General features: G+C 42.4%; 4 non-coding genes across 4 annotated transcripts; all 4 read left to right on the forward strand.

The window, feature by feature from the left end:
- Positions 1–17,623: 17,623 nt before the first annotated feature.
- Positions 17,624–17,697, forward strand: TRNAS-ACU (transfer RNA serine (anticodon ACU)). Its single transcript has one exon. It is a non-coding gene; the product is annotated as a tRNA-Ser (tRNA).
- Positions 17,698–21,121: 3,424 nt separating this feature from the next.
- On the forward strand, positions 21,122–21,195 carry TRNAS-ACU (transfer RNA serine (anticodon ACU)). Its single transcript has one exon. It is a non-coding gene; the product is annotated as a tRNA-Ser (tRNA).
- A 1,090-nt stretch (positions 21,196–22,285) lies between these two features.
- On the forward strand, positions 22,286–22,359 carry TRNAS-ACU (transfer RNA serine (anticodon ACU)). The gene has a single exon. It is a non-coding gene; the product is annotated as a tRNA-Ser (tRNA).
- A 3,425-nt stretch (positions 22,360–25,784) lies between these two features.
- On the forward strand, positions 25,785–25,858 carry TRNAS-ACU (transfer RNA serine (anticodon ACU)). Its single transcript has one exon. It is a non-coding gene; the product is annotated as a tRNA-Ser (tRNA).
- The last annotated feature ends 46,231 nt before the right edge of the window (positions 25,859–72,089 follow it).

Consider the following 72,089-nt stretch of genomic DNA (forward strand, 5'->3'; position numbering starts at 1 on the left):
GTGTCCTTCGTTTGGGAGAAAAATGCAAATGTACAAGACAGCTTTTCCTTGCCAATATCTCTCTTTTGCAAAGAGCTGCGCATTGGAAAATTCAGGGCTATGCCGTGTAGATGATGGCCTAACAGGAGGCTTTAAAATTTTCTTTCTAGTGTCCTTCGTTTGGGAGAAAAATGCAAAGGTACAAGACAGCTTTTCCTTGCCAATATCTCTCTTTTGCAAAGAGCTGCGCATTGGAAAATTCAGGGCTATGCCGTGTAGACGATGGCCTAACAGGAGGCTTTAAAATTTTCTTTCTAGTGTCCTTCGTTTGGGAGAAAAATGCAAAGGTACAAGACAGCTTTTCCTTGCCAATATCTCTCTTTTGCAAAGAGCTACGCATTGGAAAATTCAGGGCTATACCGTGTAGATATAGCACTAACAGGAGGCTTTAACATTTTCATTCTAGTGTCTTTCGTTTAAGAGAAAAATCCAATGGTAAAAGACAGCTTTTCCTTGCCAATATCTCTCTTTTGCAAAGAGCTGCGCATTGGAAAATTCAGGGCTATGCCGTGTAGATGATGGCCTAACAGGAGGCTTTAAAATTTTCTTTCTAGTGTCATTCGTTTGGGAGAAAAATGCAAAGGTACAAGACAGCTTTTCCTTGCCAATATCTCTCTTTTGCAAAGAGCTGCGCATTGGAAAATTCAGGGCTATGCCGTGTAGATGATGGCCTAACAGGAGGCTTTAAAATTTTCTTTCTTGTTTCCTTCGTTTGGGAGAAAAATGCAAAGGTACAAGACAGGTTTTCCTTGCCAATATCTCTCTTTTGCAAAGAGCTGCGCATTGGAAAATTCAGGGCTATGCCGTGTAGATGATGGCCTAACAGGAGGCTTTAAAATTTTCTTTCTAGTGTCCTTCGTTTGGGAGAAAAATGCAAAGGTACAAGACAGGTTTTCCTTGCCAATATCTCTCTTTTGCAAAGAGCTGCGCATTGGAAAATTCAGGGCTATGCCGTGTAGATGATGGCCTAACAGGAGGCTTTAAAATTTTCTTTCTAGTGTCCTTCGTTTGGGAGAAAAATGCAAAGGTACAAGACAGCTTTTCCTTGCCAATATCTCTCTTTTGCAAAGAGCTGCGCATTGGAAAATTCAGGGCTATGCCGTGTAGATGATGGCCTAACAGGAGGCTTTAAAATTTTCTTTCTAGTGTCCTTCGTTTGGAAGAAAAATGCAAAGGTACAAGACAGCTTTTCCTTGCCAATATCTCTCTTTTGCAAAGAGCTGCGCATTGGAAAATTCAGGGCTATGCCGTGTAGATGATGGCCTAACAGGAGGCTTTAAAATTTTCTTTCTAGTGTCCTTCGTTTGGGAGAAAAATGCAAAGGTACAAGACAGCTTTTCCTTGCCAATATCTCTCTTTTGCATAGAGCTGCGCATTGGAAAATTCAGGGCTATGCCGTGTAGATGATGGCCTAACAGGAGGCTTTAAAATTTTCTTTCTAGTGTCATTCGTTTGGGAGAAAAATGCAAAGGTACAAGACAGCTTTTCCTTGCCAATATCTCTCTTTTGCAAAGAGCTGCGCATTGGAAAATTCAGGGCTATGCCGTGTAGACGATGGCCTAACAGGAGGCTTTAAAATTTTCTTTCTAGTGTCCTTCGTTTGGGAGAAAAATGCAAAGGTACAAGACAGCTTTTCCTTGCCAATATCTCTCTTTTGCAAAGAGCTACGCATTGGAAAATTCAGGGCTATACCGTGTAGATATAGCACTAACAGGAGGCTTTAAAATTTTCATTCTAGTGTCCTTCGTTTGGGAGAAAAATGCAAAGGTACAAGACAGCTTTTCCTTGCCAATATCTCTCTTTTGCAAAGAGCTGCGCATTGGAAAATTCAGGGCTATGCCGTGTAGACGATGGCCTAACAGGAGGCTTTAAAATTTTCTTTCTAGTGTCCTTCGTTTGGGAGAAAAATGCAAAGGTACAAGACAGCTTTTCCTTGCCAATATCTCTCTTTTGCAAAGAGCTACGCATTGGAAAATTCAGGGCTATACCGTGTAGATATAGCACTAACAGGAGGCTTTAACATTTTCATTCTAGTGTCTTTCGTTTAAGAGAAAAATCCAATGGTAAAAGACAGCTTTTCCCAAACGAAGGACACTAGAAAGAAAATTTTAAAGCCTCCTGTTAGGCCATCATCTACACGGCATAGCCCTGAATTTTCCAATGCGCAGCTCTTTGCAAAAGAGAGATATTGGCAAGGAAAAGCTGTCTTGTACCTTTGCATTTTTCTCCCAAACGAAGGACACTAGAAAGAAAATTTTAAAGCCTCCTGTTAGGCCATCATCTACACGGCATAGCCCTGAATTTTCCAATGCGCAGCTCTTTGCAAAAGAGAGATATTGGCAAGGAAAAGCTGTCTTGTACCTTTGCATTTTTCTCCCAAACGAAGGACACTAGAAAGAAAATTTTAAAGCCTCCTGTTAGGCCATCATCTACACGGCATAGCCCTGAATTTTCCAATGCGCATCTCTTTGCAAAAGAGAGATATTGGCAAGGAAAAGCTGTCTTGTACCTTTGCATTTTTCTCCCAAACGAAGGACACTAGAAAGAAAATTTTAAAGCCTCCTGTTAGGCCATCATCTACACGGCATAGCACTGAATTTTCCAATGCGCAGCTCTTTGCAAAAGGGAGATATTGGCAAGGAAAAGCTGTCTTGTACCTTTGCATTTTTCTCCCAAACGAAGGACACTAGAAAGAAAATTTTAAAGCCTCCTGTTAGGCCATCATCTACACGGCATAGCCCTGAATTTTCCAATGCGCAGCTCTTTGCAAAAGAGAGATATTGGCAAGGAAAAGCTGTCTTGTACCATTGGATTTTTCTCCCAAACGAAGGACACTAGAATGAAAATTTTAAAGCCTCCTGTTAGTGCTATATCTACACGGTATAGCCCTGAATTTTCCAATGCGCAGCTCTTTGCAAAAGAGAGATATTGGCAAGGAAAAGCTGTCTTGTACCTTTGCATTTTTCTCGCAAACGAAGGACACTAGAAAGAAAATTTTAAAGCCTCCTGTTAGGCCATCATCTACACGGCATAGCCCTGAATTTTCCAATGCGCAGCTCTTTGCAAAAGAGAGATATTGGCAAGGAAAAGCTGTCTTGTACCTTTGCATTTTTCTCCCAAACGAAGGACACTAGAAAGAAAATTTTAAAGCCTCCTGTTAGGCCATCATCTACACGGCATAGCCCTGAATTTTCCAATGCGCAGCTCTTTGCAAAAGAGAGATATTGGCAAGGAAAAGCTGTCTTGTACCTTTGCATTTTTCTCCCAAACGAAGGACACTAGAAAGAAAATTTTAAAGCCTCCTGTTAGGCCATCATCTACACGGCATAGCCCTAAATTTTCCAATGCGCAGCTCTTTGCAAAAGAGAGATATTGGCAAGGAAAAGCTGTCTAGTACCATTGGATTTTTCTCCCAAACGAAGGACACTAGAATGAAAATTTTAAAGCCTCCTGTTAGTGCTATATCTACACGGTATAGCCCTGAATTTTCCAATGCGTAGCTCTTTGCAAAAGAGAGATATTGGCAAGGAAAAGCTGTCTTGTACCTTTGCATTTTTCTCCCAAACGAAGGACACTAGAAAGAAAATTTTAAAGCCTCCTGTTAGGCCATCATCTACACGGCATAGCCCTGAATTTTCCAATGCGCAGCTCTTTGCAAAAGAGAGATATTGGCAAGGAAAAGCTGTCTTGTACCTTTGCATTTTTCTCCCAAACGAAGGACACTAGAAAGAAAATTTTAAAGCCTCCTGTTAGGCCATCATCTACACGGCATAGCCCTGAATTTTCCAATGCGCAGCTCTTTGCAAAAGAGAGATATTGGCAAGGAAAAGCTCTCTTGTACCTTTGCATTTTTCTCCCAAACGAAGGACACTAGAAAGAAAATTTTAAAGCCTCCTGTTAGGCCATCATCTACACGGCATAGCCCTGAATTTTCCAATGCGCAGCTCTTTGCAAAAGAGAGATATTGGCAAGGAAAAGCTGTCTTGTACCATTGGATTTTTCTCCCAAACGAAGGACACTAGAATGAAAATTTTAAAGCCTCCTGTTAGTGCTATATCTACACGGTATAGCCCTGAATTTTCCAATGCGTAGCTCTTTGCAAAAGAGAGATATTGGCAAGGAAAAGCTGTCTTGTACCTTTGCATTTTTCTCCCAAACGAAGGACACTAGAAAGAAAATTTTAAAGCCTCCTGTTAGGCCATCATCTACACGGCATAGCCCTGAATTTTCCAATGCGCAGCTCTTTGCAAAAGAGAGATATTGGCAAGGAAAAGCTGTCTTGTACCTTTGCATTTTTCTCCCAAACGAAGGACACTAGAAAGAAAATTTTAAAGCCTCCTGTTAGGCCATCATCTACACGGCATAGCCCTGAATTTTCCAATGCGCAGCTCTTTGCAAAAGAGAGATATTGGCAAGGAAAAGCTGTCTTGTACCTTTGCATTTTTCTCCCAAACGAAGGACACTAGAAAGAAAATTTTAAAGCCTCCTGTTAGGCCATCATCTACACGGCATAGCCCTGAATTTTCCAATGCGCAGCTCTTTGCAAAAGAGAGATATTGGCAAGGAAAAGCTGTCTTGTACCTTTGCATTTTTCTCCCAAACGAAGGACACTAGAAAGAAAATTTTAAAGCCTCCTGTTAGGCCATCATCTACACGGCATAGCCCTGAATTTTCCAATGCGCAGCTCTTTGCAAAAGAGAGATATTGGCAAGGAAAAGCTGTCTTGTACCTTTGCATTTTTCTCCCAAACGAAGGACACTAGAAAGAAAATTTTAAAGCCTCCTGTTAGGCCATCATCTACACGGCATAGCCCTGAATTTTCCAATGCGCAGCTCTTTGCAAAAGAGAGATATTGGCAAGGAAAAGCTGTCTTGTACCATTGGATTTTTCTCCCAAACGAAGGACACTAGAATGAAAATTTTAAAGCCTCCTGTTAGTGCTATATCTACACGGTATAGCCCTGAATTTTCCAATGCGTAGCTCTTTGCAAAAGAGAGATATTGGCAAGGAAAAGCTGTCTTGTACCTTTGCATTTTTCTCGCAAACGAAGGACACTAGAAAGAAAATTTTAAAGCCTCCTGTTAGGCCATCATCTACACGGCATAGCCCTGAATTTTCCAATGCGCAGCTCTTTGCAAAAGAGAGATATTGGCAAGGAAAACCTGTCTTGTACCTTTGCATTTTTCTCCCAAACGAAGGACACTAGAAAGAAAATTTTAAAGCCTCCTGTTAGGCCATCATCTACACGGCATAGCCCTGAATTTTCCAATGCGCAGCTCTTTGCAAAAGAGAGATATTGGCAAGGAAAAGCTGTCTTGTACCTTTGCATTTTTCTCCCAAACGAAGGACACTAGAAAGAAAATTTTAAAGCCTCCTGTTAGGCCATCATCTACACGGCATAGCCCTGAATTTTCCAATGCGCAGCTCTTTGCAAAAGAGAGATATTGGCAAGGAAAAGCTGTCTTGTACCTTTGCATTTTTCTCCCAAACGAAGGACACTAGAAAGAAAATTTTAAAGCCTCCTGTTAGGCCATCATCTACACGGCATAGCCCTGAATTTTCCAATGCGCAGCTCTTTGCAAAAGAGAGATATTGGCAAGGAAAAGCTGTCTTGTACCATTGGATTTTTCTCCCAAACGAAGGACACTAGAATGAAAATTTTAAAGCCTCCTGTTAGTGCTATATCTACACGGTATAGCCCTGAATTTTCCAAAGCGTAGCTCTTTGCAAAAGAGAGATATTGGCAAGGAAAAGCTGTCTTGTACCTTTGCATTTTTCTCGCAAACGAAGGACACTAGAAAGAAAATTTTAAAGCCTCCTGTTAGGCCATCATCTACACGGCATAGCCCTGAATTTTCCAATGCGCAGCTCTTTGCAAAAGAGAGATATTGGCAAGGAAAAGCTGTCTTGTACCTTTGCATTTTTCTCCCAAACGAAGGACACTAGAAAGAAAATTTTAAAGCCTCCTGTTAGGCCATCATCTACACGGCATAGCCCTGAATTTTCCAATGCGCAGCTCTTTGCAAAAGAGAGATATTGGCAAGGAAAAGCTGTCTTGTACCTTTGCATTTTTCTCCCAAACGAAGGACACTAGAAAGAAAATTTTAAAGCCTCCTGTTAGGCCATCATCTACACGGCATAGCCCTGAATTTTCCAATGCGCAGCTCTTTGCAAAAGAGAGATATTGGCAAGGAAAAGCTGTCTTGTACCATTGGATTTTTCTCCCAAACGAAGGACACTAGAATGAAAATTTTAAAGCCTCCTGTTAGTGCTATATCTACACGGTATAGCCCTGAATTTTCCAATGCGTAGCTCTTTGCAAAAGAGAGATATTGGCAAGGAAAAGCTGTCTTGTACCTTTGCATTTTTCTCGCAAACGAAGGACACTAGAAAGAAAATTTTAAAGCCTCCTGTTAGGCCATCATCTACACGGCATAGCCCTGAATTTTCCAATGCGCAGCTCTTTGCAAAAGAGAGATATTGGCAAGGAAAAGCTGTCTTGTACCTTTGCATTTTTCTCCCAAACGAAGGACACTAGAAAGAAAATTTTAAAGCCTCCTGTTAGGCCATCATCTACACGGCATAGCCCTGAATTTTCCAATGCGCAGCTCTTTGCAAAAGAGAGATATTGGCAAGGAAAAGCTGTCTTGTACCTTTGCATTTTTCTCCCAAACGAAGGACACTAGAAAGAAAATTTTAAAGCCTCCTGTTAGGCCATCATCTACACGGCATAGCCCTGAATTTTCCAATGCGCAGCTCTTTGCAAAAGAGAGATATTGGCAAGGAAAAGCTGTCTTGTACCTTTGCATTTTTCTCCCAAACGAAGGACACTAGAAAGAAAATTTTAAAGCCTCCTGTTAGGCCATCATCTACACGGCATAGCCCTGAATTTTCCAATGCGCAGCTCTTTGCAAAAGAGAGATATTGGCAAGGAAAACCTGTCTTGTACCTTTGCATTTTTCTCCCAAACGAAGGACACTAGAAAGAAAATTTTAAAGCCTCCTGTTAGGCCATCATCTACACGGCATAGCCCTGAATTTTCCAATGCGCAGCTCTTTGCAAAAGAGAGATATTGGCAAGGAAAAGCTGTCTTGTACCTTTGCATTTTTCTCGCAAACGAAGGACACTAGAAAGAAAATTTTAAAGCCTCCTGTTAGGCCATCATCTACACGGCATAGCCCTGAATTTTCCAATGCGCAGCTCTTTGCAAAAGAGAGATATTGGCAAGGAAAAGCTGTCTTGTACCTTTGCATTTTTCTCCCAAACGAAGGACACTAGAAAGAAAATTTTAAAGCCTCCTGTTAGGCCATCATCTACACGGCATAGCCCTGAATTTTCCAATGCGCAGCTCTTTGCAAAAGAGAGATATTGGCAAGGAAAAGCTGTCTTGTACCTTTGCATTTTTCTCACAAACGAAGGACACTAGAAAGACAATTTTAAAGCCTCCTGTTAGGCCATCATCTACACGGCATAGCCCTGAATTTTCCAATGCGCAGCTCTTTGCAAAAGAGAGATATTGGCAAGGAAAAGCTGTCTTGTACCTTTGCATTTTTCTCCCAAACGAAGGACACTAGAAAGAAAATTTTAAAGCCTCCTGTTAGGCCATCATCTACACGGCATAGCCCTGAATTTTCCAATGCGCAGCTCTTTGCAAAAGAGAGATATTGGCAAGGAAAAGCTGTCTTGTACCATTGGATTTTTCTCCCAAACGAAGGACACTAGAATGAAAATTTTAAAGCCTCCTGTTAGTGCTATATATACTAGAGATGAGCGCCTGAAATTTTTCGGGTTTTGTGTTTTGGTTTTGGGTTCGGTTCCGCGGCCGTGTTTTGGGTTCGACCGCGTTTTGGCAAAACCTCACCGAATTTTTTTTGTCGGATTCGGGTGTGTTTTGGATTCGGGTGTTTTTTTCAAAAAACCCTAAAAAACAGCTTAAATCATAGAATTTGGGGGTCATTTTGATCCCATATTATTATTAACCTCAAAGACCATAATTTCCACTCATTTTCAGTCTATTCTGAATACCTCACACCTCACAATATTATTTTTAGTCCTAAAATTTGCACCGAGGTCGCTGGATGACTAAGCTAAGCGACCCTAGTGGCCGACACAAACACCTGGCCCTTCTAGGAGTGGCACTGCAGTGTCACGCAGGATGGCCCTTCCAAAAAACACTCCCCAAACAGCACATGACGCAAAGAAAAAAAGGTGCAATGAGGTAGCTGTGTGACTAAGCTCAGCGACCCAAGTGCCCGACACAAACACCTGGCCCATCTAGGAGTGGCACTGCAGTGTCACGCAGGATGTCCCTTCCATAAAACCCTCCCCAAACAGCACATGACGCAAAGAAAAAAAGAGGCGCAATGAGGTAGCTGTGTGAGTAAGATTAGCGACCCTAGTGGCCGACACAAACACCGGGCCCATCTAGGAGTGGCACTGCAGTGTCACGCAGGATGTCCCTTCCAAAAAACCCTCCCCAAACAGCACATGACGCAAAGAAAAATAAAAGAAAAAAGAGGTGCAAGATGGAATTGTCCTTGGGCCCTCCCACCCACCCTTATGTTGTATAAACAGGACATGCACACTTTAACCAACCCATCATTTCAGTGACAGGGTCTGCCACACGACTGTGACTGATATGACGGGTTGGTTTGGACCCCCACCAAAAAAGAAGCAATTAATCTCTCCTTGCACAAACTGGCTCTACAGAGGCAAGATGTCCACCTCATCATCATCCTCCGATATATCACCGTGTACATCCCCCTCCTCACAGATTATCAATTCGTCCCCACTGGAATCCACCATCTCAGCTCCCTGTGTACTTTGTGGAGGCAATTGCTGCTGGTCAATGTCTCCGCGGAGGAATTGATTATAATTCATTTTAATGAACATCATCTTCTCCACATTTTCTGGATGTAACCTCGTACGCCGATTGCTGACAAGGTGAGCGGCGGCACTAAACACTCTTTCGGAGTACACACTTGTGGGAGGGCAACTTAGGTAGAATAAAGCCAGTTTGTGCAAGGGCCTCCAAATTGCCTCTTTTTCCTGCCAGTATAAGTACGGACTGTGTGACGTGCCTACTTGGATGCGGTCACTCATATAATCCTCCACCATTCTTTCAATGTTGAGAGAATCATATGCAGTGACAGTAGACGACATGTCCGTAATCGTTGTCAGGTCCTTCAGTCCGGACCAGATGTCAGCATCAGCAGTCGCTCCAGACTGCCCTGCATCACCGCCAGCGGGTGGGCTCGGAATTCTGAGCCTTTTCCTCGCACCCCCAGTTGCGGGAGAATGTGAAGGAGGAGATGTTGACAGGTCGCGTTCCGCTTGACTTGACAATTTTGTCACCAGCAGGTCTTTGCACCCCAGCAGACTTGTGTCTGCCGGAAAGAGAGATCCAAGGTAGGTTTTAAATCTAGGATCGAGCACGGTGGCCAAAATGTAGTGCTCTGATTTCAACAGATTGACCACCCGTGAATCCTTGTTAAGCGAATTAAGGGCTGCATCCACAAGTCCCACATGCCTAGCGGAATCGCTCCCTTTTAGCTCCTTCTTCAATGCCTCCAGCTTCTTCTGCAAAAGCCTGATGAGGGGAATGACCTGACTCAGGCTGGCAGTGTCTGAACTGACTTCACGTGTGGCAAGTTCAAAGGGCATCAGAACCTTGCACAACGTTGAAATCATTCTCCACTGCACTTGAGACAGGTGCATTCCACCTCCTATATCGTGCTCAATTGTATAGGCTTGAATGGCCTTTTGCTGCTCCTCCAACCTCTGAAGCATATAGAGGGTTGAATTCCACCTCGTTACCACTTCTTGCTTCAGATGATGGCAGGGCAGGTTCAGTAGTTTTTGGTGGTGCTCCAGTCTTCTGTACGTGGTGCCTGTACGCCGAAAGTGTCCCGCAATTTTTCTGGCCACCGACAGCATCTCTTGCACGCCCCTGTCGTTTTTTAAAAAATTCTGCACCACCAAATTCAAGGTATGTGCAAAACATGGGACGTGCTGGAATTTGCCCATATTTAATGCACACACAATATTGCTGGCGTTGTCCGATGCCACAAATCCACAGGAGAGTCCAATTGGGGTAAGCCATTCTGCGATGATCTTCCTCAGTTGCCGTAAGAGGTTTTCAGCTGTGTGCGTATTCTGGAAAGCGGTGATACAAAGCGTAGCCTGCCTAGGAAAGAGTTGGCATTTGCGAGATGCTGCTACTGGTGCCGCCGCTGCTGTTCTTGCGGCGGGAGTCCATACACCTACCCAGTGGGCTGTCACAGTCATATAGTCCTGACCCTGCCCTGCTCCACTTGTCCACATGTCCGTGGTTAAGTGGACATTGGGTACAACTGCATTTTTTAGGACACAGGTGAGTCTTTTTCTGACGTCCGTGTACATTCTCGGTATCGCCTGCCTACAGAAGTGGAACCTAGATGGTATTTGGTAACGGGGGCACACTGCCTCAATAAATTGTCTAGTTCCCTGTGAACTAACGGCGGATACCGGACGCACGTCTAACACCAACATAGTTGTCAAGGACTCAGTTATCCGCTTTGCAACAGGATGACTGCTGTGATATTTCATCTTCCTCGCAAAGGACTGTTGGACAGTCAATTGCTTACTGGAAGTAGTACAAGTGGGCTTACGACTTCCCCTCTGGGATGACCATCGACTCCCAGCAGCAACAACAGCAGCGCCAGCAGCAGTAGGCGTTACACGCAAGGATGCATCGGAGGAATCCCAGGCAGGAGAGGACTCGTCAGAATTGCCAGTGACATGGCCTGCAGGACTATTGGCATTCCTGGGGAAGGAGGAAATTGACACTGAGGGAGTTGGTGGGGTGGTTTGTGTGAGCTTGGTTACAAGAGGAAGGGATTTACTGGTCAGTGGACTGCTTCCGCTGTCGGCCCAAGTTTTTGAACTTGTCACTGACTTATTATGAATGCGCTGCAGGTGACGTATAAGGGAGGATGTTCCGAGGTGGTTAACGTCCTTACCCCTACTTATTACAGCTTGACAAAGGGAACACACGGCTTGACACCTGTTGTCCGCATTTCTGGTGAAATACTTCCACACCGAAGAGCTGATTTTTTTGGTATTTTCACCAGGCATGTCAACGGCCCTATTCCTCCCACGGACAACAGGTGTCTCCCCGGGTGCCTGACTTAAACAAACCACCTCACCATCAGAATCCTCCTGGTCAATTTCCTCCCCAGCGCCAGCAACACCCATATCCTCCTCATCCTGGTGTACTTCAACACTGACATCTTCAATCTGACTATCAGGAACTGGACTGCGGGTGCTCCTTCCAGCACTTGCAGGGGGCGTGCAAATGGTGGAAGGCGCATGCTCTTCACGTCCAGTGTTGGGAAGGTCAGGCATCGCAACCGACACAATTGGACTCTCCTTGTGGATTTGGGATTTCGAAGAACGCACAGTTCTTTGCGGTGCTACTGCTTTTGCCAGCTTGAGTCTTTTCATTTTTCTAGCGAGAGGCTGAGTGCCTCCATCCTCATGTGAAGCTGAACCACTAGCCATGAACATAGGCCAGGGCCTCAGCCGTTCCTTGCCACTCCGTGTGGTAAATGGCATATTGGCAAGTTTACGCTTCTCCTCCGACAATTTTATTTTAGGTTTTGGAGTCCTTTTTTTACTGATATTTGGTGTTTTGGATTTGACATGCTCTGTACTATGACATTGGGCATCGGCCTTGGCAGACGATGTTGCTGGCATTTCATCGTCTCGGCCATGACTAGTGGCAGCAGCTTCAGCACGAGGTGGAAGTGGATCTTGATCTTTCCCTAATTTTGGAACCTCAACATTTTTGTTCTCCATATTTTAATAGGCACAACTAAAAGGCACCTCAGGTAAACAATGGAGATGGATGGATACTAGTATACAATTATGGATGGACTGCCGAGTGCCGACACAGAGGTAGCTACAGCCGTGGACTACCGTACTGTACTGTGTCTGCTGCTAATATAGACTGGTTGATAAAGAGATGTAGTAGTAGTATGTATGTATAAAGAAGAAAGAAAAAAAAACCACGGGTAGGTGGTATACAATTATGGACGGACTGCCGAGTGCGAACACAGAGGTAGCTACAGCCGTGGACTACCGTACTGTACTGTGTCTGCTGCTAATATAGACTGGTTGATAAAGAGATGTAGTAGTAGTATGTATGTATAAAGAAGAAAGAAAAAAAAACCACGGGTAGGTGGTATACAATTATGGACGGACTGCCCAGTGCCGACACAGAGGTAGCTACAGCCGTGGACTACCGTACTGTACTGTGTCTGCTGCTAATATAGACTGGTTGATAAAGAGATGTAGTAGTAGTATGTATGTATAAAGAAGAAAGAAAAAAAAACCACGGGTAGGTGGTATACAATTATGGACGGACTGCCGAGTGCCGACACAGAGGTAGCTACAGCCGTGGACTACCGTACTGTACTGTGTCTGCTGCTAATATAGACTGGTTGATAAAGAGATGTAGTAGTAGTATGTATGTATAAAGAAGAAAGAAAAAAAAACCATGGGTAGGTGGTATACAATTATGGACGGACTGCCCAGTGCCGACACAGAGGTAGCTACAGCCGTGGACTACCGTACTGTACTGTGTCTGCTGCTAATATAGACTGGTTGATAAAGAGATGTAGTAGTAGTATGTATGTATAAAGAAGAAAGAAAAAAAAACCACGGGTAGGTGGTATACAATTATGGACGGACTGCCGAGTGCCGACACAGAGGTAGCTACAGCCGTGGACTACCGTACTGTACTGTGTCTGCTGCTAATATAGACTGGTTGATAAAGAGATGTAGTAGTAGTATGTATGTATAAAGAAGAAAGAAAAAAAAACCACGGGTAGGTGGTATACAATTATGGACGGACTGCCCAGTGCCGACACAGAGGTAGCTACAGCCGTGGACTACCGTACTGTACTGTGTCTGCTGCTAATATAGACTGGTTGATAAAGAGATGTAGTAGTAGTATGTATGTATAAAGAAGAAAGAAAAAAAAACCATGGGTAGGTGGTATACAATTATGGACGGACTGCCCAGTGCCGACACAGAGGTAGCTACAGCCGTGGACTACCGTACTGTACTGTGTCTGCTGCTAATATAGACTGGTTGATAAAGAGATGTAGTAGTAGTAGCATGTATGTATAATATAAAGAAGAAAGAAAAAAAAACCACGGGTAGGTGGTATACAATTATGGACGGACTGCCCAGTGCCGACACTGAGGTAGCTACAGCCGTGGACTACCGTACTGTACTGTGTCTGCTGCTAATATAGACTGGTTGATAAAGAGATGTAGTAGTAGTATGTATGTATAAAGAAGAAAGAAAAAAAAACCACGGGTAGGTGGTATACAATTATGGACGGACTGCCCAGTGCCGACACAGAGGTAGCTACAGCCGTGGACTACCGTACTGTACTGTGTCTGCTGCTAATATAGACTGGTTGATAAAGAGATGTAGTAGTAGTATGTATGTATAAAGAAGAAAGAAAAAAAAACCACGGGTAGGTGGTATACAATTATGGACGGACTGCCGAGTGCCGACACAGAGGTAGCTACAGCCGTGAACTACCGTACTGTGTCTGCTGCGACTGGATGATAAATAATTATATAAAAAATATATATATATCACTACTGCAGCCGGACAGGTATATATTATATAATGACGGACCTGCTGGACACTGTCTGTCAGCAGAATGAGTTTTTTATAGAATAAAAAAAAAAAACACCACACAAGTGAAGTCACACGACGAGTGTTTAACTTTTTCAGGCAATCACAATATAGTATTCTATACTACTAACTATACTGGTGGTCAGTGTGGTCAGGTGGTCACTGGTCAGTCACACTGGCAGTGGCACTCCTGCAGCAAAAGTGTGCACTGTTTAATTTTAATAATAATATGTACTCCTGGCTCCTGCTATAACCTATAACTGGCACTGCAGTGCTCCCCAGTCTCCCCCACAATTATAAGATGTGTGAGCTGAGCACAGTCAGATACGAGTGTTTAACTTTTTCAGGCAATCACAATATAGTATACTATACTACTAACTATACTGGTGGTCAGTGTGGTCAGGTCACTGGTCAGTCACACTGGCAGTGGCACTCCTGCAGCAAAAGTGTGCACTGTTTAATTTTAATAATAATATGTACTCCTGGCTCCTGCTATAACCTATAACTGGCACTGCAGTGCTCCCCAGTCTCCCCCACAATTATAAGATGTGTGAGCTGAGCACAGTCAGATATATACATAGATGATGCAGCACACTGGGCTGAGCAGTGCACACAGATATGGTATGTGACTGAGTCACTGTGTATCGTTTTTTTCAGGCAGAGAACGGATATATTAAATAAAACTGCACTGTCTGGTGTTCACTGTGGTCAGTCACTAGTAAACTCTGCACTCTCTACAGTTCTACAGTACTCCTAAGCTCCAGTAAATCAGGTCAATCTCTCTCTCTCTTCTAATCTAAATGGAGAGGACGCCAGCCACGTCCTCTCCCTATCAATCTCAATGCACGTGTGAAAATGGCGGCGACGCGCGGCTCCTTATATAGAATCCGAGTCTCGCGAGAATCCGACAGCGTCATGATGACGTTCGGGCGCGCTCGGGTTAACCGAGCAAGGCGGGAAGATCCGAGTCGCTCGGACCCGTGAAAAAAAACATGAAGTTCGTGCGGGTTCGGATTCAGAGAAACCGAACCCGCTCATCTCTAATATCTACACGGTATAGCCCTGAATTTTCCAATGCGTAGCTCTTTGCAAAAGAGAAATATTGGCAAGGAAAAGCTGTCTTGTACCTTTGCATTTTTCTCGCAAACGAAGGACACTAGAAAGAAAATTTTAAAGCCTCCTGTTAGGCCATCATTTACACGGCATAGCCCTGAATTTTCCAATGCGCAGCTCTTTGCAAAAGAGAGATATTGGCAAGGAAAAGCTGTCTTGTACCTTTGCATTTTTCTCCCAAACGAAGGACACTAGAAAGAAAATTTTAAAGCCTCCTGTTAGGCCATCATCTACATTGCTGTACTCTGCTGCACATGTAAGTGCAAGAGATCCTGAAGCACTCACTCATCATGGGAAAGTACCAATGTGTTTCTTCGTTGGTTGATGGAAGAAACATTTTACAAAAACTCTCCAGATTATTGACTTTTTAAAGTTTTTCTAGGAAACGTTTTAGATGAATGCTTATTAGCCTTTGTCAGTATGGACTTTTGCAAAGTGTCTCTGTGGCGCAATCAGTTAGTGTGCACGGCTATTAACCAAAAGGTTGGTGGTTCAATCCCACCCAGGGACGTAATCGACCTTGTTATCAGATTTTGGTGATCTTTAAGTAGACAAGTCAAAATTTCAAACGCCCTGTTCTGGTGTAGGGTACCTGGCCTTCTCTGATGTAATCAGAGTTAGATTTGATTCAGTGATTTTATAAAAACAGCTAGGAAGCACAATTTAGCAGTGGGTTGCAGAGGAAAAGAAATATGCTGGCAAAAAAAATCCAATTGAGTGATTAAACAGCTCTTAATTTTCTGGCTTTATTTTTATGCTAACAAATTTGTTCTCTGAAAAGTGTCCACAAAGCCAAGTCTCTGATTAACACCTTTGTAAGGATGGTTTTTCACCTATTATAAAATTAAACTTGCTTCATTGGAAAGGCAGCAAGATGCATCCTCATGTCAATGTCTACTGAAATAATACGGGTTGATACCAGGAAACATTAATGCCACTGCATCCTTGCTGATTTCTCATGTGGAAGTCTGTTTAATGTGAAAACAAGGTGATATCTAATTAGCACACAGGTAAGGAATTAAGAAAATCTTTATTTAAGGGTGAAGATGTTTCTCACAAAATCGTTGCCCCAATGCATCATTGAAATTCAAGCTGGAAAGATGATTTTAATATATCACTTGTACATTTTGTATTGCTCTTCTGGTGACAATGTAGTTTGTTTTTGTCAATTACCATTTTAATAATAGGGTAAAGAAAATTAAGTGGCTTTTTAAAAGAAAACAATACTTTCAATATACTATTAAAACAAATTAAAATGGTAAAAGTTATTGTACTTTAATGAAAAATAAAAGAGCAAAAATATCAATCCCAGTTTTGGATTACTTTAATTAACAAAAAAAAATGCATATAGCAGAGGATAGTTTTAATCTGCCTACCTCTGGGTTATGGGCCCAGCATGCTTCCATTGCAGTACTCTGCTGCACATGTAAGTGCAAGAGATCCTGAAGCACTCACTCATCATGGGAAAGTACCAATGTGTTTCTTCGTTGGTGGATGGAAGAAACATCTTACAAAAACTCTCCAGATTACTGACTTTTTAAAGTTTTTCTAGGAAACGTTTTAGATGAATGCTTATTAGCCTTTGTCAGTATCCTCTTTTGCAAAGTGTCTCTGTGGTGCAATCAGTTAGTGTGTTTGGCTACTAACCAAAAGGTTGGTGGTTCAATCCCACCCAGGGATGTAAGTGACCTTGTGATCAGGTTTTGGTGATCTTTAAGTGGACAAGTCAAAATTTCAAACCCCCTCTTATGATGTAGGGTACCTGGCCTTCTCTGATGTAATCAGAGTTAGATTTGATTAAGTGATTTTATAAAAAACAGCTAGGAAGCACAATTTAGCAGTGGGTTGCAGAGAAAAAAAATATGCTGGCAGAAAAATCCAATTGAGTGATTAAACAGCTCTTCATTTTCTGGCTTTATTTTTATGCTAACAAATTTGTTCTCTGAAAAGTGTCCACAAAGCCAAGTCTCTGATGAACACCTATGTAAGGATGTTTTTTCACCTATTACTAAATTAAACTTGCTTCATTGGAAAGGCAGCAAGATGCATCCTCATTTCAATTTCTACTGAAATAATACAGGTTGACACCAGGAAACATTAACGCCACTGCATCCTTGCTGCTTTCTCAAGTAGAAGTCTGTTTAATGTGAAAACAAGGTGATATCTAATTAGCACACAGGTAAGGAATTCAGAAAATCTTTATTTAAGGGTGAAGATGTTTCTCACAAAATCGTTGCCCCAATGCATCATTGAAATTCAAGCTGGAAAGATGATTTTAATATATCACTTGTACATTTTGTATTGCTCTTCTGGTGACAATGTAGTTTGTTTTTGTCAATTACCATTTTAATAATAGGGTAAAGAAAATTAAGTGGATTTTTGAAAGAAAACAATACTGTCAATATACTATTAAAACAAATTAAAATGGTAAAAGTTATTGTACTTTAAGTAAACATAAAATAGCTAACATATCAATCCCAGTTTTGGATTACTTTAATTAACAAAAAAAATGCATATAGCAGAGGATAGTTTCAATCTGCCTACCTCTGGGTAATGGGCCCAGCATGCTTCCATTGCAGTACTCTGCTGCACATGTAAGTGCAAGAGATCCTGAAGCACTCACTCATCATGGGAAAGTACCAATGTGTTTCTTCGTTGGTTGATTTAAGAAAATTCTTACAAAAACTCTCCAGATTATTGACTTTTTAAAGTTTTTCTAGGAAACGTTCTAGATGAATGCTTATTAGCCTTTGTCAGGATGTACTTTTTGCAAAGTGTCTCTGTGGCGCAATCGGTTAGTGTGTCTGGCTACTAACCAAAAGGTTGGTGGTTCAATCCCACCCAGGGACATAATTGACCTTGTGATCAGGTTTTGGTGATCTTTAAGTAGACAAGTCAAAATTTCAAACCCCATTTTATGGTGTAGGGTACCTGGCCTTCTCTGATGTAATCAGAGTTAGATTTGATTCAGTGATTTTATAAAAAAACAGCTAGGAAGCACAATTTAGCAATGGGTTGCAGAGAAAAAAAATATGCTGGCAGAAAAATCCAATTGAGTGATTAAACAGCTCTTCATTTTCTGCCTTTATTTTTATGCTAACAAATTTGTTCTCTAAAAGTGTCCACAAAGCCAAGTCTCTGATTAACACCTTTGTAGGGATGGTTTTTCACCTATAACTAAATTAAACTTGCTTCATTGGAAAGGCAGCAAGATGCATCCTCATTTCAATGTCTACTGAAATAATACAGGTTGACACCAGGAAACATAAAACGCCACTGCATCCTTGCTGCTTTCTCATGTAGAAGTCTGTTTAATGTGAAAACAAGGTGATATCTAATTAGCACACAGGTAAGGAATTAAGAAAATCTTTATTTAAGGGTGAAGATGTTTCTCACAAAATCGTTGCCCCAATGCATCATTGAAATTCAAGCTGGAAAGATGATTTTAATATATCACTTGTACATTTTGTATTGCTCTTCTGGTGACAATGTAGTTTGTTTTTGTCAATTACCCTTTTAATAATAGGGTAAAGAAAATTAAGTGGATTTTTTAAAGAAAACTATACTGTCAATACACTATTAAAACAAATTAAAATGGTAAAAGTTATTGTACTTTAAGTAAAAATAAAAGAGCTAAAATATCAATCCCAGTTTTGGATTACTTTAATAAAAAAAAAATGCATATAGCAGAGGATAGTTTTAATCTGCCTACCTCTGGGTTATGGGCCCAGCATGCTTCCATTGCAGTACTCTGCTGCACATGTAAGTGCAAGAGATCCTGAAGCACTCACTCATCATGGGAAAGTACCAATGTGTTTCTTCGTTGGTTGATCTAAGAAACATCTTACAAAAACTCTCCAGATTATTGACTTTTTAAAGTTTTTCTAGGAAACGTTCTAGATGAATGCTTATTAGCCTTTGTCAGTATCCACTTTTGCAAAGTGTCTCTGTGGTGCAATCAGTTAGTGTGTTTGGCTACTAACCAAAAGGTTGGTGGTTTAATCCCACCCAGGGACGTAATTGACCTTGTTATCAGATTTTGGTGATCTTTAAGTAGACAAGTCAAAATTTCAAACCCCCTCTTATGGTGTAGAGTACCTGGCCTTCTCTGATGTAATCAGAGTTAGATTTGATTCAGTGATTTTATAAAAACAGCTAGGAAGCACAATTTAGCAGTGAGTTGCAGAGAAAAAGAAATATGCTGGCAAAAAAATCCAATTGAGTGATTAAACAGCTCTTAATTTTCTGGCTTTATTTTTATGCTAACAAATTTGTTCTCTGAAAAGTGTCGACAAAGCCAAGTCTCTGATTAACACCTTTGTAGGGATGGTTTTTCACCTATTACTAAATTAAACTTGCTTCATTGGAAAGGCAGCAAGATGCATCCTCATTTCAATGTCTACTGAAATAATACGGGTTGATACCAGGAAACATTAATGCCACTGCATCCTTGCTGATTTCTCATGTGGAAGTCTGTTTAATGTGAAAACAAGGTGATATCTAATTAGCACACAGGTAAGGAATTAAGAAAATCTTTATTTAAGGGTGAAGATGTTTCTCACAAAATCGTTGCCCCAATGCATCATTGAAATTCAAGCTGGAAAGATGATTTTAATATATCACTTGTACATTTTGTATTGCTCTTCTGGTGACAATGTAGTTTGTTTTTGTCAATTACCATTTTAATAATAGGGTAAAGAAAATTAAGTGGCTTTTTAAAAGAAAACAATACTTTCAATATACTATTAAAACAAATTAAAATGGTAAAAGTTATTGTACTTTAATGAAAAATAAAAGAGCAAAAATATCAATCCCAGTTTTGGATTACTTTAATTAACAAAAAAAATGCATATAGCAGAGGATAGTTTTAATCTGCCTACCTCTGGGTTATGGGCCCAGCATGCTTCCATTGCAGTACTCTGCTGCACATGTAAGTGCAAGAGATCCTGAAGCACTCACTCATCATGGGAAAGTACCAATGTGTTTCTTCGTTGGTGGATGGAAGAAACATCTTACAAAAACTCTCCAGATTACTGACTTTTTAAAGTTTTTCTAGGAAACGTTTTAGATGAATGCTTATTAGCCTTTGTCAGTATCCACTTTTGCAAAGTGTCTCTGTGGTGCAATCAGTTAGTGTGTTTGGCTACTAACCAAAAGGTTGGTGGTTCAATCCCACCCAGGGATGTAAGTGACCTTGTGACCAGGTTTTGGTGATCTTTAAGTGGACAAGTCAAAATTTCAAACCCCCTGTTATGATGTAGGGTACCTGGCCTTCTCTGATGTAATTAGATTTGATTAAGTGATTTTATAAAAAACAGCTAGGAAGCACAATTTAGCAGTCGGTTGCAGAGAAAAAAAATATGCTGGCAGAAAAATCCAATTGAGTGATTAAACAGCTCTTCATTTTCTGGCTTTATTTTTATGCTAACAAATTTGTTCTCTGAAAAGTGTCCACAAAGCCAAGTCTCTGATGAACACCTATGTAAGGATGGTTTTTCACCTATTACTAAATTAAACTTGCTTCATTGGAAAGGCAGCAAGATGCATCCTCATTTCAATGTCTACTGAAATAATACAGGTTGACACCAGGAAACATTAACGCCAATGCATCCTTGCTGCTTTCTCATGTGGAAGTCTGTTTAATGTGAAAACAAGGTGATATCTAATTAGCACACAGGTAAGGAATTAAGAAAATCTTTATTTAAGGGTGAAGATGTTTCTCACAAAATCGTTGCCCCAATGCATCATTGAAATTCAAGCTGGAAAGATGATTTTAATATATCACTTGTACATTTTGTATTGCTCTTCTGGTGACAATGTAGTTTGTTTTTGTCAATTACCATTTTAATAATAGGGTAAAGAAAATTAAGTGGATTTTTGAAAGAAAACAATACTGTCAATATACTATTAAAACAAATTAAAATGGTAAAAGTTATTGTACTTTAAGTAAACATAAAATAGCTAACATATCAATCCCAGTTTTGGATTACTTTAATTAACAAAAAAAATGCATATAGCAGAGGATAGTTTCAATCTGCCTACCTCTGGGTAATGGGCCCAGCATGCTTCCATTGCAGTACTCTGCTGCACATGTAAGTGCAAGAGATCCTGAAGCACTCACTCATCATGGGAAAGTACCAATGTGTTTCTTCGTTGGTTGATTTAAGAAAATTCTTACAAAAACTCTCCAGATTATTGACTTTTTAAAGTTTTTCTAGGAAACGTTCTAGATGAATGCTTATTAGCCTTTGTCAGTATGTAATTTTTGCAAAGTGTCTCTGTGGCGCAATCGGTTAGTGTGTCTGGCTACTAACCAAAAGGTTGGTGGTTCAATCCCACCCAGGGACATAATTGACCTTGTGATCAGGTTTTGGTGATCTTTAAGTAGACAAGTCAAAATTTCAAACCCCATTTTATGGTGTAGGGTACCTGGCCTTCTCTGATGTAATCAGAGTTAGATTTGATTCAGTGATTTTATAAAAAACAGCTAGGAAGCACAATTTAGCAATGGATTGCAGAGAAAAAAAATATGCTGGCAGAAAAATCCAATTGAGTGATTAAACAGCTCTTCATTTTCTGCCTTTATTTTTATGCTAACAAATTTGTTCTCTAAAAGTGTCCACAAAGCCAAGTCTCTGATTAACACCTTTGTAGGGATGGTTTTTCACCTATAACTAAATTAAACTTGCTTCATTGGAAAGGCAGCAAGATGCATCCTCATTTCAATGTCTACTGAAATAATACAGGTTGACACCAGGAAACATTAACGCCACTGCATCCTTGCTGCTTTCTCATGTAGAAGTCTGTTTAATGTGAAAACAAGGTGATATCTAATTAGCACACAGGTAAGGAATTAAGAAAATCTTTATTTAAGGGTGAAGATGTTTCTCACAAAATCGTTGCCCCAATGCATCATTGAAATTCAAGCTGGAAAGATGATTTTAATATATCACTTGTACATTTTGTATTGCTCTTCTGGTGACAATGTAGTTTGTTTTTGTCAATTACCCTTTTAATAATAGGGTAAAGAAAATTAAGTGGATTTTTTTAAGAAAACTATACTGTCAATACACTATTAAAACAAATTAAAATGGTAAAAGTTATTGTACTTTAAGTAAAAATAAAAGAGCTAAAATATCAATCCCAGTTTTGGATTACTTTAATAAAAAAAAATGCATATAGCAGAGGATAGTTTTAATCTGCCTACCTCTGGGTTATGGGCCCAGCATGCTTCCATTGCAGTACTCTGCTGCACATGTAAGTGCAAGAGATCCTGAAGCACTCACTCATCATGGGAAAGTACCAATGTGTTTCTTCGTTGGTTGATCTAAGAAACATCTTACAAAAACTCTCCAGATTATTGACTTTTTAAAGTTTTTCTAGGAAACGTTCTAGATGAATGCTTATTAGCCTTTGTCAGTATCCACTTTTGCAAAGTGTCTCTGTGGTGCAATCAGTTAGTGTGTTTGGCTACTAACCAAAAGGTTGGTGGTTCAATCCCACCCAGGGACATAATTGACCTTGTGATCAGGTTTTGGTGATCTTTAAGTAGACAAGTCAAAATTTCAAACCCCCTTTTATGTTGTAGGGTACCTGGCCTTCTCTGATGTAATCAGAGTTAGATTTGATTCAGTGATTTTATAAAAAACAGCTAGGAAGCACAATTTAGCAGTGGGTTGCAGAGAAAAAGAAATATGCTGGCAAAAAAAAACCAATTGAGTGATTAAACAGCTCTTAATTTTATGGCTTTATTTTTATGCTAACAAATTTGTTCTCTGAAAAGTGTCCACAAAGCCAAGTCTCTGATTAACACCTTTGTATGGATGGTTTTTAACCTATTACTAAATTAAACTTGCTTCATTGGAAAGGCAGCAAGATGCATCCTCATTTCAATGTCTACTGAAATAATACAGGTTGACACCAGGAAACATTAACGCCACTGCATCCTTGCTGCTTTCTCATGTGGAAGTCTGTTTAATGTGAAAACAAGGTGATATCTAATTAGCACACAGGTAAGGAATTAAGAAAATCTTTATTTAAGGGTGAAAATGTTTCTCACAAAATCGTTGCCCCAATGCATCATTGAAATTCAAGCTGGAAAGATGATTTTAATATATCACTTGTACATTTTGTATTGCTCTTCTGGTGACAATGTAGTTTGTTTTTGTCAATTACCATTTTAATAATAGGGTAAAGAAAATTAAGTGGATTTTTGAAAGAAAACTATACTGTCAATATACTATTAAAACAAATTAAAATGGTAAAAGTTATTGTACTTTAAGTAAAAATAAAAGAGCAAAAATATCAATCCCAGTTTTGATTACTTAAATTAACAAAAAAAAATGCATATAGCAAAGGATAGTTTCAATCTGCCTACCTCTGGGTTATGGGCCCAGCATGCTTCCATTGCAGTACTCTGCTGCACATGTAAGTGCAAGAGATCCTGAAGCACTCACTCATCATGGGAAAGTACCAATGTGTTTCTTCATTGGTTGATGGAAGAAACATCTTACAAAAACTCTCCAGATTATTGACTCTTTAAAGATTTTCTAGGATACGTTCTAGATGTATGCTTATTAGACTTTGTCAGTATGGACTTTTTGCAAAGTGTCTCTGTGGCGCAATCGGTTAGTATGTCCGGCTACTATCAAAAAGGTTGGTGGTTCAATCCCAACCAGGGACATAATTGACCTTGTTATCAGATTTTGGTGATCTTTAAGTAGACAAGTCAAAATTTCAAACCCCCTGTTATGGTGTAGGGTACCTGGCCTTCTCTGATGTAATCAGAGTTAGATTTGATTCAGTGATTTTATAAAAACAGCTAGGAAGCACAATTTAGCAGTGGGTTGCAGAGAAAAAGAAATATGCTGGCAAAAAAAATCCAATTGAGTGATTAAACAGCTCTTCATTTTCTAGCTTTATTTTTATGCTAACAAATTTGTTCTTTGAAAAGTGTCCACAAAGCCAAGTCTCTGATTAACACCTTTGTAGGGATGGTTTTTCACCTATTACTAAATTAAACTTGCTTCATTGGAAAGGCAGCAAGATGCATCCTCATTTCAATGTCTACTGAAATAATACAGGTTGACACCAGGAAACATTAACGCCACTGTATCCTTGCTGCTTTCTCATGTGGAAGTCTGTTTAATGTGAAAACAAGGTGATATCTAATTAGCACACAGGTAAGGAATTAAGAAAATCTTTATTTAAGGGTGAAGATGTTTCTCACAAAATCGTTGCCCCAATGCATCATTGAAATTCAAGCTGGAAAGATGATTTTAATATATCACTTGTACATTTTGTATTGCTCTTCTGGTGACAATGTAGTTTGTTTTTGTCAATTACCATTTTAATAATAGGGTAAAGAAAATTAAGTGGATTTTTGAAAGAAAACAATACTGTCAATATACTATTAAAACAAATTAAAATGGTAAAAGTTATTGTACTTTAAGTAAAAATAAAAGAGCCAAAATATCAATCCCAGTTTTGGATTACTTTAACAAAAAAAAATGCATATAGCAGAGGATAGTTTCAATCTGCCTACCGTTGGGTTATGGGCCCAGCATGCTTCCATTGCTGTACTCTGCTGCACATGTAAGTGCAAGAGATCCTGAAGCACTCACTCATCATGGGAAAGTACCAATGTGTTTCTTCGTTGGTTGATGGAAGAAACATCTTACAAAAACTCTCCAGATTATTGACTTTTTAAAGTTTTTCTAGGAAACGTTTTAGATGAATGCTTATTAGCCTTTGTCAGTATGGACTTTTGCAAAGTGTCTCTGTGGCGCAATCAGTTAGTGTGCATGGCTATTAACCAAAAGGTTGGTGGTTCAATCCCACCCAGGGACGTATTTGACCTTGTTATCAGATTTTGGTGATCTTTAAGTAGACAAGTCAAAATTTCAAACCCCCTGTTCTGGTGTAGGGTACGTGGCCTTCTGATGGAGTTAGATTTGATTCAGTGATTTTAGAAAAACAGCTAGGAAGCACAATTTAGCAGTGGGTTGCAGAGAAAAAGAAATATGCTGGCAAAAAAAATCCAATTGAGTGATTAAACAGCTCTTAATTTTCTGGCTTTATTTTTATGCTAACAAATTTGTTCTCTGAAAAGTGTCCACAAAGCCAAGTCTCTGATTAACACCTTTGTAAGGATGGTTTTTAACCTATTACTAAATTAAACTTGCTTCATTGGAAAGGCAGCAAGATGCATCCTCATTTCAATGTCTACTGAAATAATACAGGTTGACACCAGGAAACATTAACGCCACTGCATCCTTGCTGCTTTCTCATGTGGAAGTCTGTTTAATGTGAAAACAAGGTGATATCTAATTAGCACACAGGTAAGGAATTAAGAAAATCTTTATTTAAGGGTGAAAATGTTTCTCACAAAATCGTTGCCCCAATGCATCATTGAAATTCAAGCTGGAAAGATGATTTTAATATATCACTTTTACATTTTGTATTGCTCTTCTGGTGACAATGTAGTTTGTTTTTGTCAATTACCATTTTAATAATAGGGTAAAAAAAATTAAGTGGATTTTTGAAAGAAAACAATACTGTCAATATACTATTAAAACAAATTAAAATGGTAAAAGTTATTGTACTGTAAGTAAAAATAAAAGAGCCAACATATCAATCCCAGTTTTGGATTACTTTAATTAAAAAAAAAAATGCATATAGCAGAGGATAGTTTCAATCTGCCTACCTCTGGGTTATGTGCCCAGCATGCTTCCATTGCTATACTCTGCTGCACATGTAAGTGCAATAGATCCTGAAGCACTCACTCATCATGGGAAAGTACCAATGTGTTTCTTCGTTGGTTGATGGGAGAAACATCTTACAAAAACTCTCCAGATTATTGACTTTTTAAAGTTTTTCTAGGAAACGTTCTAGATGTATGCTTATTAGCCTTTGTCAGGATGTACTTTTTACAAAGTGTCTCTGTGGTGCAATCGGTTAGTGTGTCTGGCTACTAACCAAAAGGTTGGTGGTTCAATCCCACCCAGGGACGTAATTGACCTTGTTATCAGATTTTGGTGATCTTTAAGTAGACAAGTCAAAATTTCAAACCCCCTCTTATGGTGTAGGGTACCTGGCCTTCTCTGATGTAATCAGAGTTAGATTTGATTCAGTGATTTTATAAAAACAGCTAGGAAGCACAATTTAGCAGTGGGTTGCAGAGAAAAAGAAATATGCTGGCAAAAAAATCCAATTGAGTGATTAAACAGCTCTTCATTTTCTGGCTTTATTTTTATGCTAACAAATTTGTTCTCTGAAAAGTGTCCACAAAGCCAAGTCTCTGATTAACACCTTTGTAAGGATGGTTTTTCACCTATTACTAAATTAAACTTGCTTCATTGGAAAGGCAGCAAGATGCATCCTCATTTCAATGTCTACTGAAATAATACAGGTTGACACCAGGAAACATTAACGCCACTGCATCCTTGCTGCTTTCTCATGTGGAAGTCTGTTTAATGTGAAAACAAGGTGATATCTAATTAGCACACAGGTAAGGAATTAAGAAAATCTTTATTTAAGGGTGAAAATGTTTCTCACAAAATCGTTGCCCCAATGCATCATTGAAATTCAAGCTGGAAAGATGATTTTAATATATCACTTGTACATTTTGTATTGCTCTTCTGGTGACAATGTAGTTTGTTTTTGTCAATTACCATTTCAATAATAGGGTAAAGAAAATTAAGTGGATTTTTAAAAGAAAACAATACTTTCAATATACTAATAAAACAAATTAAAATAGTAAAAGTTATTGTACTTTAATGAAAAATAAAAGAGCAAAAATATCAATCCCAGTTTTGATTACTTAAATTAACAAAAAAAATGCATATAGCAAAGGATAGTTTCAATCTGCCTACCTCTGGGTTATGGGCCCAGCATGCTTCCATTGCAGTACTCTGCTGCACATGTAAGTGCAAGAGATCCTGAAGCACTCACTCATCATGGGAAAGTACCAATGTGTTTCTTCGTTGGTGGATGGAAGAAACATCTTACAAAAACTCTCCAGATTATTGACTTTTTAAAGTTTTTCTAGGAAACGTTTTAGATGAATGCTTATTAGCCTTTGTCAGTATGTACTTTTAAAAAGTGTCTCTGTGGTGCAATCAGTTAGTGTGTACGGCTATAAACCAAAAGGTTGGTGGTTCAATCCCACCCAGGGACGTAATTGACCTTGTTATCAGATTTTGGTGATCTTTAAGTAGACAAGTCAAAATTTCAAACCCCCTCTTATGGTGTAGGGTACCTGGCCTTCTCTGATGTAATCAGAGTTAGATTTGATTCAGTGATTTTATAAAACAGCTAGGAAGCACAATTTAGCAGTGGGTTGCAGAGAAAAAGAAATATGCTGGCAAAAAAATCCAATTGAGTGATTAAACAGCTCTTAATTTTCTGGCTTTATTTTTATGCTAACAAATTTGTTCTTTGAAAAGTGTCCACAAAGCCAAGTCTCTGATTAACACCTTTGTAGGGATGGTTTTTCACCTATTACTAAATTAAATTTGCTTCATTGGAAAGGCAGCAAGATGCATCCTCATTTCAATGTCTACTGAAATAATACGGGTTGACACAAGGAAACATTAACGCCACTGCATCCTTGCTGCTTTCTCATGTGGAAGTCTGTTTAATGTGAAAACAAGGTGATATCTAATTAGCACACAGGTAAGGAATTAAGAAAATCTTTATTTAAGGGTGAAGATGTTTCTCACAAAATCGTTGCCCCAATGCATCATTGAAATTCAAGCTGGAAAGATGATTTTAATATATCACTTGTACATTTTGTATTGCTCTTCTGGTGACAATGTAGTTTGTTTTTGTCAATTACCCTTTTAATAATAGGGTAAAGAAAATTAAGTGGATTTTTTAAAGAAAACTATACTGTCAATATACTATTAAAACAAATTAAAATGGTAAAAGTTATTGTACTTTAAGTAAAAATAAAAGAGCAAAAATATCAATCCCAGTTTTGATTTCTTAAATTAACAAAAAAAAATGCATATAGCAAAGGATAGTTTCAATCTGCCTACCTCTGGGTTATGGGCCCAGCATGCTTCCATTGCAGTACTCTGCTGCACATGTAAGTGCAAGAGATCCTGAAGCACTCAGTCATCATGGGAAAGTACCAATGTGTTTCTTCGTTGGTTGATGGAAGAAACATCTTACAAAAACTCTCCAGATTATTGACCTTTTTAAAGTTTTTCTAGGAAACGTTTTAGATGAATGCTTATTAGCCTTTGTCAGTATGGACTTTTGCAAAGTGTCTCTGTGGCGCAATCAGTTAGTGTGCACGGCTATTAACCAAAAGGTTGGTGGTTCAATCCCACCCAGGGATGTATTTGACCTTGTTATCAGATTTTGGTGATCTTTAAGTAGACAAGTCAAAATTTCAAACCCCCTCTTATGGTGTAGGGTACCTGGCCTTCTCTGATGTAATCAGAGTTAGATTTGATTCAGTGATTTTATAAAAACAGCTAGGAAGCACAATTTAGCAGTGGGTTGCAGAGAAAAAGAAATATGCTGGCAAAAAAATCCAATTGAGTGATTAAACAGCTCTTCATTTTCTGGCTTTATTTTTATGCTAACAAATTTGTTCTCTGAAAAGTGTCCACAAAGCCAAGTCTCTGATTAACACCTTTGTAAGGATGGTTTTTCACCTATTACTAAATTAAACTTGCTTCATTGGAAAGGCAGCAAGATGCATCCTCATTTCAATGTCTACTGAAATAATACAGGTTGACACCAGGAAACATTAACGCCACTGCATCCTTGCTGCTTTCTCATGTGGAAGTCTGTTTAATGTGAAAACAAGGTGATATCTAATTTGCACACAGGTAAGGAATTAAGAAAATCTTTATTTAAGGGTGAAAATGTTTCTCACAAAATCGTTGCCCCAATGCATCATTGAAATTCAAGCTGGAAAGATGATTTTAATATATCACTTGTACATTTTGTATTGCTCTTCTGATGACAATGTAGTTTGTTTTTGTCAATTACCATTTTAATAATAGGGTAAAGAAAATTAAGTGGATTTTTAAAAGAAAACAATACTTTCAATATACTATTAAAACAAATTAAAATGGTAAAAGTTATTGTACTTTAATGAAAAATAAAAGAGCAAAAATATCAATCCCAGTTTTGGATTACTTTAATTAACAAAAAAAAAAATGCATATAGCAGAGGATAGTTTTAATCTGCCTACCTCTGGGTTATGGGCCCAGCATGCTTCCATTGCAGTACTCTGCTGCACATGTAAGTGCAAGAGATCCTGAAGCACTCACTCATCATGGGAAAGTACCAATGTGTTTCTTCGTTGGTGGATGGAAGAAACATCTTACAAAAACTCTCCAGATTATTGACTTTTTAAAGTTTTTCTAGGAAACATTTTAGATGAATGCTTATTAGCCTTTGTCAGTATGTACTTTTGCAAAGTGTCTCTGTGGCGCAATCAGTTAGTGTGTACGGCTATAAACCAAAAGGTTGGTGGTTCAATCCCACCCAGGGACGTAATTGACCTTGTTATCAGATTTTGGTGATCTTTAAGTAGACAAGTCAAAATTTCAAACCCCCTCTTATGGTGTAGGGTACCTGGCCTTCTCTGATGTAATCAGAGTTAGATTTGATTCAGTGATTTTATAAAAACAGCTAGGAAGCACAATTTAGCAGTGGGTTGCAGAGAAAAAGAAATATGCTGGCAAAAAAATCCAATTGAGTGATTAAACAGCTCTTCATTTTCTGGCTTTATTTTTATGCTAACAAATTTGTTCTCTGAAAAGTGTCCACAAAGCCAAGTCTCTGATTAACACCTTTGTATGGATGGTTTTTCACCTATTACTAAATTAAACTTGCTTCATTGGAAAGGCAGCAAGATGCATCCTCATTTCAATGTCTACTGAAATAATACAGGTTGACACCAGGAAACATTAACGCCACTGCATCCTTGCTGCTTTCTCATGTGGAAGTCTGTTTAATGTGAAAACAAGGTGATATCTAATTAGCACACAGGTAAGGAATTAAGAAAATCTTTATTTAAGGGTGAAAATGTTTCTCACAAAATCGTTGCCCCAATGCATCATTGAAATTCAAGCTGGAAAGATGATTTTAATATATCACTTGTACATTTTGTATTGCTCTTCTGATGACAATGTAGTTTGTTTTTGTCAATTACCATTTTAATAATAGGGTAAAGAAAATGAAGTGGATTTTTAAAAGAAAACAATACTTTCAATATACTATTAAAACAAATTAAAATGGTAAAAGTTATTGTACTTTAATGAAAAATAAAAGAGCAAAAATATCAATCCCAGTTTTGGATTACTTTAATTAACAAAAAAAATGCATATAGCAGAGGATAGTTTTAATCTGCCTACCTCTGGGTTATGGGCCCAGCATGCTTCCATTGCAGTACTCTGCTGCACATGTAAGTGCAAGAGATCCTGAAGCACTCACTCATCATGGGAAAGTACCAATGTGTTTCTTCGTTGGTGGATGGAAGAAACATCTTACAAAAACTCTCCAGATTATTGACTTTTTAAAGTTTTTCTAGGAAACGTTTTAGATGAATGCTTATTAGCCTTTGTCAGTATGTACATTTGCAAAGTGTCTCTGTGGCGCAATCAGTTAGTGTGTACGGCTATAAACCAAAAGGTTGGTGGTTCAATCCCACCCAGGGACGTAATTGACCTTGTTATCAGATTTTGGTGATCTTTAAGTAGACAAGTCAAAATTTCAAACCCCCTCTTATGGTGTAGGGTACCTGGCCTTCTCTGATGTAATCAGAGTTAGATTTGATTCAGTGATTTTATAAAAACAGCTAGGAAGCACAATTTAGCAGTGGGTTGCAGAGAAAAAGAAATATGCTGGCAAAAAAAATCCAATTGAGTGATTAAACAGCTCTTAATTTTCTGGATTTATTTTTATGCTAACAAATTTGTTCTTTGAAAAGTGTCCACAAAGCCAAGTCTCTGATTAACACCTTTGTAGGGATGGTTTTTAACCTATTACTAAATTAAATTTGCTTCATTGGAAAGGCAGCAAGATGCATCCTCATTTCAATGTCTACTGAAATAATACGGGTTGACACAAGGAAACATTAACGCCACTGCATCCTTGCTGCTTTCTCATGTGGAAGTCTGTTTAATGTGAAAACAAGGTGATATCTAATTAGCACACAGGTAAGGAATTAAGAAAATCTTTATTTAAGGGTGAAGATGTTTCTCACAAAATCGTTGCCCCAATGCATCATTGAAATTCAAGCTGGAAAGATGATTTTAATTTATCACTTGTACATTTTGTATTGCTCTTCTGGTGACAATGTAGTTTGTTTTTGTCAATTACCCTTTTAATAATAGGGTAAAGAAAATTAAGTGGATTTTTTAAAGAAAACTATACTGTCAATATACTATTAAAACAAATTAAAATGGTAAAAGTTATTGTACTTTAAGTAAAAATAAAAGAGCAAAAATATCAATCCCAGTTTTGATTACTTAAATTAACAAAAAAAAATGCATATAGCAAAGGATAGTTTCAATCTGCCTACCTCTGGGTTATGGGCCCAGCATGCTTCCATTGCAGTACTCTGCTGCACATGTAAGTGCAAGAGATCCTGAAGCCCTCAGTCATCATGGGAAAGTACCAATGTGTTTCTTCGTTGGTTGATGGAAGAAACATCTTACAAAAACTCTCCAGATTATTGACTTTTTAAAGTTTTTCTAGGAAACGTTTTAGATGAATGCTTATTAGCCTTTGTCAGTATGTACTTTTGCTAAGTGTCTCTGTGGCGCAATCAGTTAGTGTATATGGCTATTAACCAAAAGGTTGGTGGTTCAATCCCACCCAGGGACGTAATTGACCTTGTTATCAGATTTTGGTGATCTTTAAGTAGACAAGTCAAAATTTCAAACCCCCTCTTATGGTGTAGGGTACCTGGCCTTCTCTGATGTAATCAGAGTTAGATTTGATTCAGTGATTTTATAAAAACAGCTAGGAAGCACAATTTAGCAGTGGGTTGCAGAGAAAAAGAAATATGCTGGCAAAAAAATCCAATTGAGTGATTAAACAGCTCTTCATTTTCTGGCTTTATTTTTATGCTAACAAATTTGTTCTCTGAAAAGTATCCACAAAGCCAAGTCTCTGATTAACACCTTTGTAAGGATGGTTTTTCACCTATTACTAAATTAAACTTGCTTCATTGGAAAGGCAGCAAGATGCATCCTCATTTCAATGTCTACTGAAATAATACAGGTTGACACCAGGAAACATTAACGCCACTGCATCCTTGCTGCTTTCTCATGTGGAAGTCTGTTTAATGTGAAAACAAGGTGATATCTAATTAGCACACAGGTAAGGAATTAAGAAAATCTTTATTTAAGGGTGAAAATGTTTCTCACAAAATCGTTGCCCCAATGCATCATTGAAATTCAAGCTGGAAAGATGATTTTAATATATCACTTGTACATTTTGTATTGCTCTTCTGGTGACAATGTAGTTTGTTTTTGTCAATTACCATTTTAATAATAGGGTAAAGAAAATTAAGTGGATTTTTAAAAGAAAACAATACTTTCAATATACTATTAAAACAAATTAAAATGGTAAAAGTTATTGTACTTTAATGAAAAATAAAAGAGCAAAAATATCAATCCCAGTTTTGGATTACTTTAATTAACAAAAAAAATGCATATAGCAGAGGATAGTTTTAATCTGCCTACCTCTGGGTTATGGGCCCAGCATGCTTCCATTGCAGTACTCTGCTGCACATGTAAGTGCAAGAGATCCTGAAGCACTCAGTCATCATGGGAAAGTACCAATGTGTTTCTTCGTTGGTGGATGGAAGAAACATCTTACAAAAACTCTCCAGATTATTGACTTTTTAAAGTTTTTCTAGGAAACGTTTTAGATGAATGCTTATTAGCCTTTGTCAGTATGTACTTTTGCAAAGTGTCTCTGTGGCGCAATCAGTTAATGTGTACGGCTATAAACCAAAAGGTTGGTGGTTCAATCCCACCCAGGGACGTAATTGACCTTGTTATCAGATTTTGGTGATCTTTAAGTAGACAAGTCAAAATTTCAAACCCCCTCTTATGGTGTAGGGTACCTGGCCTTCTCTGATGTAATCAGAGTTAGATTTGATTCAGTGATTTTATAAAAACAGCTAGGAAGCACAATTTAGCAGTGGGTTGCAGAGAAAAAGAAATATGCTGGCAAAAAAATCCAATTGAGTGATTAAACAGCTCTTCATTTTCTGGCTTTATTTTTATGCTAACAAATTTGTTCTCTGAAAAGTGTCCACAAAGCCAAGTCTCTGATTAACACCTTTGTAAGGATGGTTTTTCACCTATTACTAAATTAAACTTGCTTCATTGGAAAGGCAGCAAGATGCATCCTCATTTCAATGTCTACTGAAATAATACAGGTTGACACCAGGAAACATTAACGCCACTGCATCCTTGCTGCTTTCTCATGTGGAAGTCTGTTTAATGTGAAAACAAGGTGATATCTAATTAGCACACAGGTAAGGAATTAAGAAAATCTTTATTTAAGGGTGAAAATGTTTCTCACAAAATCGTTGCCCCAATGCATCATTGAAATTCAAGCTGGAAAGATGATTTTAATATATCACTTGTACATTTTGTATTGCTCTTCTGGTGACAATGTAGTTTGTTTTTGTCAATTACCATTTTAATAATAGGGTAAAGAAAATTAAGTGGATTTTTAAAAGAAAACAATACTTTCAATATACTATTAAAACAAATTAAAATGGTAAAAGTTATTGTACTTTAATGAAAAATAAAAGATCAAAAATATCAATCCCAGTTTTGGATTACTTTAATTAACAAAAAAAATGCATATAGCAGAGGATAGTTTTAATCTGCCTACCTCTGATTTATGGGCCCAGCATGCTTCCATTGCAGTACTCTGCTGCACATGTAAGTGCAAGAGATCCTGAAGCACTCACTCATCATGGGAAAGTACCAATGTGTTTCTTCGTTGGTGGATGGAAGAAACATCTTACAAAAACTCTCCAGATTATTGACTTTTTAAAGTTTTTCTAGGAAACGTTTTAGATGAATGCTTATTAGCCTTTGTCAGTATGTACTTTTGCAAAGTGTCTCTGAGGTGCAATCAGTTAGTGTGTACGGCTATAAACTAAAAGGTTGGTGGTTCAATCCCACCCAGGGACGTAATTGACCTTGTTATCAGATTTTGGTGATCTTTAAGTAGACAAGTCAAAATTTCAAACCCCCTCTTATGGTGTAGTGTACCTTGCTTTCTCTGATGTAATCAGAGTTAGATTTGATTCAGTGATTTTATAAAAACAGCTAGGAAGCACAATTTAGCAGTGGGTTGCAGAGAAAAAGAAATATGCTGGCAAAAAAATCCAATTGAGTAATTAAACAGCTCTTAATTTTCTGGCTTTATTTTTATGCTAACAAATTTGTTCTTTGAAAAGTGTCCACAAAGCCAAGTCTCTGATTAACACCTTTGTAGGGATGGTTTTTCACCTATTACTAAATTAAATTTGCTTCATTGGAAAGGCAGCAAGATGCATCCTCATTTCAATGTCTACTGAAATAATACGGGTTGACACAAGGAAACATTAACGCCACTGCATCCTTGCTGCTTTCTCATGTAGAAGTCTGTTTAATGTGAAAACAAGGTGATATCTAATTAGCACACAGGTAAGGAATTAAGAAAATCTTTATTTAAGGGTGAAGATGTTTCTCACAAAATCGTTGCCCCAATGCATCATTGAAATTCAAGCTGGAAAGATGATTTTAATATATCACTTGTACATTTTGTATTGCTCTTCTGGTGACAATGTAGTTTGTTTTTGTCAATTACCATTTTAATAATAGGGTAAAGAAAATTAAGTGGATTTTTAAAAGAAAACAATACTTTCAATATACTATTAAAACAAATTAAAATGGTAAAAGTTATTGTACTTTAATGAAAAATAAAAGAGCAAAAATATCAATCCCAGTTTTGGATTACTTTAATTAACAAAAAAAATGCATATAGCAGAGGATAGTTTTAATCTGCCTACCTCTGGGTTATGGGCCCAGCATGCTTCCATTGCAGTACTCTGCTGCACATGTAAGTGCAAGAGATCCTGAAGCACTCACTCATCATGGGAAAGTACCAATGTGTTTCTTCGTTGGTGGATGGAAGAAACATCTTACAAAAACTCTCCAGATTATTGACTTTTTAAAGTTTTTCTAGGAAACGTTTTAGATGAATGCTTATTAGCCTTTGTCAGTATGTACATTTGCAAAGTGTCTCTGTGGCGCAATCAGTTAGTGTGTACGGCTATAAACCAAAAGGTTGGTGGTTCAATCACACCCAGGGACGTAATTGACCTTGTTATCAGATTTTGGTGATCTTTAAGTAGACAAGTCAAAATTTCAAACCCCCTCTTATGGTGTAGGGTACCTGGCCTTTTCTGATGTAATCAGAGTTAGATTTGATTCAGTGATTTAATAAAAACAGCTAGGAAGCACAATTTAGCAGTGGGTTGCAGAGAAAAAGAAATATGCTGGCAAAAAAAATCCAATTGAGTGATTAAACAGCTCTTCATTTTCTGGCTTTATTTTTATGCTAACAAATTTGTTCTCTGAAAAGTGTCCACAAAGCCAAGTCTCTGATTAACACCTTTGTAGGGATGGTTTTTCACCTATTACTAAATTAAATTTGCTTCATTGGAAAGGCAGCAAGATGCATCCTCATTGCAATGTCTACTGAAATAATACGGGTTGACACAAGGAAACATTAACGCCACTGCATCCTTGCTGCTTTCTCATGTGGAAGTCTGTTTAATGTGAAAACAAGGTGATATCTAATTAGCACACAGGTAAGGAATTAAGAAAATCTTTATTTAAGGGTGAAAATGTTTCTCACAAAATCGTTGCCCCAATGCATCATTGAAATTCAAGCTGAAAAGATGATTTTAATATATCACTTGTACATTTTGTATTGCTCTTCTGATGACAATGTAGTTTGTTTTTGTCAATTACCATTTTAATAATAGGGTAAAGAAAATTAAGTGGATTTTTAAAAGAAAACAATACTTTCAATATACTATTAAAACAAATCAAAATGGTAAAAGTTATTGTACTTTAATGAAAAATAAAAGAGCAAAAATATCAATCCCAGTTTTGGATTACTTTAATTAACAAAAAAAATGCATATAGCAGAGGATAGTTTTAATCTGCCTACCTCTGGGTTATGGGCCCAGCATGCTTCCATTGCAGTACTCTGCTGCACATGTAAGTGCAAGAGATCCTGAAGCACTCACTCATCATGGGAAAGTACCAATGTGTTTCTTCGTTGGTGGATGGAAGAAACATCTTACAAAAACTCTCCAGATTATTGACTTTTTAAAGTTTTTCTAGGAAACGTTTTAGATGAATGCTTATTAGCCTTTGTCAGTATGTACTTTTGCAAAGTGTCTCTGTGGCGCAATCAGTTAGTGTGTACGGCTATAAACCAAAAGGTTGGTGGTTCAATCCTACCCAGGGACGTAATTGACCTTGTTATCAGATTTTGGTGATCTTTAAGTAGACAAGTCAAAATTTCAAACCCCCTCTTATGGTGTAGGGTACCTGGCTTTCTCTGATGTAATCAGAGTTAGATTTGATTCAGTGATTTTATAAAAACAGCTAGGAAGCACAATTTAGCAGTGGGTTGCAGAGAAAAAGAAATATGCTGGCAAAAAAAATCCAATTGAGTGATTAAACAGCTCTTAATTTTCTGGCTTTATTTTTATGCTAACAAATTTGTTCTTTGAAAAGTGTCCACAAAGCCAAGTCTCTGATTAACACCTTTGTAGGGATGGTTTTTAACCTATTACTAAATTAAATTTGCTTCATTGGAAAGGCAGCAAGATGCATCCTCATTTCAATGTCTACTGAAATAATACAGGTTGACACCAGGAAACATTAACGCCACTGCATCCTTGCTGCTTTCTCATGTGGAAGTCTGTTTAATGTGAAAACAAGGTGATATCTAATTAGCACACAGGTAAGGAATTAAGAAAATCTTTATTTAAGGGTGAAAATGTTTCTCACAAAATCGTTGCCCCAATGCATCATTGAAATTCAAGCTGGAAAGATGATTTTAATATATCACTTGTACATTTTGTATTGCTCTTCTGATGACAATGTAGTTTGTTTTTGTCAATTACCATTTTAATAATAGGGTAAAGAAAATTAAGTGGATTTTTAAAAGAAAACAATACTTTCAATATACTATTAAAACAAATTAAAATGGTAAAAGTTATTGTACTTTAATGTACACAGGATCTCACCCTCGCCGTCCGTCCCAGAGCCGCGCCGCCGTCCCCCTCGCAGAGCCGGAAGATAGAAGCCGGGTGAGTATGAGAAGAAAAGAAAGACTTCAGCGGCGGCAGAAGATTTTATGATCTTCACTGAAGTAACGCACAGCACTGCAGCTGTGCGCCATTGCTCCCATACACCTCATATACTCTGGTCACTGTAAGGGTGCAGGGCGCAGGGGGGGCGCCCTGGGCAGCAATATAAACCTCTTTTTGCCAAAAATATAACACATATACAGCTGGGCACTGTATATATGTATGAGCCCCCGCCAATTTTACAGTTTAAGCGGGACAGAAGCCCGCCGCCGAGGGGGCGGGGCTTCTCCCTCAGTACTCACCAGCGCCATTTTTTCTCCACAGTACCGCTGAGGAAGCTCCCCAGACTCTCCCCTGCTGAAACCACGGTAGACAAGAGGGTTGAAAAGAGGGGGGGGGCACATAATTCGGCGCAAATTACATACAGCAGCACCACCACTGAGCAAACATTAAGTTACTGTGTTATTCCTGGGTTATATAGCGCTGGGGTGTGTGCTCATGTGCTGGCATACTCTCTCTCTGTCTCTCCAAAGGGCCTTGTGGGGAAACTGTCTTCAGAAAAAGCATTCCCTGTGTGTGTGGTGTGTCGGTACACGTGTGTCGACATGTCTGAGGAAGAAGGCTATATTAGATAGGAGCGGGAGCAAATTAATGTGGTGTCTCCGCCGACAGCTGATTGGATGGATATGTGGAATGTTTTAAATGCTAGTGTAAACTAGTGATGAGCGGGTTCGGTTTCTCGGAATCCGAACCCGCCGAACTTCAGCTTTTTTTACACGGGGCCGAGCAGGCTCGGATCCTCCCGCCTTGCTCGGTTAACCCGAGCGCGCCCGAACGTCATCATCCCGCTGTCGGATTCTCGCGAGCCTCGGATTCTATCGCGAGACTCGGATTCTATATAAGGAGCCGCACGTCGCCGCCATTTTCTCACGTGCATTGAGATTGATAGGGAGAGGACGTGGCTGGCGTCCTCTCCGTTTATAGAGAAGAGAGTAGAGAGTTAGAGACACTATTTAGTATTTACTAATTTTGGGGAGCATATTAGGACTGGAGTACTACTACTTGCTGATAGTGTGACCAGTGACCATTGACCACCAGTTTAATTAATCCGTTCTCTGCCTGAAAAAAAACGATACACAGTGTGACACAGTCACATACCATATCTGTGCTCAGCCTCAGTGTGCTGCATCATCATATGTAATACAGGTTGAGTATCCCTTATCCAAAATGCTTGGGACCAGAGGTATTTTGGATATCGGATTTTTCCGTATTTTGGAATAATTAGATACCATAATGAGATATCATGGTGATGGGACCTAAATCTAAGCACAGAATGCATTTATGTATCATATACACCTTATACAAACAGCCTGAAGGTAATTTTAGCCAATATTTTTTATAACTTTGTGCATTAAACAAAGTGTGTGTACATACACACAATTCATTTATGTTTCATATACACCTTATATACACAGCCTGAAGGTCATTTAATACAATATTATTAATAACTTTGTGTATTAAACAAAGTTTGTGTACATTGAGCCATCAAAAAACAAAGATTTCACTATCTCAGTCTCACTCAAAAAAGTCCGTATTTCGGAATATTCCGTATTTCGGAATATATGGATATGGGATACTCAACCTGTACTGTATATCTGACTGTGCTGAGTGCTCACTGCTCACACAGCTTAATTGTGGGGGAGACTGGGGAGCAGTTAGAGCAGGAGTACATAAATAATATATTTTAAGTACAGTGCACACTTTTGCTGCCAGAGTGCCACACTGCCAGTGTGACTGACCAGTGACCACACTGACCACCAGTATATTGTGATTGCCTGCTTAGGACGGAGTACTACTTGCTGATAGTGTGACCAGTGACCAGTGACCACCACCAGTTTAATTAATCCGTTCTCTGCCTGAAAAAAAACGATACACAGTGTGACACAGTCACATACCATATCTGTGCTCAGCCCAGTGTGCTGCATCATATGTAATACTGTATATCATTATCTGACTGTGCTGAGTGCTCACTGCTCACATAGCTTAATTGTGGGGGAGACTGGCGAGAAGTTATAGCAGGAGTACATATTTTAAGTACAGTGCACACTTTTGCTGCCAGAGTGCCACTGCCAGTGTGACTGACCAGTGACCACTGACCACCAGTATATTGTGATTGTCTGCTGACCACCAGTATATTGTGATTGTCTGCCTGAAAAAGTTAAACACTCGTCGTGTGGTGTTTTTATAAACGCATTCTGCAGACAGTGTCCAGCAGGTCCGTCATTACATAATATATACCTGTCCGGCTGCAGTACTAGTGTGATATATATATATATATATATATATATATATAAATTTTATCTCATTATCATCCAGTCTATATTAGCAGCAGACACAGTACGGTAGTCCACGGCTGTAGCTACCTCTGTGTCGGCAGTCGCTCGTCCATCCATAATTGTATACCACCTACCCGTGGTTTTTTTTTTCTATCTTCTTGATACTAGTAGCTTACTTTAGGAGTCTGCAGTGCTGACAGACAGTGTCCAGCAGGTCCGTCATTACATAATATATACCTGTCCGGCTGCAGTACTAGTGTGATATATATATATATATATATATATATATTTTAATTTTATCTCATTATCATCCAGTCTATATTAGCAGCAGACACAGTACGGTAGTCCACGGCTGTAGCTACCTCTGTGTCGGCAGTCGCTCGTCCATCCATAATTGTATACCACCTACCCGTGGTTTTTTTTTTTTCTATCTTCTTGATACTAGTAGCTTACTTTAGGAGTCTGCAGTGCTGACAGACAGTGTCCAGCAGGTCCGTCATTACATAATATATACCTGTCCGGCTGCAGTACTAGTCTGATATATATATATATTTTAATTTTATCTCATTATCATCCAGTCTATATTAGCAGCAGACACAGTACGGTAGTCCACGGCTGTAGCTACCTCTGTCGGCAGTCGCTCGTCATCCATAAGTATACTAGTATCCATCCATCTCCATTGTTTACCTGAGGTGCCTTTTAGTTGTGCCTATTAAAATATGGAGAACAAAAATGTTGAGGTTCCAAAAATAGGGAAAGATCAAGATCGACTTCCACCTCGTGCTGAAGCTGCTGCCACTAGTCATGGCCGAGACGATGAAATTCCATCGACGTCGTCTGCCAAGGCCGATGCCCAATGTCATAGTACAGAGCATGTAAAATCCAAAACACCAAATATCAGTAAAAAAAGGACTCAAAAATCTAAAATAAAATTGTCGGAGGAGAAGCGTAAACTTGCCAATATGCCATTTACCACACGGAGTGGCAAGGAACGGCTGAGGCCCTGGCCTATGTTCATGGCTAGTGGTTCAGCTTCACATGAGGATGGAAGCACTCAGCCTCTCGCTAGAAAAATTAAAAGACTCAAGCTGGCAAAAGCACAGCAAAGAACTGTGCGTTCTTCGAAATCCCAAATCCACAAGGAGAGTCCAATTGTGTCGGTTGCGATGCCTGACCTTCCCAACACTGGACGTGAAGAGCATGTGCCTTCCACCATTTGCACGCCCCCTGCAAGTGCTGGAAGGAGCACCCGCAGTCCAGTTCCTGATAGTCAGATTGAAGATGTCAGTGTTGAAGTACACCAGGATGAGGAGGATATGGGTGTTGCTGGCGCTGGGGAGGAAATTGACAAGGAGGATTCTGATGGTGAGGTGGTTTGTTTAAGTCAGGCACCAGGGGAGACACCTGTTGTCCGTGGGAGGAATATGGCCATTGACATGCCTGGTGAAAATACCCAAAAAATCAGCTCTTCGGTGTGGAAGTATTTCAACAGAAATGCGGACAACATTTGTCAAGCCGTGTGTTGCCTTTGTCAAGCTGTAATAAGTAGGGGTAAGGACGTTAACCACCTCGGAACATCCTCCCTTATACGTCACCTGCAGCGCATTCATAATAAGTCAGTGACAAGTTCAAAAACTTTGGGCGACAGCGGAAGCAGTCCACTGACCAGTAAATCCCTTCCTCTTGTAACCAAGCTCACGCAAACCACCCCACCAACTCCCTCAGTGTCAATTTCCTCCTTCCCCAGGAATGCCAATAGTCCTGCAGGCCATGTCACTGGCAATTCTGACGAGTCCTCTCCTGCCTGGGATTCCTCCGATGCATCCTTGCGTGTAACGCCTACTGCTGCTGGCGCTGCTGTTGTTGCTGCTGGGAGTCGATGGTCATCCCAGAGGGGAAGTCGTAAGACCACTTTTACTACTTCCACCAAGCAATTGACTGTCCAACAGTCCTTTGCGAGGAAGATGAAATATCACAGCAGTCATCCTGCTGCAAAGCGGATAACTGAGGCCTTGGCATCCTGGGTGGTGAGAAACGTGGTTCCGGTATACATCATTACTGCAGAGCCAACTAGAGACTTGTTGGAGGTACTGTGTCCCCGGTACCAAATACCATCTAGAGTTATTGATGCGTCTTCATCCGTTGAGAGGGAACATAGGGCAAGAAGGTTGACTTACCTGCGGGAGCTGCCGAGATCAAATTAACTAGGCCGTCGCCAAACAAGGCTTCACCTTCATAGGGAAGAGACTCCCTTTCTTCTTGGAGTCAGCATCAGCATTCCCTTGGTGAATCCACAATGCCCTCCTATCCGAGACTGCCATGAAATTGGCCCGTGAACTCAAGAGTCCTATATCCCTTGCAGTCGTAAGTATGCTGCAGTGTCAACAGGCCAACTAAACCCTCCCCCCTCCTTTTACCCCATCACTTTGTCCAGTCCTTGTGGTCCATACTGTATTGCCATTATTATGCATGTTGCTGTGCTGGCCCTTTTCTGAATGTCCCTGCCACCGCCACCGAAGAGCTGGATAGCCCAGTATGAAAACCACCTGCCGGCCTCACTGACTGTCCGAGTCAAAGGCTCCATTTTTTTTTTAAAGATCCCTCTGCCAAGTTAAGGGGGGCTTAAGGGGGCCCCAGAGATATCAGTGTACTGGGGCCCAAGATTTCTGTTGCTGGCCCTGACCCTCAGGGGCGTATCTACCCCTTGGCCAGGATGTCACTTGCCAGGAGCACCATCCAGGTTTCAGTTGGGGGATTAGAGTTCATACAGTAATTAAATGTTTTCATATTGATAACTACATCTCCCAAGCATATACAGTGTGCTGGGGATGCTAACAAGCTTTATTTAAAAGTTTAAAAAACATTGCTTTTATAATTGCAATGGTTAAAAAGGGAGAGCTATAAATCAATTTATCAGTGAATGATCGCAGTTTGAGCCGTTACATTTTACTGAACCACCTATCCCTCCACACTCACTACCTGTCCTCAGGATACATTTACCATCCTGGCAGACGGTATACCGGCGGTCATTTGACCGATGTTGGAATCCTGACACCACTTGGGAGACTGGTGCCGGCACACAGACAGCCAACATCCCGAAGGTGAGTATTGGAGGGAGGGTTAGGAGTCGGACCAGGGGAGGTGGTGTAAGGGAAGGCACTAGGAGGGGGGGGGGTAGCCCTAGCTGCCACCCCCTGAGGGTTAGCCCTATCCGCCACCCCCCCAGAGGGTTAGTATTAGGATTGGGGATCATGTGACCTCTGGAATCCCGAGCGCCGGATGCCATACCCAACCCCCTTTACTTTTTCAGGCATTTCTATCTCTCCTCTCTCTATGGTGTTCCAATTGCCCACTTTCCCTTGTGCTTTACTCTCTCTCTCTCTCTCTCTCCTTTGTTTAGAGCATCAGTTTCTGTAGTCCACTTATACCCTTATTTTTTCCAGTGTTTCACTAACTCTCTGATGTAATGAGGATGTATGGTCTAGAGGGATCAGTAATGCATAGTACTGTATAGAGGCGTCAGGGATGTAGCGTAGGGAATAGAGGCGTCAGGGATGTAGCGTAGGGAATAGAGGCGTCAGGGATGTGGCGTAGGGAATAGAGGCGTCAGGGATGTGGCGTAGGGAATAGAGGCGTCATGGATGTGGCGTAGGGAATAGAGGCGTCATGGATGTGGCGTAGGAAATAGAGGCGTCAGGGATGTGGCGTAGGAAATAGAGGCGTCAGGGATGTGGCGTAGGAAATAGAGGCGTCAGGGATGTGGCGTAGGGAATAGAGGCGTCAGGGATGTGGCGTAGGGAATAGAGGCGTCAGGGATGTGGCGTAGGGAATAGAGGCGTCAGGGATGTGGCGTAGGGAATAGAGGCATCAGGGATGTGGCGTAGGGAATAGAGGTGTCAGGGATGTAGCGTAGGGAATATAGGCATCAGGGATGTACTAGCAGGTATATAGAGGTCAGTGTACTGTAAAGAGTGGTCAGTAATGCAGTGATGGTTATAGAAAGGTCAGTGATGTAGTGTAGGGTATAGAGGGGTCAGTTATGTAGTGTGGGGTAAAGAGGGGTCAGTAAAGATACTAAGCTGAAGTACTTAGAACACTTCTTGAATTAAGACACAACCTGCAAGAAAAAGTATGCAATATGGGTGAAAAGGCAAATGTCAGAGGTCTGATACAAGTGACCAGCTCCATACCTTGCACCACATAGCGTTATGTTAAACTGGGATATGTTCTTTTTTGGTGTGTGTGTGTGTGTGTGTGTGTGTGTGTGTGGGGGGGTGTGTGTGTGTGTGTGTGTGGGGGGGTGTGTGGGTGCCAAAGGCTGCATGCCTTATTGCTCCTCCCCCATCCGGCTCCCAAGCACCTCTGCTGCCCAGTGATCCAGGAGCCTGCTGCTAGGAAGAAGTGGCCGAGCTTCAGCAAGCGAGTCTGGAAACTGGCGGAGGAAGTCATGATAACCAGATAATGGGGAGTGGAGAGCCAGTTCCAAGGTAATACTTTATACAGCTGGTTGAGATCCTGGTCGGTGGATATGGATTCCAAGAAAACCCTGGAGGTGCTTCCTTTCAAGGGAGACACTCTCTTTGGAGAAGACCTCAATAAGATTGTAGCTGATCTGGCTACTGCTAAAACAACTTGCCTACCTAGTATGACTCCTACCACGCAGAAGGCTAAAAGTACTTTTCCTTGGCCCTTTCATCGTCCAGGTAAAGCGTACCCAAGGTCAGGCATACCCAAAGCAAGCTCATGCTTCCAGACCTGCCAAGCCCAGACTGAAGCAAGCCTGGGCTGCCCGTCAGCCTGCTTCCAAAACGGACAAGCCTGCCGCATGACGGGGCGGGCCTCCCTCTGGGGGATCCCAGGGTGGGGGGCCCGACTTCTAGGTTTGGCATAGAAAGGTATAATTCTAAGATAGAGAATTCTATTTGGAGCTCACCTTGTACTTTGTGAAGAAATAATCAGCATTGTGGCTGAGCAGATACATGTAGTGTGTGGCTGCAAACTGCATGGATCTGCTGCGTTGCAATGCTGGTACTTTTTTTTTTCAAAGTACCAATAGCTTCATATAATGTTAACAAATTTTATGCAGGATCAAATAGCTCAATGGGTAGGGTGTTTGATTAGAATTCAACAGGTTATAGGTTTGAAACCTGGGTATTGTAGTTTGAGATGTGTTATTTAATAAAGCATGTTATTCTGACTGCCGGCATCCTATCACCTGGGATATCATACTAAATAAATGGAGTTGATCAATTTATTTTTTTTTTTTATTAAACTAGGGACAATTTCCAGATACTTTTATTTATAACTGAGATTGCCCCCTGGAACTTCACATCAGTTGACAACTATGCATGAGTGGGCAGTGCTTGCCCTGGATCTGCCCACCCATTTGTGTGCCATCATAAAAGAAAGCATAACTGACAGTTATCCTGGGCGTACACTACACAATTATCTGTCAGGCTATCTATCCAGTCTGGATGGATGGAATAAAAATCTGGTAATGTATAGGAGCAAATGTCGATTAACCATTTGCTCCCAAACGCTAGAAAAGTGGTCAAAAATGGTCATTACACAAATTGGTTAAACCCAAAATTTAACCAATTTGTTTAGGGGACCATTTTTGTCCATTTTCTAGTGTTTGAGAGTAAATCGTTGATGGTCATTTGCTCACATAGATAACCGGATTTCTATTCCAATCAGCCAGTGTTGGAGAGATGGTCTGCCAGATTACATAATGCATACCAGAGCCATAACTAGACTTTTTAGTGCCCTGTGACAAAGAATTATATGCCCCCCCCCCCCACACTATTTTTGCAATATGGACAAAAGGCGCATGCCTCGTGGGGAAGGGGCATAACAAGATTGGTCTCAGAGAAAGCACATGAGATATGAAGATATATCTAGTATACTTGACACTCAATGGTTTGTGGTATTGCCGGGGGGCCCTCCTTAAATGCATATACAGTCACACATGGCTTGCTTGTGCAAATGGCATATCAGCAGTCAGCACTAACTGGTGACATGCCATTTGTACAAGTAAGCCATGTGTGACTAATATATAAACACACTTTATTAAATAACACCTCAAACTACCATACCCAGGATTCAAACCTATAACCTGTTGAATTCTAATCAAACACCCTACCCATTGAGCTACTTGATCCTGCATAAAAATTGTGAACATTATATGAAGCTATTGGTAATTTGCAAAAAAATATTATTAGCATTGCAACTCAGCAGATCAATGCAGTGTGCAGCCACACACTCCATATATCTGCTCAGCCACAATGCTGATTATTTCTTCACAAAGTACAAGGTGAGCTCCAAATAGAATTCTCTAGCTTAGATTATACCTTTCTATGCAAGGGTAAATAGCTCAATTGTTTGACTGCAATGCCACAGGAAATGGTTTGGATCCAAGACAGTGTGACTGAATAATAAAGAAACCTTAAGATGAGTTCATGAATGTTGTATAAGTATTAGTGAGAGAAGGGGTCAGGAGCATGCTAGGCTGCAAAAAATAAGGTAGGCTGCAAGTGAAAGTAATGATCTCCTATATATTTTCCCAGATCTGTCACTCTGTGTGGCTAACTCTGGGGGAAGTCACAGCAATGGGCGGAGACGGCATCTGCAGGACGATACACCAGTGCCAGCAGCAGACCGTAACAAAGTGACAGATTAGGGAGAATATATAGGAGGTAGGGAGGTGGCCATGGTACATGGCTGACCAAGGGACACTAGCTCATGTACCCCTTTACCACTGAGGCTAGCCACCAAGGATGGACCTGTCACCAGTGCACATGCAATAACCTCTTCTGCTGCCCTCTTTGCAACTCAGATTGCCCAGTGCTCCCCTTCGCTAACAGTCCACAAAGTTTCCCCATTTCACGATCTGCCTCCTCACCGCCACTTTCATCTCTACAGCACACGCGCATATCATACAAGATCCCATCATGCGTACGTAGGTCTGAAATGCCAGAGGGAGGTTGGGGGGAGATTGGCATGCGCCAGCAACACCACACAGCTCACTGTGACCACAGTGGAGAGGCGCTGCAACAGGACAATACACCAACCTCGGAGCAAGGAACTGCGTCGGTCAGGAGGAGAACTATTTCAATAGCATAAAAAGGTTAGTGCGTCCCACCCTATGGACACCAGACTCATCAAGTCACTGTTGCCAGAGTCTCATACAATGACTCTGAACCTCTAAGCACACTATTTGACTGTCCACACCCTGCTGTGCCTATTACCCATCTCCTCCACCACCCTCAACACTGACCCACACATCATTCACCCACAAAGATACAATAAAGGTAGTTTGGATAAATTAGCTAAATGAAATGGATTTAACCAATTTATCTAAATGACCATTTTTGGATGTTTTCCAGTGTTTGTGAGCAAATGGTCAATTGTCATTTGCTGCCACATATTAGCATAATTTTGTTTCAACTAGAAAAAAAAAATTGGACAGATAATCTAAGTGTGGATCCAGTTTAAAGGTCCGTATTCACGGCCCGATTTTGGGGAGAGATGTGTGCTGAGCGAACTGCTCAGCACACATCTCTCCCCCCGCTCAGCACAGCGTGATGTGTGCTGAGCGTACGGGGGTGGGGGGGGGGCGCTCATTTCACCCACTGTGTAGGGCATTCTGTGTGTATCCAGCTTAACAGGTGTGAGCATCATACAACTACTGACTTGCGAGTAACTATACAGCAGCTCCATACCTTGTGACTTGAAGAAACACCAGTTAACCCCGGGAATGCTGCAGTCAAAGCAACAATTCCTCTTCTTACATTCCGCTGCACTTATTGTGGGGTAGCCGCAATCCCTTCTGCTGTACGGTTCCACATTACATTGTTTCTTGTCACTTCCTGTTGATGCAGTAAGGAAACATCCAGGAATTACAGCAACTTAGTTTTTTTTTTTTTTTTAACTGGTGCAATTTAGCTAAAACAGCTAACAGGAAATTTCCACTTAAATGGTATTTTCTAATCTTATCTGACCATGACTAAGAATAAAGGATACACAAGATAAACTCTTATAGCTATGGACCTTATCCATGTTTAAGCTCCATCAAATCTGTAATCAATAGCACTACATGCTCCCACTCTACCACTGTACTGTATACTCTACCTGTGTTTTTAAGGTAAAAACACCATTTAACCCCAGTGACACTTGAATTAAAGCAGCAGCCTCTATAATAGCATTGTTTAGCATTAATCACAGGAAATCTGCAATCTTCACGCTCTTTGATAGCCATGCTACATTGCTGTTTACTTGGATGGAGCAGAGAGCACAACATCAGGACATAGGAAATATTACAATGCATGATAAGAAAGGTGTGAGCTCTACAGCAAGGCCTCTAACCCTTTGCCAGTGCAAAATACATAGGGCTTAACTCAGATCTGATCACAGCAGCAAATTTATTAGCTAAAACCATGTACACTGCAGGGGGGGGGGGTGTATAATATGTGCAGAGAGAGTTAGATTTTGGTGCGGTGTGTTCAAACTGAAATCTAAATTGCAGTGTAAAATCAAAATAGCCAGTATTTACCCTGCACACAAACAATATAACCCACCTAAATCTCTCTGCAAATGTTATATCTGCCCCCCCCCCCCATCCCTGCAGTGCACATGGTTTTGCCCACTAGCTAACAAATTTGCTGCATCTGGGAATTACAGCATCTTAATATTTCTTTTTACAGAAGGTTCAGCAAATTAAATTATTTAGTGAAATACTGTAATCATAACAGTTACAGGGATATTGTAGGTAGATTTATTGTCAGTGGATAAATGTAAAAATTAAACCCTTAGGCATAGTTCCCAAATGCTGTCATTGCAATCCAGATTTTAAGGATATCATGCTTGAGCACAGGTGACTTAATTAGAACTTCGGTCAATGTGAATTAACCATTGGACTCAACCATGGTTATCCTTAAAACCCAGGGGTCTATTTAAGATCGATCTTAATCGATGTTGGGCTTCCAGGTTGAAAAAAAAACACACATTTACTAACATTTTAAAATTTATATAAAAAATCATCTGTTCGTAAATGCAGTGCACATGGTTTTGCCCAACTGCTAACAAAAATCCTGCTGCGATCAACTCAGAATTACCCCCCATGGCCCTCATTCCGAGTTGTTCGCTCGCAAGCTGCTTTTAGCAGCATTGCACACGCTAAGCCGCCGCCTACTGGGAGTGAATCTTAGCATCTTAAAATTGCGAACGAAAGATTTGCAATATTGCGATAAGACATCTCTGTGCAGTTTCTGAGTAGCTCGAGACTTACTCTGCCAGTGCGATCAGTTCAGTGCTTGTCGTTCCTGGTTTGACGTCACAAACACACCCAGCGTTCGCCCAGACACTCCTCCGTTTCTCCAGCCATTACCGCGTTTTTCCCAGAAACGGTAGCATTTTTTCCCACACGCCCCTAAAACGGTCTGTTTCCGCCCAGAAACACCCACTTCCTGTCAATCACATTACGATCACCAGAACGATGAAAAAACCGTGAGTAATATTCCTAACTGCATAGCAAATTTACTTGGCGCAGTCGCAGTGCGAACATTGCGCATGCGCATTAAGCTGAAAATCGCTGCGATGCGAAGAAAATTACCGAGCGAACAACTCGGAATGACCACCTATGTGCACTGCAGGGAAGGCAGATTTAACATGTGCAGAGAGAGTTAGATTTGGGTGTGGTCTGTTCAATCTGCAATCTAATTTGCAGTGTAAAAATAAAGCAGTCAGTATTTACCCTGCACAGAAACAAAATAACTCACCCAAATCTAACTCTTTCTGCACATGTTATATCTGCCTCCCCTGCAGTACACATGGTTTTGCCCAACTGCTAACAAAATTCCTGCTGCGATCAACTTGGAATTACCCCCATCGAATTACCCCCATTTTCACACTGCTCGTGTATATAAGACATAGGGCCTAATTCAGTTTGGATCGTAATACGCGTTCCAACCGCAAAAACTATGAAGAGGATGGGGGCATATACGCAGGGTCCATCCTGTGCGTGTGCCTACATTTTCTCCGGGTGCCCCGCAGAAAATGCGAATGCCTCTGCCTGTCAATCAGTAGAGGGCGTACCTTCGCAGGTATATCGCGATCATGAGCCATGTCTCCCATTTTTGTCATTATAGGTGATCTGTGAGCTGCTGGCCATGCCCCAGCCCCTCTGTCTCCCGTGAATAGACATTGAGGCTTATTCAGACCAGATCGCTTCAATTTATTTTCACCCAGCGGGCAATCAGGTCTGCACATGCGTATGCGCCACAATGCGTAAGTGCGACGGTCCGGAGATCACAAGAAGATTGACAAGAAGAGGGTGTTTGTGTGGGTGGCAACTGAATGTTTCTAGGGAGTGTCCGGAAAAACCCTGGAGGGACCGGGCGTTTTGTGGGAGGATTTGTGACGTCACCTCAATGGCTGAGTAAGTGCTGAGCTGTGCAGCTCTTGTGCACATGTGATCACACACCTGCACAGCAAATTTTCCCTTCCGCTGTAGGCGGCAACTACCTGATTACAGGGATGCAAAAAACACACCCTAGCGATCAGGTCTGAATTACCCACAATGTGCATATTTGCAGAGCAACAAGCTACAGGGAGCCATCCCCCCCCCCCCCGTTCCCCATGACTATGGGACACTGCGGCCCCCACAGGGGGGGGGGGGTTGTTTGGGTTAGCTGGACATTCCCAAAAAAAGTGACTGTCCTGCAAAAATTGGTATAGTTGGGAGGTATGTTCAAATACATTTATTGTTTTGCATGCAGGGTAAATACTGGCTTCTTTGACATTTAGCCACAAATGCTGCACAGCTGAATTACAGTATTACACTGCAATTAACAGTTATGCTAGGACATTCCCCCTCCCAAATCTACCTCTCTCTGCATGTTACATCTGTCCCACAGTGGCGTGCGGTGAGGTCAGTGGCTAGTGAGGCACTACAGCCATAATTTCCGCCGAATCCTGCCGATGACCCTTAGCCAATGCCCGCTACTGCCTCTGAGCCGATACCCGCTGCCACCGCCAATGGCTTACAAACTCTCCCACAATCAACTGACCCAGCCCTCCACCACTAATTTCTATCTCAGTCCGATGCCGCCAATGCCCGCTGCCTGCCTGCTCATTGTTCTTGTTATATATTATACATTTTTAAAGAGAAAAAAAATGAGTGTTTGGGACTGGGAAGGGTGAGGGAGGAGGACATGAATGCAATTTTGTTGTCCAGGGCTTCCATTAACTTAAAGGAGAAGGGTCTGAATGGGTTAAAAAAAATGCGTGAGGTCCCCCCTCCTTAGTATAACCAGCCTCGGGCTCTTTGAGCCGGTCCTGGTTATTTAAATACTGGGGGGAAAATTGGACAGGGGTTCCCCGTATTTAGACAACCAGCACCGGGCTCTTAGAACGGTCCAGGTTCCAAAAATACGTGGGACAAAAGATGTAGGGGTCCCCCATATTTTTAAAACCAGCACCGGGCTCCACTAGCCAGAGAGATAATGCCACAGCCGGGGGACACTTTTATGTAGGTCCCTGCGGCCCTGGCATTACCCCTCCAACTAGTCACCCCTGGCCGGGGTTCCCTGGAGGAGTGGGGACCCCTTAAATCAAGAGGTTCCTCCCCTCGAGGCACCCAAGGGCCAGAGGTAAAGCCCGAGGCTGTCCCCAGCACCCCTGGGTGGTGGGTGCCGGGCTGATAGCCATGTGTGTAAAAAAATAATATTGTTTTTTGTTGTTGTGGAACTACAAGGCCCAGCAAGCCTCCCCCGCTTGCTGGTACTTGGAGAACCTCAAGTACCAGCAGGCGGGGAAATAACGGGCTTGCTGGTACCTGTAGTTCTACAACAACAAAAAATACCCAAATAAAAACACAAACACACACAGCGTGACAGTAAAATTATTGAGACAGGCTGTAGCATGTGGGTGCATGTAACCCTATAAAAGTGATGGATTGGGTGACTATTACAATACCCACTGTTGCTGTCTGAAAAATTATGGATTTATAGATTGCTCTGCCGAGACATGTTTTTTTTCTAAAATGCACCACAGGTATGGATGGATAGTATACTTGACGACACAGAGGTAGGTAGAGCAGTGGCCTACTGTACCGTACTGCTATATATTATATTATTTATTATTATTATTATCCTTTATTTATATGGCGCCACAAGGGTTCCGCAGTGCCCAATTACAGAGTACATAAACAAATAATCAAACAGGAAAACAGCAACTTACAGTTGACGACAATATAGGACAAGTACAGGGTAAATAAACATAGCTACATCAGCAGATGACACTGGAATAAGTATCAGGTGGCAGAAGACTGCTGGATTTGGTGCAGCTGAAGATTATTAAAGTAAGAAAAGAGTAAGCACATGAGGGAAGAGGGCCCTGCTCGTGAGAGCTTACATTCTAAAAGGGAGGGGTAGACAGACAGGGGTGAGACAGATGGGGTACATAGAGAGCGTGGAACAGAGGTTTAGGATGAGATTTGTCTGGGTTTGGTGAAGAAGTGGGTTTTGAGAGCCCGTTTGAAGTTTTGTAGAGAGGTGGAGAGTCTGAGGGGGAGAGGTAGGGAATTCCAGAGAAGTGGTGCAGCACGTGAAAAATCTTGGAGGTAGGAGTGGGAGGAAGTAATCCGTAGGCAGGAGTCGGTGTGCATTAGCAGAGCGAAGAGGACGGGTGGGAGTGTAAAGCGAGATAAGATCAGAGATGTAGATGGGAGAGGAGTGGGTGAAGGCTTTGTAAGCAAGTGTGAGAAGCTTGAAATGGATTCTGAAAGGGAAGGGGAGCCAGTGAAGGACTAGTAAGAGAGGAGAGGTGGACGTAGTGCGTTTGGTGAGGAAAATGAGCCGGGAAGCAGCATTGAGGATAGATTGGAGTGGAGAGAGGTATTTGTCAGGAATGCCAGTCAGGAAGAGATTACAGCAGTCCAGTCTGGAGATGACCAGTGAGTGGATAAGAGTCTTAGTAGCATCCTGGGTCAGAAAGGGTCTGATCCTGGAAATATTTTTTAGATGAAAACGGCAGGTTTGTGAGAGGTGCTGAATGTGTGGTTTGAAGGAGAGGGAGGAGTCAAGGATTACTCCAAGACAGCGCACTTGGGGGGTAGAGGAGATAGTAGTGCCATCAATAGATAATGAGATTGTAGGAGGTGAGGTTATGCGGGAGGGAGGGAAGATGATCAGCTCGGTCTTAGACATGTTAAGTTTAAGAAAGAGCTGGGACATCCAGGAAGAGATAGCAGAGAGACAGTTGGAGATACGAGTGAGGAGAGTAGGGGAGAGGTCTGGAGAGGAAAGATAGATTTGAGTGTCATCAGCATAGAGATGATATTGGAAACCAAAAGAACTAATGAGCTTACTTAGTGAGGACGTATAGAGAGAGAAGAGAAGAGGACCAAGGACAGAACCTTGGGGTACCCCTACAGTTAGTGGTAGTGAGGGGGAGGTGGAGTCATGAGAGGAGACAGAGAATGAACGGTATGAAAGGTAGGACGACAACCAAGAGAGGGCTGTGTTACGCAGACCAATGGAGTGAAGGATTTGCAGTAGGAGAGGATGGTCCACAGTGTCAAAAGCAGCAGAGAGATCAAGTAGAATAAGTAGAGAGTAGTGTCCCTTAGATTTAGCAGCATGGAGGTCATTGCATACTTTTGTAAGGGCAGTTTCAGTGGAGTGGAGAGGACGGAAGCAAGACTGGAATGGGTCCAGCAGTGAGTGTGAGGAAAGAAAGGAAGTAAGGCGGTTGTAGACAATACGCTCAAGGAGTTTGGAGGCAAAAGGGAGGAGAGAGATGGGTCGGTAGTTGGAGAGAGTGTTTGGATCAAGGGTAGGTTTTTTAAGAATAGGAGAGATGAGAGCGTGCTTGAAGGCAGAGGGGACAGTGCCTGATGAGAGGGAGAGATTGAGAAGGTGGGAAAGATGGGAAAAAGCAGAAGAAGAGAGGTGGCAAAGGAGGCAGGAGGGGATTGGGTCAAGTGGGGAGGTGGTGAGGGGACAGGAACGAATGAGGGCCATGACTTCCTCTCCAGATGCATGGGAGAAAGATGACAGAGTTGGTGCGAGGGATGGGGAGGGTTCGTAAGGGTTGCGAGAAGGCTGGTTACTGATAGTCTGGTGTGATGTGATGTCCTGACGTATGGAGTCAATTTTGGATGTGAAGTAAGTGGCAAAGTCAAGAGCAGAGAGTGAGGAAGGGAGATGAGGTGGAGGTGGGCAGAGGAGTGAGTTGAGAGTGGCAAAGAGGCGCCGGGGGTTGGAAGACTGGGAGGAGATGAGGTTCTTGAAGTATGACTGTTTAGCAAGAGAAAGGGCAGCACTGAAGGATGAGAGCATAAGTTTGAAATGGAGGAAGTCTGCCTTAGAGCGTGATTTCCTCCAGTGTCGCTCAGCCGTACGTGAGCATTTTTGCAGATATCTGGTGCATTTGGTGTGCCAGGGTTGAGGTGTTAATTAGAGATGAGCGGGTTCGGTTTCTCTGAATCCGAACCCGCACGAACTTCATGTTTTTTTCACGGGTCCGAGCAGACTCGGATCCTCCCGCCTTGCTCGGTTAACCCGAGCGCGCCCGAACGTCATCATGACGCTGTCGGATTCTCGCGAGACTCGGATTCTATATAAGGAGCCGCGCGTCGCCGCCATTTTCACACGTGCATTGAGATTGATAGGGAGAGGACGTGGCTGGCGTCCTCTCCATTTAGATTAGGGTTGAGAGAGAGAGAGATTGACCTGAGGCTGTGATACTGTAGAAGAGAGTGCAGAGTTTAGTGACTGACGACCACAGTGACCACCAGACAGTGCAGTTGTTTGTTTTATTTAATATATCCGTTCTCTGCCTGAAAAAAACGATACACACAGTGACTCAGTCACATACCATATCTGTGTGCACTGCTCAGCCCAGTGTGCTGCATCAATGTATATATATATCTGACTGTGCTCAGCTCACACAGCTTATAATTGTGGGGGAGACTGGGGAGCACTGCAGTGCCAGTTATAGGTTATAGCAGGAGCCAGGAGTACATAATATTATATTAAAATTAAACAGTGCACACTTTTGCTGCAGGAGTGCCACTGCCAGTGTGACTAGTGACCAGTGACCTGACCACCAGTATATATAATATTAGTAGTATACTATCTCTTTATCAACCAGTCTATATTAGCAGCAGACACAGTACAGTGCGGTAGTTCACGGCTGTGGCTACCTCTGTGTCGGCACTCGGCAGCCCGTCCATAATTGTATATACCACCTAACCGTGGTTTTTTTTTCTTTCTTTATAGTCATACTAGTTACGAGTATACTATCTCTTTATCAACCAGTCTATATTAGCAGCAGACACAGTACAGTGCGGTAGTTCACGGCTGTGGCTACCTCTGTGTCGGCACTCGGCAGCCCGTCCATAATTGTATATACCACCTAACCGTGGTTTTTTTTTCTTTCTTTATACATACATACTAGTTACGAGTATACTATCTCTTTATCAACCAGTCTATATTAGCAGCAGACACAGTACAGTGCGGTAGTTCACGGCTGTGGCTACCTCTGTGTCGGCACTCGGCAGCCCGTCCATAATTGTATATACCACCTAACCGTGGTTTTTTTTTTCTTTCTTTATACATACATACTAGTTACGAGTATACTATCTCTTTATCAACCAGTCTATATATTAGCAGCAGACACAGTACAGTGCGGTAGTTCACGGCTGTGGCTACCTTTGTGTCGGCACTCGGCAGCCCGTCCATAATTGTATATACCACCTAACCGTGGTTTTTTTTTCTTTCTTTATACATACATACTAGTTACGAGTATACTATCTCTTTATCAACCAGTCTATATTAGCAGCAGACACAGTACAGTGCGGTAGTTCACGGCTGTGGCTACCTCTGTGTCGGCACTCGGCAGCCCGTCCATAATTGTATATACCACCTAACCGTGGTTTTTTTTTCTTTCTTTATACATACATACTAGTTACGAGTATACTATCTCTTTATCAACCAGTCTATATATTAGCAGCAGACACAGTACAGTGCGGTAGTTCACGGCTGTGGCTACCTCTGTGTCGTCACTCGGCAGCCCGTCCATAATTGTATATACCACCTAACCGTGTTTTTTTTTTCTTTCTTTATACATACATACTAGTTACGAGTATACTATCTCTTTATCAACCAGTCTATATATTAGCAGCAGACACAGTACAGTGCGGTAGTTCACGGCTGTGGCTACCTCTGTGTCGGCACTCGGCAGCCCGTCCATAATTGTATATACCACCTAACCGTGGTTTTTTTTTCTTTCTTTATACATACATACTAGTTACGAGTATACTATCTCTTTATCAACCAGTCTATATTAGCAGCAGACACAGTACAGTGCGGTAGTTCACGGCTGTGGCTACCTCTGTGTCGGCACTCGGCAGCCCGTCCATAATTGTATATACCACCTAACCGTGGTTTTTTTTTCTTTCTTTATACATACATACTAGTTACGAGTATACTATCTCTTTATCAACCAGTCTATATATTAGCAGCAGACACAGTACAGTGCGGTAGTTCACGGCTGTGGCTACCTCTGTGTCGGCACTCGGCAGCCCGTCCATAATTGTATATACCACCTAACCGTGGTTTTTTTTTCTTTCTTTATACATACATACTAGTTACGAGTATACTATCTCTTTATCAACCAGTCTATATTAGCAGCAGACACAGTACAGTGCGGTAGTTCACGGCTGTGGCTACCTCTGTGTCTGCACTCGGCAGGCAGTCCGTCCATAATTGTATACCACCTAACCGTGGTTTTTTTTTCTTTCTTCTTTATACATACATAGTTACATAGACATCTCTTTATCAACCAGTCTATATTAGCAGCAGACACAGTACAGTACGGTAGTTCACGGCTGTGGCTACCTCTGTGTCTGCACTCGGCAGGCAGTCCATAATTGTATACTAGTATCCATCTCCATTGTTTACCTGAGGTGCCTTTTAGTTGTGCCTATTAAAATATGGAGAACAAAAATGTTGAGGTTCCAAAATTAGGGAAAGATCAAGATCCACTTCCACCTCGTGCTGAAGCTGCTGCCACTAGTCATGGCCGAGACGATGAAATGCCAGCAACGTCGTCTGCCAAGGCCGATGCCCAATGTCATAGTACAGAGCATGTCAAATCCAAAACACCAAATATCAGAAAAAAAAGGACTCCAAAACCTAAAATAAAATTGTCGGAGGAGAAGCGTAAACTTGCCAATATGCCATTTACGACACGGAGTGGCAAGGAACGGCTGAGGCCCTGGCCTATGTTCATGGCTAGTGGTTCAGCTTCACATGAGGATGGAAGCACTCAGCCTCTCGCTAGAAAAATGAAAAGACTCAAGCTGGCAAAAGCAGCACAGCAAAGAACTGTGCATTCTTCGAAATCCCAAATCCACAAGGAGAGTCCAATTGTGTCGGTTGCGATGCCTGACCTTCCCAACACTGGACGTGAAGAGCATGCGCCTTCCACCATTTGCACGCCCCCTGCAAGTGCTGGAAGGAGCACCCGCAGTCCAGTTCCTGATAGTCAGATTGAAGATGTCAGTGTTGAAGTACACCAGGATGAGGAGGATATGGGTGTTGCTGGCACTGGGGAGGAAATTGACCAGGAGGATTCTGATGGTGAGGTGGTTTTTTTAAGTCAGGCACCCGGGGAGACACCTGTTGTCCGTGGGAGGAATATGGCCGTTGACATGCCAGGTGAAAATACCAAAAAAATCAGCTCTTCGGTGTGGAGGTATTTCACCAGAAATGCGGACAACAGGTGTCAAGCCGTGTGTTCCCTTTGTCAAGCTGTAATAAGTAGGGGTAAGGACGTTAACCACCTCGGAACATCCTCCCTTATACGTCACCTGCAGCGCATTCATAATAAGTCAGTGACAAGTTCAAAAACTTTGGGTGACAGCGGAAGCAGTCCACTGACCAGTAAATCCCTTCCTCTTGTAACCAAGCTCATGCAAACCACCCCACCAACTCCCTCAGTGTCAATTTCCTCCTTCCCCAGGAATGCCAATAGTCCTGCAGGCCATGTCACTGGCAATTCTGACGATTCCTCTCCTGCCTGGGATTCCTCCGATGCATCCTTGCGTGTAACGCCTACTGCTGCTGGCGCTGCTGTTGTTGCTGCTGGGAGTCGATGGTCATCCCAGAGGGGAAGTCGTAAGCCCACTTGTACTACTTCCAGTAAGCAATTGACTGTTCAACAGTCCTTTGCGAGGAAGATGAAATATCACAGCAGTCATCCTGCTGCAAAGCGGATAACTGAGGCCTTGACAACTATGTTGGTGTTAGACGTGCGTCCGGTATCCGCCGTTAGTTCACAGGGAACTAGACAATTTATTGAGGCAGTGTGCCCCCGTTACCAAATACCATCTAGGTTCCACTTCTCTAGGCAGGCGATACCGAGAATGTACACGGACGTCAGAAAAAGACTCACCAGTGTCCTAAAAAATGCAGTTGTACCCAATGTCCACTTAACCACGGACATGTGGACAAGTGGAGCAGGGCAGGGTCAGGACTATATGACTGTGACAGCCCACTGGGTAGATGTATGGACTCCCGCCGCAAGAACAGCAGCGGCGGCACCAGTAGCAGCATCTCGCAAACGCCAACTCTTTCCTAGGCAGGCTACGCTTTGTATCACCGCTTTCCAGAATACGCACACAGCTGAAAACCTCTTACGGCAACTGAGGAAGATCATCGCGGAATGGCTTACCCCAATTGGACTCTCCTGTGGATTTGTGGCATCGGACAACGCCAGCAATATTGTGTGTGCATTAAATATGGGCAAATTCCAGCACGTCCCATGTTTTGCACATACCTTGAATTTGGTGGTGCAGAATTTTTTAAAAAACGACAGGGGCGTGCAAGAGATGCTGTCGGTGGCCAGAAGAATTGCGGGACACTTTCGGCGTACAGGCACTACGTACAGAAGACTGGAGCACCACCACAAACTACTGAACCTGCCCTGCCATCATCTGAAGCAAGAAGTGGTAACGAGGTGGAATTCAACCCTCTATATGCTTCAGAGGTTGGAGGAGCAGCAAAAGGCCATTCAAGCCTATACAATTGAGCACGATATAGTAGGTGGAATGCACCTGTCTCAGGCGCAGTGGAGAATGATTTCAACGTTGTGCAAGGTTCTGATGCCCTTTGAACTTGCCACACGTGAAGTCAGTTCAGACACTGCCAGCCTGAGTCAGGTCATTCCCCTCATCAGGCTTTTGCAGAAGAAGCTGGAGACATTGAAGGAGGAGCTAACACGGAGCGATTCCGCTAGGCATGTGGGACTTGTGGATGGAGCCCTTAATTCGCTTAACAAGGATTCACGGGTGGTCAATCTGTTGAAATCAGAGCACTACATTTTGGCCACCGTGCTCGATCCTAGATTTAAAGCCTACCTTGGATCTCTCTTTCCGGCAGACACAAGTCTGCTGGGGTTGAAAGACCTGCTGGTGACAAAATTGTCAAGTCAAGCGGAACGCGACCTGTCAACATCTCCTCCTTCACATTCTCCCGCAACTGGGGGTGCGAGGAAAAGGCTCAGAATTCCGAGCCCACCCGCTGGCGGTGATGCAGGGCAGTCTGGAGCGACTGCTGATGCTGACATCTGGTCCGGACTGAAGGACCTGACAACGATTACGGACATGTCGTCTACTGTCACTGCATATGATTCTCTCAACATTGATAGAATGGTGGAGGATTATATGAGTGACCGCATCCAAGTAGGCACGTCACACAGTCCGTACTTATACTGGCAGGAAAAAGAGGCAATTTGGAGGCCCTTGCACAAACTGGCTTTATTCTACCTAAGTTGCCCTCCCACAAGTGTGTACTCCGCCGCTCACCTTGTCAGCAATCGGCGTACGAGGTTACATCCAGAAAATGTGGAGAAGATGATGTTCATTAAAATGAATTATAATCAATTCCTCCGCGGAGACATTGACCAGCAGCAATTGCCTCCACAAAGTACACAGGGAGCTGAGATGGTGGATTCCAGTGGGGACGAATTGATAATCTGTGAGGAGGGGGATGTACACGGTGATATATCGGAGGGTGATGATGAGGTGGACATCTTGCCTCTGTAGAGCCAGTTTGTGCAAGGAGAGATTAATTGCTTCTTTTTTGGGGGGGGTCCAAACCAACCCGTTATATCAGTCACAGTCGTGTGGCAGACCCTGTCACTGAAATGATGGGTTGGTTAAAGTGTGCATGTCCTGTTTTGTTTATACAACATAAGGGTGGGTGGGAGGGCCCAAGGACAATTCCATCTTGCACCTCTTTTTTCTTTTCTTTTTCTTTGCATCATGTGCTGATTAGGGAGGGTTTTTTGGAAGGGACATCCTGCGTGACACTGCAGTGCCACTCCTAAATGGGCCCGGTGTTTGTGTCGGCCACTAGGGTCGCTAATCTTACTCACACAGTCAGCTACCTCATTGCGCCTCTTTTTTTCTTTGCGTCATGTGCTGTTTGGGGAGGGTTTTTTGGAAGGGACATCCTGCGTGACACTGCAGTGCCACTCCTAGATGGGCCCGGTGTTTGTGTCGGCCACTAGGGTCGCTAATCTTACTCACACAGCTACCTCATTGCGCCTCTTTTTTTCTTTGCGTCATGTGCTGTTTGGGGAGGGTTTTTTGGAAGGGACATCCTGCGTGACACTGCAGTGCCACTCCTAGATGGGCCCGGTGTTTGTGTCGGCCACTAGGGTCGCTAATCTTACTCACACAGCTACCTCATTGCGCCTCTTTTTTTCTTTGCGTCATGTGCTGTTTGGGGAGGGTTTTTTGGAAGGGCCATCCTGCGTGACACTGCAGTGCCACTCCTAGATGGGCCCGGTGTTTGTGTCGGCCACTAGGGTCGCTAATCTTACTCACACAGCTACCTCATTGCGCCTCTTTTTTTCTTTGCGTCATGTGCTGTTTGGGGAGGGTTTTTTGGAAGGGACATCCTGCGTGACACTGCAGTGCCACTCCTAGATGGGCCCGGTGTTTGTGTCGGCCACTAGGGTCGCTTATCTTACTCACACAGCGACCTCGGTGCAAATTTTAGGACTAAAAATAATATTGTGAGGTGTGAGGTATTCAGAATAGACTGAAAATGAGTGTAAATTATGGTTTTTGAGGTTAATAATACTTTGGGATCAAAATGACCCCCAAATTCTATGATTTAAGCTGTTTTTTAGTGTTTTTTGAAAAAAACACCCGAATCCAAAACACACCCGAATCCGACAAAAAAAATTCGGTGTGGTTTTACCAAAACGCGTTCGAACCCAAAACACGGCCGCGGAACCGAACCCAAAACCAAAACACAAAACCCGAAAAATTTCAGGCGCTCATCTCTAGGTTAATTTGTGAGGGTGAATAGTGGTTGGTGGAGCAACAGAGTCAAGAGCAGAAGTAAGGGAAGCATTGTATGTGGAAGTGGCTTGTTCAGGGCATGAGAGAGAGAGAATAGGAGAGAGAAGTGAGTCAAACAGGGAGGAAAGGAATGTGGTGTCAATAGCTTCAATGTTACGCTTAGTGATGGTAGCCTTAGGAGGTAGAGATGGGGAAGTCGAGAGAGATAGGTTGAAGGAGAGCAGGTGGTGGTCAGAGAGGGGAAATGGGGAGTTGGAAAAATCAGAAATATCACAACGGTGAGTGAAGACCAGATCCAGTGAGCTCCCATTCACATGGGAGGGTGAGGAGGTCCACTGGGAGAGACCAAGTGAAGAGGTGAGGTTAAGGAGTTTAGAGGCAGGGGATTGTGTGGGGATGTCAATAGGGATGTTGAAATCGCCTAGGATAATGGTGGGAATGTCAGAAGAGAGGAAGTGAGGAAGCCAGGAAGCAAAGTTGTCGATTAATTTGGAAGCAGTGCCAAGGGGGCGGTAAATGACAGCTACTCTAAGATGGACTGGTTGGAAGAGGCATATGGCGTGGACCTCAAATGTAGAGAATATAAGGGATGGTTCTGGTGGTATGAGTTGGTAGGAGTAACTAGAAGGTAAAAGGACCCCAACACCACCCCCATGGCGACCCCCAGGTCGGGGTGTGTGTGTGAATGTAAGGCCCCCAGCAGAGAGAGCAGCAGCAGAAGTAGTGTCAGAGGGCGTAATCCAAGTTTCAGTAATGGCTAGTAGGTGTAGGGAGTTGGAAATGAAAAGGTCATGAGTGGGGACCAGTTTGTTATAAACAGATCTGGCATTCCAGAGGGCACAGGATAGGGGGTATGAGTTTGTGGGAGAGATGTGAATTAGATTTTCAGGGTTGCTGTAGCGATGAGGTGGGATTAACTTTGAGGGCAGGGATGATGAGAGAGTAGTGATGGTACGGGTGCCTGAGCTAGGAGGGGAAACTGCAGGAGGTGGGCAGGGAGGGAGGTCAGTGTGATGTGGATGGGGGTGTGGGGAGGTGACAGGGAATGGAGAGAGGGAGCAGGGCTGAGTTGTGGGGTAGCAGGACCATGGGGCAGAGGTGAATGAAAGTGGGGTAACAGGAAAGGTGGGGGAAGAAAACAGAGGGATGGAGGGGAGACAGAGGAGGGGAGAGAGGAGGAGGTGGAGGAGACTAGGGGGGAAGGCTAAAGATACATTATTAGGTAGACACTGAGTGATGTGGGGAGTATAAGAAAACCTTGACATAGTGTTAAGTAGGTAAATAGGTTGAGGGAAAGTGGAAGTAGGAGAGGAGACTGTAAGGCAATCCGAGCAGAAGAATTGCAGAAATGCAGGTGAGAAAAGCAGTGTAGGCTCAAGGGGTGTAGATTTAGTATGAAATGAGTCAAAAGCGTAGATAAAGTGGGTGCAGAAAAGTATTTGGAGTGTAAGAAATGAAAGGATTGTGAGAGGTTTAAGAAGCAATGGTAATTATGTTAGATGTTTTAAGTGTTTGCAGGTAAAATTGCATTGGTGCAGCTGTGCTTAAAAAACAAAATTACAATAATACAGATACAGGCATTTGTAGGTGAAATGGATGGTTTATGAAATGTCCAACTAAGGTAGTTCTGTGCTATGTAATCAGATGCAACAATCAGGAGGTGAGTGATCTGAGGAGTAAGTGACTCACATTTGTTATTAGTTCTTCAGTTTTCTTTGTTTTGTTAGATTGGTGTGCTTCTGTTTTCCTTCTTTTTCACTTCGATTGAACGCTGATTGAACACTGCTGTTATGTGTCAATTTTATCACGCTTTGATAAAAATGCACGCTTAGATCAATAAATGCACAGCCAAATGGCTTTGCACAGCCTACACCATTGGACTTAAGTAGAAGACTATCACAAGTGAAACCAATAATTGAAATCTGTAACCACACCCCACCCCCTCAAATGCCAGGCAATAAATTACCGTAAAAACAACAACCAGGCATTCCACAAAGATTAAACTGGGTCTATATCATTCAAAACTTTAAAAAAGTACTTCAAAATCACATACTATGCAATAATGTTTCAATTTGCATAACCCAGCAGAATTAGCTTTGCATATATAGATATAGTGCAGCAGAATATATTGGTGGTTGTAGTCAATTGTAATTACCTGTAGGTGACAAGAAGAGAAGAAACGTCAATTCACAATCAATATCAGCTGAAGATAAATTAACGCTGATTGAACGCTGCTGTTATGTGTCAATTTTATCACGCTTTGATAAAAATGCACGCTTAGATCAATAAATGCACAGCCAAACGGCTTTGCACAGCCTACACCATTGGACTTAAGTAGAAGACTATTACAAGTGAAACCAATAATTTAAATCTGTAACCACACCCCACCCCCTCAAATGCCAGGCAATAAATTACCTTAAAAACAACAACCAGGCATTCCACAAAGATTAAACTGGGTCTATATCATTCAAAACTTTAAAAAAGTACTTCAAAATCACATACTATGCAATAATGTTTCAATTTGCATTACCCAGCAGAATTAGCTTTGCATATATAGATATAGTGCAGCAGAATATATTGGTGGTTGTAGTCAATTGTAATTACTCAGCAGAATTAGCTTTGCATATATAGATATAGTGCAGCAGAATATATTGGTGGTTGTAGTCAATTGTAATTACCCAGCAGAATTAGCTTTGCAAATATAGATATAGTGCAGCAGAATATATTGGTGGTTGTAGTCAGTTGTAATTACCCAGCAGAATTAGCTTTGCATATATATAGTGCAGCAGAATATATTGGTGGTTGTAGTCAATTGTAATTACCCAGCAGCAGCTCTACTGCACTCAACATCACCAGTGCTCACAATATATATAATGCTATATACTATGCCATAGTGGTGCTTACTATATAACACCTCCTACTGCGTTCCCCCTGGCAATGAGCATGACACCCAGAGAGTGAAACCCCTGGCAATGAGCATGACACCCAGCACGTGAAACTCTTGGCATTGAGCAGTTTTTGTAAAAGTAATTAGAAGCTTTACTGTAGGGCATAGTGTATCACAGATATTGTGGTGAGTGACATAATATGTTCCAAAGGGCATTAATGTGTGGGGCTTAACATGGTGGAAATTACTGTACTTTTTTCCCTGTGGTGGCCGAGGTCTGTTGGTGCAGGGTCAAGAACTGGGGTGTAAGGTAGTCTTTGCCTGCAAGGCTACGCCCATTTTATGGAGACCATACCCATTTTTGCGAGGTCACGCCCCCCCATCCCGTCCGGAGCGCTCACGCAAATATAGTTTTTTATATATATATATATATGGGGGAGGGGCACAATTTTTAATGCCAATGGTGGCGGGGGGCACGCATTTGAAGCCAAATTGTTTAGAAACACCCCTGCAAGAAAATATCTGCAAATCCAATGTTACCATAAGTGTGGCATATACCTGCGCTTGCTCGCGGGGTGAGAACATCTCCCTAATTGAATTCAGCGATATGAATAGAGGTTGTGCAGCAGCCACAGAAAGGGTTAATCTCTGCAACTTGTCACGAAATTACATTGTTGCAATTTTAGCTGGGAGCTGCAATAATTACTCTAATACATAACACAGCCAACACTTCTATATTCACACAATATACTGCATGGTGAATATAGAAGTGGTGCTTACTAAACAGCACCTCCTACTGCATTCCACATCACCGCTGGTCACACTCATATCAGGCCCATAATGCTGTATACTATGCCATAGTGGTGCTTACTATATAACACCAGGTGCTGTGCAGTGGTCAAAACACACTAACTGGTCCCATGCTGTTGTTGAACTAAAGGCCTATACACACGATGAGATTCGGTCTTTGCTAATAGGTTTAAAAAGGTTACATAAAAGCTACTTTATGTATTTATTCATTAAAGTTTTTAAGTTGTATTTTACAACCATACAATGATATGATATACAATGTATCGTATAATCATTACATAATGTTGATGGCATTGAATTGTCTCTGCCTTGACTAGTGGCAGCAGCTTCAGCACTAGGTGGAAGTGGATCTTGATCTTTCCCTATTTTCTCTGACGTCCTAAGTGGATGCTGGGGACTCCGTCAGGACCATGGGGAATAGCGGCTCCGCAGGAGACAGGGCACAAAAGTAAAAGCTTTAGGATCAGGTGGTGTGCACTGGCTCCTCCCCCTATGACCCTCCTCCAAGCCTCAGTTAGATTTTTGTGCCCGGCCGAGAAGGGTGCAATCTAGGTGGCTCTCCTAAAGAGCTGCTTAGAGTAAAAGTTTTGTTAGTTTTTTTTATTTTCAGTGAGTCCTGCTGGCAACAGGCTCACTGCATCGAGGGACTTAGGGGAGAGAAGTGAACTCACCTGCATGCAGGATGGATTGGCTTCTTAGGCTACTGGACACCATTAGCTCCAGAGGGAGTCGGAACACAGGTCTCACCCTGGGGTTCGTCCCGGAGCCGCGCCGCCGACCCCCTTGCAGATGCCGAAAAGTGAAGAGGTCCAGAAACCGGCGGCAGAAGACTTTTCAGTCTTCATAAGGTAGCGCACAGCACTGCAGCTGTGCGCCATTGTTGTCAGCACTGAGGGTGCAGGGCGCTGGGGGGGGGCGCCCTGGGCAGCAATGATAGTACCTTATTCTGGCTAAAAATACATCACATATAGCCCCTGGGGGCTATATGGATGTATTTAACCCCTGCCAGGTCTCAGAAAAACGGGAGAAGAAGCCCGCCGAAAAGGGGGCGGGGCCTATTCTCCTCAGCACACAGCGCCATTTTCCCTCACAGAAATGCTGGTGGGAAGGCTCCCAGGCTCTCCCCTGCACTGCACTACAGAAACAGGGTTAAAACAGAGAGGGGGGGCACTTATTTGGCGATATGACTATATATATTAAAATGCTATAAGGGAAAAACACTTATATAAAGGTTGTCCCTGTATAATTATAGCGTTTTTGGTGTGTGCTGGCAAACTCTCCCTCTGTCTCCCCAAAGGGCTAGTGGGGTCCTGTCCTCTATCAGAGCATTCCCTGTGTGTGTGCTGTGTGTCGGTACGTGTGTGTCGACATGTATGAGGACGATGTTGGTGAGGAGGCGGAGCAATTGCCTGTAATGGTGATGTCACTCTCTAGGGAGTCGACACCGGAATGGATGGCTTATTTAAGGAATTACGTGATAATGTCAACACGCTGCAAGGTCGGTTGACGACATGAGACGGCCGGCAAACCAATTAGTACCTGTCCAGGCGTCTCAAACACCGTCAGGGGCGTTAAAACGTCCTTTACCTCAGTCGGTCGACACAGACACAGACACGGACACTGACTCCAGTGTCGACGGTGAAGAAACAAACGTATTTTTCCTTTAGGGCCACACGTTACTTGTTAAGGGCAATGAAGGAGATGTTACATATTTCTGATACTACAAGTACCACAAAAAAGGGTATTATGTGGAGTGTGAAAAAACTACATGTGGTTTTTCCTGAATCAGATAAATTAAATGAAGTGTGTGATGATGCGTGGGTTTCCCCCGATAGAAAATTATTGGCGGTATACCCTTTCCCGCCAGAAGTTATGGCGCGTTGGGAAACACCCCTTAGGGTGGATAAGGCGCTCACACGCTTATCAAAACAAGTGGCGTTACCGTCTCCAGATACGGCCGCCCTCAAGGAGCCAACTGATAGGAGGCTGGAAAATATCCTAAAAAGTATATACACACATACTGGTGTTATACTGCGACCAGCGATCGCCTCAGCCTGGATGGGCAGCGCTGGGGTGGCTTGGTCGGATTCCCTGACTGGAAATATTGATACCCTTGACAGGGACAGTATTTTATTGACTATAGAGCATTTAAAGGATGCATTTCTATATATGCGAGATGCACAGAGGGATAATTGCACTCTGGCATCAAGAGTAAGTGCGATGTCCATATCTGCCAGAAGATGTTTATGGACACGACAGTGGTCAGGTGATGCAGATTCCAAACGGCACATGGAAGTATTGCCGTATAAAGGGGAGGAGTTATTTGGGGTCGGTCCATCGGACCTGGTGGCCACGGCAACAGCTGGAAAATCCACCTTTTTTACCCCAAGTCACATCTCAGCAGAAAAAGACATCGTCTTTTCAGCCTCAGTCCTTTCGTCCCCATAAGGGCAAGCGGGCAAAAGGCCAGTCATATCTGCCCAGGGATAGAGGTAAGGGAAGAAGACTGCAGCAGGCAGCCCATTCCCAGGAACAGAAGCCTTCCACCGCTTCTGCCAAGTCCTCAGCATGACGCTGAGGCCGTACAAACAGGTGCGGTGGGGGGTCGTCTCAAGAGTTTCAACACGCAGTGGGCTCACTCGCAAGTGGACCCCTGGATCCTACAAGTAGTATCCCAGGGGTACAGATTGGAAATTCGAGACGTCTCCCCCTCGCAGGTTCCTGAAGTTTGCTTTACCAACGTCTCCCTCCGACAGGGAGGCAGTATTGGAAACAATTCACAAGCTGTATTCCCAGCAGGTGATAATCAAAGTACCCCTCCTACAACAAGGAAAGGGGTATTATTCCACACTATATTGTGGTACTGAAGCCAGACGGCTCGGTGAGACCTATTCTAAATCTTAAATATTTGAACGCTTACATACAAAGGTTCAAATCAAGATGGAGTCACTCAGAGCAGTGATAGCGAACCAGGAAGAAGGGGACTATATGGTGTCCCTGGACATCAAGGATGCTTACCTCCATGTCCCAATTTGCCCTTCTCACCAAGGGTACCTCAGGTTCGTGGTACAAAACTGTCACTATCAGTTTCAGACGCTGCCGTTTGGATTGTCCACGGCACCCCGGGTCTTTACCAAGGTAATGGCCGAAATGATGATTCTTCTTCAAAGAAAAGGCGTCTTAATTATCCCTTACTTGGACGATCTCCTGATAAGGGCAAGGTCCAGAGAACAGTTGGAGGTCGGAGTAGCACTATCTCAAGTAGTTCTACGACAGCACGGGTGGATTCTAAATATTCCAAAATCGCAGCTGTCTCCGACGACACGTCTGCTGTTCCTAGGGATGATTCTGGACACAGTCCAGAAAAAGGTGTTTCTCCCGGAGGAGAAAGCCAGGGAGTTATCCGAGCTAGTCAGGAACCTCCTAAAACCAGGAAAAGTGTCAGTGCATCATTGCACAAGGGTCCTGGGAAAAATGGTGGCTTCTTACGAAGCGATTCCATTCGGCAGATTTCACGCAAGAACTTTTCAGTGGGATCTGCTGGAAAAATGGTCCGGATCGCATCTTCAGATGCATCAATGGATAACCCTGTCTCCAAGGACAAGGGTGTCTCTTCTGTGGTGGCTGCAGAGTGCTCATCTACTAAAGGGCCACAGATTCGGCATTCAGGACTGGGTCCTGGTGACCACGGATGCCAGCCTGAAAGGCTGGGGAGCAGTCACACAAGGAAAAAATTTCCAGGGAGTGTAATCAAGTCTGGAGACTTCTCTCCACATAAATATACTGGAGCTAAGAGCAATTTACAATGCTCTAAGCTTAGCAAGACCTCTGCTTCAAGGTCAGCCGGTATTGATCCAGTGGGACAACATCACGGCAGTCGCCCACGTAAACAGACAGGGCGGCACAAGAAGCAGGAGGACAATGGCAGAAACTGCAAGGATTCTTCGCTGGGCGGAAAATCATGTGATAGCACTGTCAGCAGTGTTCATTCCGGGAGTGGACAACTGGGAAGCAGATTTCCTCAGCACGACCTCCACCCGGGAGAGTGGGGACTTCATCGGGAAGTCTTCCACATGATTGTGAACCGTTGGGAAAGACCAAAGGTGGACATGATGGCGTCCCGCCTGAACAAAAAACTGGACAGGTATTGCGCCAGGTCAAGAGACCCTCAGGCAATAGCTGTGGACGTTCTGGTAACACCGTGGGTGTACCAGTCGGTGTATGTGTTCCCTCCTCTGCTTCTCATACCTAAGGTACTGAGAATTATAAGACGTAGAGGAGTAAGAACTATACTCGTGGCTCCGGATTGGCCAAGAAGGACTTGGTACCCGGAACTTCAAGAGATGCTCACAGAGGACTCATGGCCTCTGCCGTTAAGAAGGGACTTGCTTCAGCAAGTACCATGTCTGTTCCAAGACTTAACGCGGCTGCGTTTGACGGCATGGCGGTTGAACGCCGGATCCTAAGGGAAAAAGGCATTCCGGAAGAGGTCATTCCTACCCTGGTCAAAGCCAGGAAGGAGGTGACCGCACAACATTATCACCACATGTGGCGAAAATATGTTGCGTGGTGTGAGGCCAGGAAGGCCCCACGAAGAAATTTCAACTCGGTCGATTCCTGCATTTCCTGCAAACAGGAGTGTCTATGGGCCTCAAATTGGGGTCCATTAAGGTTCAAATTTCGGCCCTGTCGATTTTCTTCCAGAAAGAATTGGCTTCAGTTCCTGAAGTCCAGAAGTTTGTCAAGGGAGTACTGCATATACAACCCCCTTTTGTGCCTCCAGTGGCACTGTGGGATCTCAACGTAGTTCTGGGATTCCTCAAATCACATTGGTTTAAACCGCTCAAATCTGTGGATTTGAAATATCTCACATGGAAAGTGACCATGATGTTGGCCCTGGCCTCGGCCAGGCGAGTGTCAGAATTGGCGGCTTTGTCTCACAAAAGCCCATATCTGATTGTCCATTCGGACAGGGCAGAGCTGCGGACTCGTCCCCAGTTTCTCCCTAAGGTGGTGTCAGCGTTTCACCTGAACCAGCTTATTGTGGTACCTGCGGCTACTAGGGACTTGGAGGACTCCAAGTTGCTAGATGTTGTCAGGGCCCTGAAAATATAGGTTTCCAGGACGGCTGGAGTCAGGAAAACTGACTTGCTGTTATTCTGTATGCACCCAACAAACTGGGTGCTCTTGCTTCTAAGCAGACGATTGCTAGTTGGATGTGTAGTACAATTCAGCTTGCACATTCTGTGGCAGGCCTGCCACAGCCAAAATATGTAAATGCCCATTCCACAAGGAAGGTGGGCTCATCTTGGGCGGCTGCCCGAGGGGTCTCGGCTTTACAACTTTGCCGAGCTGCTACTTGGTCAGGGGCACACCCTGGCTGAGGAGGACCTGGAGTTCTCTCACTCGGTGCTGCAGAGTCATCCGCACTCTCCCGCCCGTTTGGGAGCTTTGGTATAATCCCCATGGTCCTGACGGAGTCCCCAGCATCCACTTAGGACGTCAGAGAAAATAAGAATTTACTTACCGATAATTCTATTTCTCGTAGTCCGTAGTGGATGCTGGGCGCCCATCCCAAGTGCGGATTGTCTGCAATACTTGTACATAGTTATTGTTACAAAAATCGAAATTTGAACCTTAATGGACCCTAATTTTAGGCCCATAGACAGTCCTGTTTGCAGGAAATGGAGGAAACGACCCAGTTGAAATTCCTCTGTAGGGGCCTTCTTGGCCTCACACCACGCAACATATTTTCGCCAAATGCGGTGATAATGTTTTGCGGTTACATCCTTCCTGGCTTTGACCAGGGTAGGGATGACTTCATCTGGAATGCCTTTTTCCTTCAGGATCCGGCGTTCAACCGCCATGCCGTCAAACGCAGCCGCGGTAAGTCTTGGAACAGACAAGGCCCCTGTTGGAGCAGGTCCTTTCTTAGAGGTAGAGGCCACGGGTCTTCCGTGAGCATCTCTTGAAGTTCCGGGTACCAAGTCCTTCTTGGCCAATCCGGAACCACGAGTATCGTTCTTACTCCTCTCCTTCTTATGATTCTCAGTACTTTTGGTATGAGAGGCAGAGGAGGGAACACATACACTGACTGGTACACCCACGGTGTCACCAGAGCGTCCACCGCTATTGCCTGAGGGTCCCTTGACCTGGCGCAATATCTGTCTAGTTTTTTGTTTAGACGTGACGCCATCATGTCCACCTTTGGTTTTTCCCAACGGTTTACAATCAGGTGGAAGACTTCTGGGTGAAGTCCCCACTCTCCCGGGTGAAGGTCGTGTCTGCTGAGGAAGTCTGCTTCCCAGTTGTCCACTCCCGGAATGAACACTGCTGACAGAGCTACCACATGATTTTCCGCCCAGCGAAGAATCCTTGCAGCTTCTGCCATTGCCCTCCTGCTTCTCGTGCCGCCCTGTCTGTTTACGTGGGCGACTGACGTGATGTTGTCCGATTGGATCAATACCGCCTGACCCTGAAGAAGGGGTTTCGCTTGACTTAGGGCATTGTAAATGGCCCTTAGTTCCAGAATGTTTATATGAAGAGATGTTTCCATGCTTGACCACAAGCCCTGGAAATTTTTTCCCTGTGTGACTGCCCCCCAGCCTCTCAGGCTGGCGTCCGTGGTCACCAGGACCCAATCCTGAATGCCAAATCTGCGGCCCTCTAGTAGATGAGCACTCTACAGCCACCACAGAAGAGACACCCTTGTCCTTGTCGACAGGGTTATCCGCTGATGCATCTGAAGATGCGATCCGGACCATTTGTCCAGTAGATCCCACTGAAACGTTCTTGCATGGAATCTTCCGAATGGAATCGCTTCGTAAGAAGCCACCATTTTTCCCAGGACCCTCGTGCACTGATGCACTGACACCTGGTCTGGTTTTAGGAGGTTCCTGACTAGCTCGGATAACTCCCTGGCCTTCTCCTCCGGGAGAAACACCTTTTTCTGGACTGTGTCCAGAATCATTCCTAGGAACAGTAGACGTGTCGTTGGAATCAGCTGCGATTTTGGAATATTTAGGATCCACCCGTGCAGACGTAACACTACCTGAGATAGTGCTACTCCGACTTCTAACTGTTCCCTGGACCTTGCCCTTATCAGGAGATCGTCCAAGTAAGGGATAATTAAGATGCCTTTTCTTCGAAGAAGAATCATCATTTCGGCCATTACCTTGGTAAAGACCCGAGGTGCCGTGGACAACCCAAACGGCAGCGTCTGAAACTGATAATGACAGTTTTGTACTACAAACCTGAGGTACCCTTGGTGAGACGGGTAGATTGGGACGTGGAGATAAGCATCCTTGATGTCCAGAGACACCATATAGTCCCCTTCTTCCAGGTTTGCTATCACCGCTCTGAGTGATTCCATCTTGAATTTGAACCTCTTTATGTAAGTGTTCAGGGATTTTAGATTTAAAATTGGTCTCACCGAGCCGTCCGGCTTCGGTACCA

The sequence above is a fragment of the Pseudophryne corroboree genome, unplaced genomic scaffold (assembly GCF_028390025.1).
Source record: "Pseudophryne corroboree isolate aPseCor3 unplaced genomic scaffold, aPseCor3.hap2 scaffold_2106, whole genome shotgun sequence".
NCBI classification, from domain to species: domain Eukaryota; kingdom Metazoa; phylum Chordata; class Amphibia; order Anura; family Myobatrachidae; genus Pseudophryne; species Pseudophryne corroboree.